The sequence below is a fragment of the Entelurus aequoreus genome, linkage group LG10, assembly GCF_033978785.1.
Source record: "Entelurus aequoreus isolate RoL-2023_Sb linkage group LG10, RoL_Eaeq_v1.1, whole genome shotgun sequence".
In the NCBI taxonomy this organism is placed as follows: Eukaryota; Metazoa; Chordata; class Actinopteri; order Syngnathiformes; family Syngnathidae; genus Entelurus; species Entelurus aequoreus.
In genome coordinates, this window is record NC_084740.1 from 1,743,619 (window position 1) to 1,808,261 (window position 64,643).

The 64,643-nt window shown below is 37.5% G+C and overlaps 1 long non-coding RNA gene across 1 annotated transcript; it reads right to left on the bottom strand.

Moving 5' to 3' along the window:
- Window positions 1-18,466: 18,466 nt before the first annotated feature.
- LOC133658150 (uncharacterized) lies at window positions 18,467-60,313 on the bottom strand. Its single transcript, XR_009827402.1, has 4 exons — window positions 60,086-60,313; window positions 23,853-23,968; window positions 18,740-18,867; window positions 18,467-18,620 (listed from the first exon to the last, which is right to left on the bottom strand). It is a non-coding gene; the product is annotated as an uncharacterized LOC133658150 (long non-coding RNA).
- Between the last annotated feature and the right edge of the window lie 4,330 nt (window positions 60,314-64,643).

Here is a 64,643-nt window from a genome sequence, read left to right on the forward strand (position 1 = left end):
GTATCTGTGTGTGGCATTGCATTAGTCTTTTACAAGCTTCTCATCTTATTCTACACAATAAGATGGACGGTGTCCAACTTTGAATAATAGAAAAATGGTAAAAATGTCTAAACTTCCCGAGCTTAACGGTAACATGGTAAATTTCCGGAAAGTTTCCGGAAATTTACCGGGAAACTTTCCACCCCTTTGCAACCCTAGTATGAACACATGCTTGCTAGTGACAGTCACCACGGTAGTACCAGGCTGGCCCTATAAGAGGCGCTCTCACCCGTCTTACACCCAAAAAGTGACGTTTTGAAAAATGTGTGTCGGGCAACCACTTACTGGAATGGAGTGGCTTTTAAGAGTAGACTGAGAGGAGAAGTGTTGCGGAAAGAGATTATTCAAGATCAGACCTGGGCAAATTAAGGCCCGGGGGCCACATGCGGCCCGTCGAGCTTTTCAATGTGGCCCGCCGGACATTCCCAAATATATTTTTTTAGATCTTTAAGATGGAAAGTGTAGCTGCCATTTTGATGTGAACTCATGTTTTCAAATTAGCGTAAGTCTTCAACTATACTAAGTCTTTCAATGCTTGGAATCTGCGCTTATGGATGATATACTAGTTACTATGGTCATATAATTAGTTACTATGGTCATCTAATTAGTTACTATGGTCATCTAATTAGTTACTATGGTCATCTAATGAGTTACTATGGTCATCTAATGAGTTACTATGGTAATGTACGTCACAGCAGCTCAGACGAGGCACCAAGCAGTGTGGGCGGGAAGCGTTTCCACAGACGCGGAAGGAGATTTTCACAACAAAGTTCTAAAGCTTAGTGATCTATCAGATGTATCAGATTTGGGTGGGTTTATTTTGCACCCTTCGCGTTCATATTTCACCGTTTGTTGCATTTTTGTTGTGTCTCACTTGATTGTAAAATATGTCGATGGAAAGGGGGTGTGACGTTCATATTTTTTCAATATTCAGTGTTTTATCGTTCATAGAAAAATGTAAAATTCCATGACGTTTCTTAAGGCGGTCGGTCATAACGTTTTTAGCATTCAATCAGACATTATTGTGAGGTTTTGTATTGGTGTCCCTAAAAATAGATATTCCGGCCCTCAGACACATTTTTTTCTCTAAATGTGGCCCCCCGAGTCAAAATAATTGCCCAGGCCTGTTCTAGATTGTACCTAATGTCATGACTGCTTTTATTGATTATTGATTATTATATTGATTACGGGACAAGCAGTAGAAAATGGATGGATGATACGTTTTCGTCACTTATTTTTAGGGATGTCCGATAATGGCTTTTTGCCGATATCCGATATTCCGATATTGTCCAACTCTTTAATTACCGATACCGATATCAACCGATACCGATATCAACCGATATATGCAGTCGTGGAATTAACACATTATTATGCCTAATTTGGACAACCAGGTATGGTGAAGATAAGGTACTTTTTAAAAAAATGAGTAAAATAAGATAAATAAAATAAAAACATTTTCTTGAATAAAAAGGAAAGTACAACAATATAAAAACAGTTACATAGAAACTAGTAATGAATGAAAATGAGTAAAATTAACTGTTAAAGGTTAGTACTATTAGTGGAGCAGCAGCACGCACAATCATGTGTGCTTACGGACTGTATCCCTTGCAGACTGTATTGATATATATTGATATATAATGTAGGAAGCAGAATATTGATAACAGAAAGAAACAACCCTTTTGTGTGAATGAGTGTGAATGGGGGAGGGAGGTTTTTTGGGTTGGTGCACTAATTGTAAGTGTATCTTGTGTTTTTTATGTTGATTTAATAAAAAAAAACAAAAAAAAAACGATACTGATAATAAAAAAAACGATACCAGTAATTTCCGATATTACATTTTAACGCATATATCGGCCGATAATATCGGCAGGCCGATATTATTGGACATCTCTACTTATTTTAAGTTTATTTGGTTGACTAATGTGTACATTGTAGGTTTTTTGTTTTATTTTTGCAAAAATATACCGTATTTCCTTGAATTGCCGCCGGGAATATAGTATTCGCCTGCCTACAATTACAGCCGGGTCAAACTCGTTTCGCAAAATAATTAGCGCATGCTTGGCACTTCCGCCGGGTCAAATATGAGTCATTAAATGACTCCCGCCTCCTGTTGGTAGAGGGCGCTAGTGATCCTTCTTGCGACTACCAGTACTGCAGAAGACCGGTGCTGCAGAAGAAGACAACAAGCAGCAAGCGTGAGCAGCGATCGTTTGCTTGTACTTATACCATGGAGAATTACATATCTGCCCTGCGATGAGGTGGCGACTTGTCCAGGGTGTACACCGCCTTCCGCCCGATTGTAGCTGAGATAGGCTCCAGCGCCCCCCGCGAACCCAAAAGGGACAAGCGGTAGAAAATGGATGGATGGATGGATTACATATCTAAAATAAAACAGTTTTCTAAACTGGACTTTCAATCGAAGCAGGAGGTAATAATTAAAGGAAAATCTCCAGGGACTTTTAAAACTGAAGAAAGATAAGGAAGACTGCCTTTGATCAGAAGCAGCTGCATATGGACATCATTTATAAGTAAAGGTAAGACCATAATAACGTTTTTTTTTATTAAATGTGCTTTTCATGATAAGGTAAGAGCCGTAGTGAGAAGAGGTTTTAAAATAATTAGCGCATGCTTGCCCATCCCGCATGCTTTTGGTAAGCGCAGGAGTGAGAAGAGGTTTTAAATTAATTAGCGCCCCGGCGGCTATTCAAGGAAATACGGTATTTGTATATTGCTCTTTTATCTTTGGTATGAACATTATTATGTAAACTCCAAATTATTGTGTTTTTGTTGTTGCTATTTTTGTATTACAACATTTGTATTATTGATCATAACGAGGTAGTTCGACTGGTAGAGTGGCCGTGCCAGCAACTCCTCCGCCCTCCTAGTCACTGCCGCTGTGTCCTTGGGCAAGACACTTTACCCACCTTCTCCCAGTGCCACCCACACTGGCTTTAAATGGAACTTACAGTAGATATTGGGTTTCACTATGTAAAGCGCTTTGAGTCACTAGAGAAAAGCGCTATATAAATATAATTCACTCCATCATGTTGTACTACATTGTAATCTTTTGTTTTGGTGATTGTGTGATGTTTTTTTTTTGCCTGGACCCCAGGAGGATTAGTCTCCACTGATGGGGATCCTGAATCAACTAAACTCAACTCAACTCAACATGAAATGGTGAAGTTGGAGGTAACGTGCTGCAAAGTAGACGGAGTCACACTGACATCTACTGGTGGACTGACCACACAGCATGCTGGCCAGGCCCACGCCAAATGATACACACACACACACACACACACACACACACACACACACACACACACACACACACACACACACACACACACACACACACACACACACACACACACACACACACACACACACACACACACTCACACACACACACACACTTCAATGCAGAGGAATCAACTGAGTGGACAAAAGTATTGGGACATGCTGATCATTCAAATATGGAGTTTAAGGGAGGTGTTGATCCTAGTTGATCACAAGGGTTGTCCTGATATCAATATTTCGGTACCGGTTTCGCAACATATTTTCTCAGAGGACAGATACTACAGGAAGTACATTTGGATGCCTCAATTTACAAGGTTCCGCGGTGGAACCCCCAAACAAAAAATTAAAATGACTTTAAAGGCCTACTGAAATGAATTTGTTTTATTTAAACGGGGATAGCAGATCCATTCTATGTGTCATACTTGATCATTTTGCGATATTTCCATATTTTTGCTGAAAGGATTTAGTAGAGAAGGTCGTCGATAAAGTTCGCAACTTTTGGTCTCTGATAAAAAAAAAAAACCTTTATAATTGTAATTATAATAATAATAATACCGGAAGTAGCGTGACGTTGTCAGTTGTTCACTCCCTCATATTTTCCTATTGTTTTCAACGCAGCTAGAGCGTTTCGGAGCGAGAAAGCGACGATTACCCCATTAATTTGAGCGAGGATGAAAGATTTGTGGATGAGGAACGTGAGAGTGAAGGACTAGAGTGCAGTGCAGGACGTATCTTTTTTCGCTCTGACCGTAATTTAGGTAGAAGCTGGCTCATTGGATTCCACACTTTCTCCTTTTTCTATTGTGGATCACGGATTTGTATTTTAAACCACCTGGGATACTATATCTTCTTTGGCTATTTTTAAGACCATTCTTAAAACCCATTTTTATTCACTGGCTTTTAACCCAGCATGAGACTTTAAACTGTTTTTAACTTTTAACTTTTTTAACTGCTTTTTATCTAACAAAATTGTTCTTAGGGTAATTTTGTATTTGCTTTTTTAATGTGTATTTTACTTCTGTTTTAAATTTTATTTTTTAGTCTGTCCTTTGCCTTTATTTCTTTGTTTTTCAACTGTGGTTGTTTTTAAAGGGCTTTATAAAAAAAGTTGGTATGGTATGGTATGGTATATCCTCTTGAAAATGAGAGTCGAGAAGGCGAAATGGACATTCACAGTGACTTTTATCTCCACGACAATACATCGACGAAGCTCTTTAGCATGAGCTAACGTGATAGCATCTGTCTCAAATGCAGATGGAAACAAAATAAATAAACCCATGACTGGAAGGATAGACAGAAGATCAACAATACTATTAAATCATGGACATGTAAATACACGGTTAATAGATCTCAGCCTGGCAAAGCTTAACAATGCTGTTGCTAACGACGCTAAGGCTAACTTAGCAACTTAGCAACCGGACCTCACAGAGCTATGATAAAAACATTAGCGCTCCACCTACGCCAGCCCTCATCTGCTCATCAACACCCGTGCTCACCTGCGTTCCAGCGATCGACGACGCGACGAAGGACTTCACCCGATCATCCGTGCGGTGGGCGGCTAGCGTCGGCTAGGCGTCTGCTATCCAAGTAAGTAGTCCTTGTTGTGTTGCTGCAGCCATCCGCTAATACACCGATCCCACCTACAGCTTTCTTCTTTGCAGTCTCCATTGTTCATTAAACAAATTGCAACAGATTCACCAACACAGATGTCCAGAATACTGTAGAATTATGAAATGAAAACAGAGCTTTTTTGTATTGTATTCAATGGGGAAGGCATACCTCTGTTCCCCGGGCTACGTCACGCGCATACATCATCCTCCGAAGGCTTTTTCAACCGGAAGTTTAGCGGGAAATTTAAAATTGCACTTTAGTAAACTAACCCGGCCGTATTGGCATGTGTTGCAATGTTAAGATTTCATCATTGATATATAAACTATCAGACTGCGTGGTCGCTAGTAGTGGCTTTCAGTAGGCCTTTAAATCAATTTAAATCAATTTAAATCGGTGCTTGGCCCCCAAAGCACAACAATTGTAACATTAAAATGCCTTTTAAGGAGAAAAACTAACTTTTAGATCAGACATATTGTATGCAAATCAATACAAGTATGTCATGTAATGATAATCTACAGTACGTATCTTGTTTCTCTGTCAAACACACCATCAGCAGCTGCTTCATATGTCCATATACATTTAGTTTAGTTTGAATATTATTTTGGCTTCCTCAGCTGTCATACTTCTACAGTATGGTGCAGACTAGGGTCGTCCCCATACCAATATTTTACCACAATGCATTTTGATACTTTTTTAAATAAAGGGAACCACAAAAAAAATTGCATTTTTGGCTTTATTTGAACAAAACATCTTAGTGTACATGAAACATATGTTTATTATTGTAATTTAGTCCTTAAATAAAATAGTCAACATACTAGACAACTTGTCTTTTAGTAGTAAGTAAACAAACAAAGACTCCTAATTAGTCTGCAGTAACATATTGTGTCATTTATACACCTATTATTTTGTACACATTATTAAGGACAAACTGTAAAAACTGATTTTTAATCTACTTGTTCATTTACTGTTAATATCTGTTGTAACATGTTCTATCTACACTTCTGTTCAAATGTAATAATCACTTATTCTTCTCTTCTTTGATACTTGACATTAGTTTTGGATGATACCGCACATTTAGGTATGGATCCGATACCAAGTAGTTACAGGATCATACATTGGTCATATTCAAAGTCCAGGGACGTATTTACCGACTTTATAAACATAATATACGTTTTTAAAAAAGGAAAAAAAGATTTTGTGATGCTAAAAAATATTTTTTTTAAAAATACGTTATTGTACTCGGTATCATTACAGTGGATGTCAGGTGTAGATCCACCCATGGCGTTTGTTTACATTGTGACGGCGGTGAGCTATTGTATCCTCCTACGGTGTGTAGTGAAGCATGTTTAGCTATTCCTCGTCCTCCAGTGATAATATTAATTGTAAGAAACTTACTTTATTTGTCGCCATGGAGGCGAAGATTAGTGATTTAGAAGTAGCTAAAACACTGTGGATGGACGTTAGCCGCTAGCTAGCTAGCCATGTGTTAAAGCAGCTCTTCCTGAGGGTGTTTCAGTGTTATAACTCCACCTTTATCTTTACTTTTTACACCAAAATGCGTCCATTCTCCCTTTTCTGTCTACACACTGTGTCTGCACGCTGTGTCTGCTTGTAAGTACTCTGTGTGTGTGCGCTGCCCGAACTTGCTCCTCTGCTCGTAACACCAGCAATGTCATGACATGCCATGACATAATAATAATAATAATAGATTTTATTTGTAAAAAGCACTTTACCAAACAACCTCAAAATTCCACACTGTAAAAAATAAATAAATAAATAAAATAAAATAAAATAAAATAAAATAAAATAAAATAAAATAAAATAAAAAATAGTAATAATAATAATAATAATAATAATAATAATAATAATAATAATAATAATAATAATAATAATAATAAAATAAAATAAAATAAAATAAAATAAAATACAATAAATAGTAATAATAATAATAATAATAAAAGATAATAAAAATAAATAAAATATAAAACTAGAAACAGCCCAATAGCTAGAACCAGCATGCATATCAATGGAAATGTATAAAAAGGCTTTTTTAAAAAGATGGGTTTTTAAGCCTTTTTTAAAAGCATGTCAATGTTAAAAAAGGAGGTTGGGGAGGGCGTTACCTTTTAGATTCGGTATAGTACCGAATATGATTCATTAGAATAGCTGTACTATACTAGTACCGCTATTCCGTACGACCCTAGTATATATAGATAGATATTTTTCAATCTGTGTTTGGAAAAATGCTGTGCGGCCCCAGTGGGGAGATCACGCTCTGCATCACAGCTACGTAAATATATTGACATTTCCTCAATGGACCGCAGTTTGCCTGTGCTGGCATCACTCGTGCAGCCCCAAACCATGGAGCAACACCACCATGCTTCTTTGTAGACTAAGATTATCTTGCTTCTCACGTGTGTTGACAGCTATTCAGGCAAGAAAAGCTGTGTGTTGACTCGTGTTCAATGGATAGGAAAAAAAATAGTGGTATTTCAAGTTAATTATGAATTTGAGTCACGCCTATCATTCACAATCCTCAGGTGTGATAATCACAAATACATATTGTGGAGGGAGATGTGGCCAGCGCTGCCTGCAGGAGCAAAGGTCTCCGCCTCTGTCCATGGTGCTGAGGACAGAGCACCATCAGACGGGGGCGTGGCAGCGCTGACGGCGAGACACAGCTGGCAGGTGATTCGATTTCACAGGTGGTACGTGTTAATCTAATCATCCGTTGGCTTTAACAGTAAGCGGCCGGGAGCAGGAGGGGAGAGAGGATACGGACATGACTGAAATGTCACGTTCTGCGGGAGAAAGATTTGGAGAAATCTATGCACATTAAAAACTTTGTTCAACTTTGCACGCCTGGCTCCTGTGAAGTGTCTGGCAGTGGGACCGCTAGGAAGCGACTTCCACACATATTTATTTTAAAATGCATTCTAACTCGTAAATAAACGTAAATTAAAGTCAGATAACAATGGTTGTATGAACATACTGTAAGTGTGCACATAGTGTAGTAACATTCATAATAACATGTAATGTTTACGCATTTTGATCATTTTAGGCATACAGCTGCACTATTATTTCGCAGACGTATCAAAACGTTCGTTAATTCCTTCAACGACAACTACTAACTACTAATCTTGACAATGATCATAAAGTAATCACTTATTGTACAATGTCTGCTCTCACTAGAAGGCTGTCTGATGGGGTGTTCATATTTAGACTTAGACTTCCTTTTTATTGTCATTCAACTGTGAACTTTACAGTACAGATAAGAACGACATTTCGTAGCATTAGCTGGTTGTAGTGCAGGATAAAAGAGCAATAAGGTGAAAATATAAATTAAAGCTGCAAGCACCGTTGGTCGGGCCCGCATATTTGGCAGGTGCTAGTTGCTGAAGGATGTCAATATATGAAATGTAGGTCTAAGTGAGACCTACATAGAGGTTTTTGTTTCATGTCTCTAAGACGTTTCTACCGGAAGTTACAAGCAGTTTTGTCTGTGTTTTCCTCTGAGGAGCAGTTTTGTCTCTGTTTTATTCAAAAATTGCGCTAGAGCGCAATTTTGAGTTTTGGGGTTCGGTTTTTTTATTAGATCGCAATTTCCACCAGTTCTGATGAGTGAGAAAAGTTTGGTGAGTTTTGAAGTATTTTAAGGGGGTCAAATTACAGCTCAAAGAGGCAAAAATTAGTGTTTTTAGTAAACTTTTGTCTTGAAGGGGAAATTGCCAACTTCCTGTTGGTTTTTGCCCGAGGATGTAAAAATATGAAATGTGAGACCTACATAGAGGTTTTTGTTTCATGTCTCTACGACCTTCCTAGTGGGAGTTACAGGCAGTTTGTTTTTGTTTTTTCCTAGGGGGCGCTAGAGCGCAATTTTGAGTTTTGGGGTTTGGTGTGTGTCAAATATGGTGAGTTTTGAAGCATGTTAAGTGGGTCAAATTGCAGCTCGAAGAGGCGGCCGGTATAATAATAATAATAATAATAATAATAATAATAATAATAATAAAACCTTACAATTTCAATAGAGTCCTGTGTCCCTGTATAAAGGACTCCCTGTGGGAGTCCTTTATACAGGGCCATGCGGGCCCTAATAAATAGATTACTGTACAGATAAATATATTGCACTTTTGCATATGCATCCACGTTTATGGATGTATGTTATATTGTCTTTATATTCCAGACACTTAATCCATTTTTGGGGGGAATTGAGGGGATAATTATATTTATTACCATTTAGATCATAGCTGGGCAAAATAGGGCCCGCGGGCCACATGCGGCCCCTTATGATTTTCAATAGACCTTTAATATTAAAACTGTAGCCGCTGTTTTTAAATGGCCGTAAGTTTTGAACTATACAAAGTATTTCAATTGGTGAAATCTGCACTATTGGGTGTTATAGGAGTTATTGCAGTAATCTAGGCCACAGCAGCTCAGACCAGGAACAAAGCGGAGTGGGCGTTTTTACAACACATTTCTGCATAAAAGTGACAATATATCATATTGTAGGTTTTTATTACCCTTTGCATTCATATTTTGCTGTTTGTTACATTTTTGGCGTATTTTGTTTGATTGTAAAAGATACACAACTATAAAGGGAGCTGGTCTGAGAAGTAAAAGATGATCATATCTTGTTAATATTCAGTGTTTTATTGTTCATAGTTAATATTGTAAATCCCCCGTAAAAGAGGAACAAAGTTCATATGTTGTTAATATTCAGTGTTTTATTGTTTGTAGTTAACATTTTTAATCACACTTTCTCTATTTTCATGTACATTTTAGGTGTCCCATTCAGTAAAAAAACTGTAAAATTCCATTCCTTTTTTTTTGAGGTGGTCTGGAGCCATCAGACATTGTGACTTTTGGTATTAAAAGGGAGCAAACACACATACTGTACAGCAGATTTTTACATGATAATATATCATATTGTAGGTGTTTATTACACTTGGCCTTCATATTTTGCTGTATTTTACATTTTAGTTGTGTTTTAATTGATTGTAAAAGATGTCTATGGAGGAGCTGGTCTGAGAAGTAAAATATGTTGTTAATATTTAGTGTTTTATTGTTCATAGTTAATATTGTAAATCCCACGTAAAAGAGGAGCAACATTCATATGTTGTTAATATTCAGTGTTTTATTGTTCATAGTTAATATTGTAAATCCCATGTAAAAGAGGAACAACGTTCATATGTTGTTAATATTCACTGATTTATTGTTCATAGTTAATATTGTAAATCCCACGTAAAAGAGGAGCAACATTCATATGTTGTTAATATTCAGTGTTTTATTGTTCATAGTTAATATTGTAAATCCCATGTAAAAGAGGAACAACATTCATATGTTGTTAATATTCACTGTTTTATTTTTCATAGTTAATATTGTAAATCCCACGTAAAAGAGGAACAACGTTCGTATGTTGTTAATATTCAGTGTTTTATTGTTCATAGTTAATATTGTAAATCCCACGTAAAAGAGGAGCAACGTTCATATGTTGTTAATATTCAGTGTTTTATTGTTCATAGTTAATATTGTAAATCCCACGTAAAAGAGGAGCAACGTTCATATGTTGTTAATATTCAGTGTTTTATTGTTCATAGTTAATATTGTAAATCCCACGTAAAAGAGGAGCAACGTTCATATGTTGTTAATATTCAGTGTTTTATTGTTCATAGTTAATATTGTAAATCCCACGTAAAAGAGGAGCAACGTTCATATGTTGTTAATATTCAGTGTTTTATTGTTCATAGTTAATATTGTAAATCCCACGTAAAAGAGGAGCAACGTTCATATGTTGTTAATATTCAGTGTTTTATTGTTTGTAGTTAACATTTTTAATCACACTTTCTTTATTTTCGTGTACATTTTAGGTTTCCCTTTCAGTAAAAAACTGTAAAATTCCATTCCTTTTTTTTTAGGTGGTCTGGAGCACTTTTTTTAATTGTATCAGACATTGTAACTTTTGGTATTAAAAGGGAGCAAACACACATACTGTACAGCAGATTTTTACATGATAATATATCATATTGTAGATGTTTATTACACTTGGCCTTCATATTTTGCTGTATTTTACATTTTAGTTGTGTTTTAATTGATTGTAAAAGATGTCTATGGGGGAGCTGGTCTGAGAAGTAAACTATGTTCATATGTTGTTAATATTCAGTGTTTTATTGTTCATAGTTAATATTGTAAATCCCACGTAAAAGAGGAGCAACGTTCATATGTTGTTAATATTCAGTGTTTTATTGTTCATAGTTAATATTGTAAATCCCAGGTAAAAGAGGAGTAACGTTCATATGTTGTTAATATTCAGTGTTTTATTGTTTGTAGTTAACATTTTTAATCACACTTTCTTTATTTTCATTTACATTTTAGGTGTCCCATTCAGTAAAAAACTGTAAAATTCCATTCCTTTTTTTTTGAGGTGGTCTGGAGTCATCAGACATTGTGACTATATATATGTATACACATATATATATATACACACATATATATATACATATATATATATACTTATATATATATATATATACATATATATACAAATATATATATATATATATATACATACATAAATACATTCATACATATATATATATATATATATATATATATATATATATATATATATATATATATATATATATATATATATATATATATATATATATATATATATATGTATATATATATATATATATATATATATATATATATATATATATATATATATATATATATATATATATACATATATATATATATATATATGTATGTGTATATATATATATATATATATATATATATATATATATATATATATATATATATATATATATATATATATATATATATATATATATATATATATATATATATACACATACATATATATACGTATATATATATATCCATCCATTTTCTACCGCTTATTCCCTTCGGGGTCGCGGGGGGCGCTGGAGCCTATCTCAGTTGCATCTGGGCGGAAGGTGGGGTACACCCTGGACAAGTCGCCACCTCATTGCAGGGCCAACACAGATAGACAGACAACATTCATACTCACATATATATATATATATATATATATATATATATATATATATATATATATATATATATATATATATATATATATATATATATATATATATATATATATATATATATATATATATATATATATATATATATATATATATATATATATATATATATATATATATATATATATATATATACATATATATATATATATATATATATATATATATATATATATATATATATATATATATATATATATATATATATATATATATATATATATATATATATATATATATATATATAAATGTGTGGTCCCTTTTATTTAGAAAAGTATCGAAATACATTGTGGTAAAATATTGGTATTGGGACAACCCTAATCTGCACCATACTGGACAAGAATGACAGCTAAAATAATATTCAAACATATATGAAAATATGAATAAGCTGCTGATGGTGTGTTTGACAGAGAAACAAGATACATACTGTAGATTATCATTACATGACATACTTGTATTGATCTGCACACAATATTTCTGATCTAAAAGTTTATTTTTCTTCTTAAAAGGCATTTTAATGTTACAATTGTTGCGTTTTGGGGGCCAAGCACCGATTACATTGATTTTAATTCATTTGAATGTTTTGTTTGGGGGTTCCACCGCGGAACCAATTAAATTGAGGTATCCGAATTGACTTCTTATAGTGTCTGTCCTCGGAGAAAATATGCTGCGATACAAATGGCTGCTGTATTATCGATAGATGCTTGCGGTTTACTTTTTCTCCAGCGAGCAGACGGAGGGAGCATAAAGCAACTACAGTATGTCTTGAAACACACACATACCTTCCTGCTGCATGCATCTGTCAAGGTTATCCAGGGGAGAGAACACAAAGATGTGTGAGGGTGTGGAGGGGGTGAGTCATCTGGATGAGTCATGTGCATGCTGTGTGGACAGCACAAGGAGGGATGGATGGATGGATGGATGGATGGATGGAGGGATGGAGGGATGGATGGATGGATGGAGGGATGGATGGATGGATGGATGGATGGATGGATGGATGGATGGATGGATGGATGGGTGGGTGAGGGCGTGTGTTTGTGAGTCGCAAGTGAATATGAGAACAGATGTGTTACATTGGTGCTACACCCAGATGCTACAGCAGATCTGGGCAAAATAGGGCCCGCGGGCCACATGCGGCACATTATGATTTTCAAACCGGCCCGCCGGACGTTCTGCATAATTTTTTTTTTAGACCTTTAACATCAAAATTGTCGCCGCCATTATCATTGGCGTTGTTAGGCATATTTTAGCCCCCCTAAAATGTTCTTAAGCCCCCCTAAATAATTTGGTGTTAAAAAAAAGTAATTAAAAATTTTTTTTTTTTTTACAAATACATGCTGACATATTCATTATAAAGTGGACCGAATATGAGTTTAAATAAATAATCATATAACCTGTCATTATTCACTCAGTTTCCCCTCACTTCATAGTGTAAGGTAGAGAGCCTCCAATCCATTCCACTTGTTCATATAGAAAATGCCCACATCACTCACAATCCAGTCCGCATTCTCTCTGCGACCTTGCTTGCGGTCCTGCAGGTGTACGAAGCACATTAGCACACAGCACTGCAGAACAAGAACCTTGTGTCTGCAATTGTAAATAATTTTGTTTTTATGGTTTGTGTTTCTTGTAGAATCTATATAAAGTAATATACATTAGCCTATTGTTAAAATAATGAAAAAAACATCATTAAATATATTTGTTTTATTGTATTGTTACATTAATAGCTGTTGTATTATTATAGGATGGCTTGTTAAACATTTCATAGGATTTTCAGAGGGTGGAAAAACCAAGACATTTAATATAAATATACATTTAATAAAAAATGGTTAAAAGCCATCGTCCCGGGAGCATTTCATTTCGTCCCGTGCATTTTTTTTACCGTCCCGGTAAAATCTCAAGCCCTGGAAGTTACATTTTATTGTTTGCATTATTTGTTTCAGCATTGCACTTTGAAGATTGTCCCTCAGCTCTTTGTTAGCTTTGGCTCTTTTTCAGATCAGCAGACGGACTCTAAGTCCTTCTTATTTACAGTATATATAAACCTTTCTCATTTCTATTCAGACTTCCATATATATTTAATTTCCTTAACGGCTTGCCATAATATATATACAGGTATATATATATATATATATATATATATATATATATATATATATATATATATATATATATATATATATATATATATATATATATATATATATATATATATATATATATATATACATATATATAAATATATATTTATATATATATATATATATATATATATATATATATATATATATATATATATATATATATATATATGTATATATATATATATATATATATATATATATATATATATATTTATATATATATATATATATATATATATATATATATATACTACCGTTCAAAAGTTTGGGGTCACCCAAACAATTTAGTGGAATAGCCTTAATTTCTAAGAACAAGAATAGACTGTCGAGTTTCGGATGAAAAGTTCTCTTTTTCTGGCCATTTTGAGTGTTTAATTGACCCCACAAGTGTGATGCTCCAGAAACTCAATCTGCTCAAAGGAAGGTCAGTTTTGTAGCTTCTGTAACGAGCTAAAGTGTTTTCAGATGTGTGAACATGATTGCACAAGGGTTTTCTAATCATCAATTAGCCTTCTGAGCCAATGAGCAAACACATTGTACCATTAGAACACTGGTGTGATAGTTGCTGGAAATGGGCCTCTATACACCTATGTAGATATTGCACCAAAAAGCAGACATTTGCAGCTAGAATAGTCATTTAGCACATTAGCAATGTATAGAGTGTATTTCTTTCAAGTTAAGACTAGTTTAAAGTTATCTTCATTGAAAAGTACAGTGCTTTTCCTTCAAAATAAGGACATTTCAGTGTGACCCCAAACTTTTGAACGGTAGTGTATATATATATATATATATATATATATATATATATACATATATATATATATATATATATATATATATATATATATATATATATATATGTATATATATATATATATATATATATATATATATATATATATATATATATATATATATATATATATATGTCTTAATTAGATTATCCAAAAAATAGTACTCGATACTGTGGTAGAGCGTAATATGTATGTGTGGGAAAAAATCACAAGACTATTTCATCTCTACAGGCCTGTTTCATGAGGGGTTTCCTCAATCATCAGGAGATTTTAACGGAAGCATTCACATACCATGGTACAGAGCGGGTGGGTACAGGCAGGCGTAGGGTCCCACCCACCCGCTCTGTGCCCTATATAAACCATGGTATGTGAATGCTTCCGTTAAAATCTCCTGATGATTGAGGAAACCCCTCATGAAACAGGCCTGTAGAGATGAAATAGTCTTGTGATTTTTTCCCACACATACATACATATATATATATATATATATATATATATATATATATATATAGTATATATATATATATATATAAATATATATATATATATATATATATATATATATATATATATATATATATATATATATATATATATATATATATATATATATACATACATATATATATATATATATATATATATATATATATATATATATATATATATATATATATATATATATATATATATATATATATATATATATATATATATATATATATATATAATATACAAGCCAAATTATCCCGATCCAGATATTACTTTAATTCACGTAATTAAGTAATATTTCCAGGGCTCGAATTTACAACCATTTTAGTCACATATGTGCCCAAAATGTAATCTGTGCAACTTCAAAATATTTGGAAACAAACAATTATTGTATTGTGAGCTAAAGTTGTGGCATTAGCCTCTATGTTGTGAATGAATAACATAGAGGCTAATGCCATGACTTTCATTGTGTTTCAGCGTATCTTGAAGGACCATGCAAGTCATTGTTTCTTGTTGATGCTGTAAACAAAATGTCACCATGTTTGTTGTTGTACTGAACACACATTGAAAATAAACCCACTGAAATAATAATAATAACAACGAATAACTTCTAAGTCTTTGTTAGCCGTTTGTGAAGTTTTGTGCTCGTGCGCTACTTCGCTCGCATCCTGTGCATCTCCTGGGGGCTTAGCCCCCCCTGTCCTTAAAAGCTAGTGACGCCCCTGACTGCCATATTTATTATTGAAGTCACAAAGTGCATCATTTTTTTTTAACATGCCTCAAAACAGCAGCTTGGAATTTGGGACATGCTCTCCCTGAGAAGAGCATGAGGAGGTTGAGGTGGGGTTGAGGTAGGGGGTAGCGGGGGGTGTATATTGTAGCGTCCCGGAAGAGTTAGTGCTGCAAGGGGTTCTGGGTATTTGTTGTGTTGTGTTTATGTTGTGTTACGGTGCGGATGTTCTCCCGAAATGTGTTTGTCATTCTTGTTTGGTGTGGGTTCACAGTGTGGTGCATATTTGTAACAGTGTTAAACTTGTTTATACGGCCACCCTCAGTGTGACCTGTATGGCTGTTGACCAAGTATGCGTTGCATTCACTTGTGTGTGTGAAAAGCCGTAGATATTATGTGACTGGGCCGGCAAGCAAAGGCAGTGCCTTCAAGGTTTATTGGCGCTCTGTACTTCTCCCTACGTCCGTGTACACAGCGGCCTTTTAAGAAGTCATACATTTTACTTTTTGAAACCGATACCGATAATTTCCGATATTACATTTTAAAGCATTTATCGGCCGATAATAGCGGCAGTCCGATATTATCGGACATCTCTAGTTATTACGGTAATCTACGTCACAGCGGCTCAGACCAGGAACAACGCAGAGTGGGCGGGGCTTGTTTCCAGAGCAGCCCGCCCCAACCGCGTGTGTCAGGAACATATGCAGAACAAACTTTTACAACACATTTCTGCATAAAAGTGATACTATATCATATTGTAGGTGTTTATTATTTATTATTTATCTCGGTTGCTTTGTTGGGTCTGCTCTTGTCTCTGACGTCTCTGCGCTGCTGACCCGTCTCCACTCAAGATGATCTCCTGCTGGCCCCACTATGGACTGGACTCTCACTATTATGTTGGATCCACTATGGACTGGACTCTCACACTATTATGTTAGATCCACTATGGACTGGACTCTCACTATTATGTTAGATCCACTATGGACTGGACTCTCACACTATTATGTTAGATCCACTATGGACTGGACTCTCACACTATTATGTTAGATCCACTATGGACTGGACTCTCACACTATTATGTTAGATCCACGATGGACTGGACTCTCACTATTATGTTAGATCCACTATGGACTGGACTCTCACACTATTATGTTAGATCCACTATGGACTGGACTCTCACTATTATGTTAGATCCACTATGGACTGGACTCTCACACTATTATGTTAGATCCACTATGGACTGGACTCTCACTATTATGTTAGATCCACTATGGACTGGACTCTCACACTATTATGTTAGATCCACTATGGACTGGACTCTCACTATTATGTTAGATCCACTATGGACTGGACTCTCACTATTATGTTACATCCACTATGGACTGGACTCTCACACTATTATGTTAGATCCACTATGGACTGGACTCTCACGCTATTATGTTAGATCCACTATGGACTGGACTCTCACTATTATGTTAGATCCACTATGGACTGGACTCTCACACTATTATGTTAGATCCACTATGGACTGGACTCTCACACTATTATGTTAGATCCACTATGGACTGGACTCTCACACTATTATGTTAGATCCACTATGGACTGGACTCTCACACTATTATGTTAGATCCACTATGGACTGGACTCTCACACTATTATGCTAGATCCACTATGGACTGGACTCTCACACTATTATGTTAGATCCACTATGGACTGGACTCTCACACTATTATGTTAGATCCACTATGGACTGGACCCTCACACTATTATGCTAGATCCACTATGGACTGGACTCACACTATTATGTTAGATCCACTATGGACTGGACCCTCACACTATTATGCTAGATCCACTATGGACTGGACTCACACTATTATGTTAGATCCACTATGGACTGGACCCTCACACTATTATGCTAGATCCACTATTGGACTGGACTCACACTATTATGTTAGATCCACTATGGACTGGACTCTCACACTATTATGCTAGATCCACTATGTACTGGACTCTCACACTATTATGTTAGATCCACTATGGACTGGACTCTCACACTATTATGTTAGATCCACTATGGACTGGACCCTCACACTATTATGTTAGATCCACTATGGACTGGACTCACACTATTATGTTAGATCCACTATGGACTGGACTCTCACACTATTATGTTAGATCCACTATGGACTGGACTCTCACACTATTATGTTAGATCCACTATGGACTGGACTATTTTTTTCCATTGAGCTCGGTGGCACATGAGCACGCCCCGAATTCTGCCTAGCAACAAGCTGTGAGACGTGACCCGAGGGGAAGCATGTAAGTGTAGCCAATGTTGGGTGAGGTGACACCTTGCTGACAAGCTCCAGGTGGAGGAACCCTGGTCAATGTTGCACTTTTTGAGCGTGCACCTCTGGAAGTGCAGGTAGAAGGTGGCAGAGCGGGGATGGAAGAGGAGAAAAGGAGACGTGATGAAGCAGAATACTGATTAGTGGAGGAATGTGTGTGAATGCTGACTCTCCCGGTCCTCACCGTGGCTCGGGAAAGAAACGAGGAAACGGAGAAAAGTGAGGAAGACCACGGTCACGACGTGAGAGTCTTTCCCCCGACGGCTGCATGCGTGACTGGAGCCAGGGCTGAGGGGGCTGGTGATGATCGCCCTCCACCATGTAAGTAAAGAGCAGCAGTTGTGAAATACAGCCTGGAGGTGAGCACAGGAGTGGGGGGGGGAGCGGTAGAACGTGGACGGGGTGCAGCGAGTTTCTTCTTTTACTCCCACTGACGTATCACGCTGTCATCATTTATTCATGGAAGCCCCGTGAGGAGAATGATGGTGGAATGGCGTGTGTGTGTGTGTTCTTGTATTCCTACCCTTCTTGAGACATCAAGAAGGAAAAGTACCTTCCATATGAGGAGGTGTGGACAAGTTAGGACCGAAATCATGGTCCCAATACGGAAAAACCATTGCATCTAATAGAGAGCCAAATACTAGAGCAGTGGTTCTTAACCTGGGTTCGATCACACCCTAGGGGTTCAGTGAGTCGGGCTCAGGGGTTCGGCGGAGGTCAAGACACACCCGACTCATCGTGTAAATATAAACTTCTCCCTTACGGACACGGCAACAGCTGACTGGTTTGCAGGTGTGTCATTTGTTGTGAGTGTTGGTTTTATTGTTTGAACAAGGTGATGTTCATGCACACTTCATTTTGTGCACCAGTAAAAAAACATGGTAACACTTTAGTATGGGGGACATATTCACCATTAATTAGTTGCTTATTAACATGTAAATTAGTAACATATTGGCTCCTAACTAGTCATTATTAAAGGCCTACTGAAATGATTTTTTTTTATTTAAACGGGAATAGCAGATCCATTCTATGTGTCATACTTGATCATTTCGCGATATTGCCATATTTTTGCTGAAAGGATTTAGTAGAGAAAATCGACGATAAAGTTCGCAACTTTTGCTCGCTGATAAAAAAAAAAGCCTTGCCTGTAGCGGAAGTAGCGTGACGTCACAGGAGCTAGTATTCCTCACAATTCCCCGTTGTTTACAATGGAGCGAGAGAGATTCGGACCGAGAAAGTGATGATTACCCCATTAATTTGAGCGAGGATGAAAGATTCGTGGATGAGGAACGTAAGAGTGAAGGATTAGAGTGTAGTGCAGGACGTATCTTTTTTCGCCCTGACCGTAACTTAGGTACAAGCTGGCTCATTGGATTCCACACTTTCTCCTTTTTTTATTGTGGATCACGGATTTGTATTCTAAACCACCTGGGATACTATATCCTCTTGAAAATGAGAGTCGAGAACGCGAAATGGACATTCAGTGCCTTTTATCTCCACGACAACACATCGGCGAAATGCTTTAGCTACGAGCTAACGTGATAGCATCGTGTTTTAACTGCATATAGAAACAAAAAAATAAACCCCTGACTGGAAAGATAGATAGAAAATTAGGGTGACTTTTGTCATCATTTTGCCAATTTAAATTCCGAATATTATTATAATATTGCCAAAATGTTAAGCTTTTCTTGTAAAATTGCGACTGTTATTGACTAAAATTCCAACTTTTATCATAATATTGCACAAATGTTCCGGGTTTTTTTTGCAAAATGTTGACTTGCGTTGAGTAAAATTACAACTTTTATTATAATACTGCCAAATTTCTGAGTTTTTCTTGTGCAATTGTGAAATTTTTCTTGTGGAATTCCAACTCATTTTTCACAACAAGCTTTTTTTATATGTGCATAGTATGTATATATTATTAATGTTGTAAATACAAATCTTTATATATCTAGAAAGGCTGGTCCTAGGCATTTTTCAGAGGACTCAAGAATGTAACAATACAAGAATGTGTGTGTGTATGTCTTCTTGTATTTCTACCTTTCTTGAGATATCAAGAAGGAAAAGTATCTTCCATATGAGGAGGTGTGAACAAGTGAGGACATAAATCATGGTCCCATGAATACGGAAAACCATTGCACCTAATAGAGAGCCAAATACTAGAGTCCGTGAACATTGCTCCAAAGTCAGGATTTTTGGTTGATTTAATGTGCATACAAAAGTAAACATTGACAAATACAAAGGCAGCAATATATGATAAAACAAGCTAAAGAAGGACTTCCCTATTCATCCCCGGAAAAAAACCAGCTGATTTTACGACTTCCGGTGCTGACGTAAGACAACCCATATGTGACCATAGGATGAACAAATACACTACGCTACTAAGACTTCTACAGCTGGGTTGCCCAAAGTGCGGCACAGGGGCCATCTGTGGTCCCTGACTCCTTTGTCATCGGCCTTAAGCACATTACAAAAAAACAAAAAATAGAGATCTCATTTGCACCCCTGGTGGTGAAATCTATCAGAATTAGGGTGGTCCCAAAAAGGAGAGATTTTTCAAATTGACTGTGTGTCGCTTTTAAAAGTGCTCCCCCTCTGGTCAACATATGAAATAACATGTGTGTGTAAGAAATTGAAATGCATCCCCTTTGGCCATAATTAATACAAAATAAATAAATAAATATGTATATAGAGACATACTGTAATACCTTGAAGTAAATAATGAAGATTAAAAAACAATGACCAAAAAAATTAATTAATTAACTAAAAACAGTCTTTTTCTCACGATGTGTTGACGTCTTTTTCTTATAAAATTGGCAAAAATTTCTCGTATTCTTTCTGTTTCTGTAATATTGCAATATTTTCTCGTAAAATTATTACTTTTTCTTGTAAAATGATTACGTTTTAATGCAAAACGGTGACATTTGTCATATGAAATTCCCATTTGTATCACAATATTGCCAATTTTTGTTGTTGTGCTTGTAAAATAGTGAATTATTTTTAAGTAAAATGATGACATTTGTCATCATCTTGCAAAGTAAAATTCCGATTATTATTATAACATGGCCGACATTTTACAGTTTTCTTGTAAAATGGCGACTGTTATTGAGTAAAATTCCAACTTTTATCATAATATTGACCAAATGTTCAGTTTTTCTCGTAACATTTTGTTGAGTAAAATGACGACTTTTATTATAATACTGACGAAATTTTAAGTATTTCTTGTGAAATTGTGACCTTTTTCGTGTGAAATTCCAACTCGTTTTTCACAACAAGCTTTTTTGTATTCACACAGTTACGTATATATATATATATATATATATATATATATATATATATATATATATATATATATATATATATATATATATATATGTATATATATATATATATATATATATATATATATATATATATATATATATATATATATATATATAAATAATGTTGTAAATACAAATCTTTATTTATCTAGAAAGGGTAGTCCTTAAGAGAGGAGGTCTCAAGAAGGTAACAAATACAAGTGTGTGTGTGTGTGTGTGTGTGTGTGTGTGTGTGTGTGTGTGTGTGTGTGTGTGTGTGTGTGCACTGACCAGCGCTACCTTTGATTCCAAATATGATTTATTCATTATCTTTAGTAACTTGGGGTGTGATGGGGGTTGAGGGGGGGAGACTCAGAGTTGAGTCGTGCCTCACGATATTTGGTGTTGGTGCAGTTTGTAGAAATAAGCGGGTCAGAAGATCATTAGAATATGGTTTAAATCAAAGCGATGTTGTTCAGGCGTACATGGTGATAGTAAAGCACATCATGTCACAAGTCCTTCATGCTAAAACTCAAGTTCAAAAGTAAAAACATCTGTTGAGGAGACGGAGGTAACAAAAATAAGCCCTCAAAAAGATGTTCTTTTATTAGCTTGTCCTTTTAGAATTAAACACGTCCTCCTAATTTATTTTTATACTAATAATATCTACAATGATAGCAAGACAAGACTGTGCCCCTAAAAAAGCTTCCTTTTTTTGCGCACCACGACTCAGTCTTGATGATAAATATCGTTTAACAAACGTGAATAGACCACACACATCTGCAAGGTTTTTTTAAAATTATAATATATCTTATTATTGTATCGTCCAAATGACTAACATTTCACTAACAAGATCTCTTTATGTTCATTTGTGCTCCTGAAAATGGATCTGATGGTTATTTCCCACACTATCAATTCATTTTTGAGTACATCAGAATCAGAAATACTTTAATAATCCCCGAGGGGAAATTTACATTTTCAGCACATTAAAAAAAATTTAAATTTTAAAAAATTACTATATTTTTTGGTAAAATTATTACTTTTTAATGCAAAATGGTGACATTTTTCATAGGAAATTCCGACTTTTATCACAATATTGCCTTTTTTTTTTGTGCTTGTAAAATAATGACATTATTTTTTTTTATAAAAATGTTTTAATAATAATAAAATAAAATAAAAATGTTGGGTTAAAAAAATAACCTAATTTTAACCCAAATGCTGGTTCAGAGAAGGACAACCCCCTTATTTGAGTTATTTTAACTCAACATTATGGGTTATTTTTTCAGCCCAACTTTTGCGTTGAATTATTTACCACCACGAGGTGTGAATGAATGATGGGTTCTCACTTCTCTGTGAAGCGCTTTGAGTGTCTAGAAAAGCGCTATATAAATCTAATCCATTGTTATTATTATTATTATCTCTACTCCTACCTTTGGGGGCTCCTACCAGATGTCGCTAATGTGTTTATAATCACTCCTAAAATCCAAACCCGCATTCCTTTAGGATTCCAATCGTCCTGGGGGCGAGGGCAACCACTCTCTGGACGAGCCGTGATGGACTACACCCAAAGCTATCTAAGGGCATATTTCCTTCATAGAATAAACGACTCTGTGACCAAATACAAACACATATAAGAAAAATGTACATGTCACACTTTACCTCATTTGTAATTTTATAGAGAATTACTTGGTGTTGCTTTAGCCATATTGTAACAATTTCAATTCCTGGTCTATGGCCACCATCGTGTTTCCTCTTTGTCGTCACTGGTTTTCTTTTAGGTACAGTAGGATAACACCACAGAAAATGGGTTTTGGAGGTATTGCTTTACTGATCACTGAACCAGTGTTTAAGCTTCTTTAAATGACGGTTAATGCACAGCTCTCTACTTTACCGCGACATCTGTCCTCCAGGCTCTATGCCCACCCTTGGATGGACTAAGATGCGGTGTCAATGATGGTCGATGTTTGCCTGCCTCTCTCGCACATGAATATTTACCTTGCCGCTTGCTCGCGCTACAGGTGAATCATCACTGACGCTCTCTCCTTTTTTTCTCTCCATTGTCCCACTTGTACCTTCACCAACGCAGGTGGCCATCAAAAGCAACAGCACTCCTGAGAAGAAGCATGACAACGGGCAACAAGTCACGATTCAGCATCTGCAATTGCTGTTTACCCGGTAAACAGAAATGTGTTAAATTGCTGTTGCGATCGATGAGAGAAAACAATGACGGTAAACTTTACCGTCATTGTTTTCTCTCATTGATCGCAACAGCAATTTAACACATACTTGCTATATACAAGGAATATACACACATTTACAGTAGGCTAGTATATTTGACATACTGTACATCGATATATATTTATATTTAATGATATATTGTATATATAACTATGGATTATACAATATACTCTGTACATACAGTATACATTCACAATGACATCCGGTAGAACTGTATCAAGAATGTTGATAACATCACAACAGAGGCGCGTTTCTAATATTGTGTTGAGCTGAGTTACCGAAAAAAGAAGGTCGAAACCACAACAGTTGCCCTACTACACACCCGGGCAAATGAAGGCCACATGCGGCCCTTTAAGCTTTTCAATCTGGCCCGCCGGACATTCCCAAATAATATTTTTACATCTTTAAAGGCCTACTGAAAGCCACTACTAGCGACCACGCAGTCTGATAGTTTATATATCAATGATGAAATCTTAACATTGCAACACATGCCAATACGGCCGGGTTAACTTATAAAGTGACATTTTAAATTTCCCGGCAAACTTCCGGCTGAAAACATTTCGATATGATGACGTTTGCGCGTGACATCAACAGTGGAAGCGGAAGTATTCGGAGCCTATGGAATCCAATACAAAAAGCTCTGTTTTCATTTCAAAATTCCACAGTATTCTGGACATCTGTGTTGGTGAATCTTTTGCAATTTGTTTAATGAACAATGGAGACTGCAAAGAAGAAAGCTGCAGGTGGGATCGGTGTATTAGCGGCGGACTACAGCAACACAACCAGGAGCACTTTGAGGATAGCAGCCGAACGACCTCACCTTGACTTCCTCCGTCTCCGGGCCGCCAACCGCATCGGTGATCGGGTGAAGTCCTTCGTCGTACCGTCGATCGCTGGAACGCAGGTGAGCACGGGTGTTGATGAGCAGATGAGAGCTGGCGTAGGTGCAGAGCTAATGTTTTTAGCATAGCTCTGTCGAGGTTCCGTAGCTAAGTTAGCTTCAATGGCGTCGTTAGCAACAGCATTATTAAGCTTCGCCAAGCTGGAAAGCATTAACCGTTTATTTACATGTCCAGAGTTTGGTAGTATTGTTAATCTTCTGTCTATCCTTCCAGTCAGGGACTTATTTGTTTTGTTTCTATATGCAGGAAAGCCCGATGCTATCACGTTAGCTCAGTAGCTAAAGAGCTTCATCGATGTATTGTCGTGGAGATAAAAGTCACTGTGAATGAGCCTAGTCTATAAAATCCGCTACACCTCCCTGATACCGAAGTACATGTCAAACTACTTCCTTAACGTAAATGACCGCCATAACCACAACACCAGGGGGAGCTCCACTAACCACGTTAAACCCAGATTCCGAACTAACAAAGGTCTTAACTCATTCTCTTTCTATGCCACATCAATGTGGAATGCGCTCCCAACAGGTATAAAAGGAAGGGCATCTCTATCCTTCTTCAAAACCGCAATAAAAGTTCACCTCCAGGCAACTACAACCCTAAACTAACACCCTCCCCGGATTGCTAATAATCAATTGCTGATAATCAAATATAAACAAACAAATGCAGATACTTCTTCTTATGCCTTCTGATCTCTCTCTCTCTCTCTCTCTCTCTCTCTCTCTCTCTCTCTCTCTCTCTCTCTCTCTCTCTCTCTCTCTCTCTCTCTCTCTCTCTCTCTCTCTCTCTCTCTCTCTCTCTCTCTGTCCACTACTTGCTGTCCATATCCTACCCCCCCCCTCCACACCCCTGATTGTAAATAATGTAAATAATTCAATGTGATTATCTTGTGTGATGACTGTATTATGATGATAGTATATATGATAGTATATATCTGTATCATGAATCAATTTAAGTGGACCCCGACTTAAACAAGTTGAAAAACTTATTGGGGTGTTACCATTTAGTGGTCAATTGTACGGAATATGTACTTCACTGTGCAACCTACTAATAAAAGTCTCAATCAATCAAAAACAATGTCCATTTCACGTTCTCGACCCTCATTTTCAAGAGGATATAGTATCCCAGGTGGTTTAAAATACAAATCCGTGATCCACAATAGAAAAAGGAGAGAGTGTGGAATCCAATGAGCCAGCTTGTACCTAAGTTATGTTTAGAACGAAAAAAGATACGTTCTGCACTGCACGCTAGTCCTTCACTTTCACGTTCCTCATCCACAAATCTTTCATCCTCGCTCAAATTAATGGGGTAATCGTCGCTTTCTCGGTCCGAATCGCCCTCGCTGCTGGTGTAAACAATAGGAAAATACGAGCAGTCCTTCCCCCGGTGTCGTCACGCTACTTCCGGTAGGGGCAAGGCTTTTTTTTTATCAGAGACCAAAAGTTGCGAACTTTATCGTCGTTGTTCTGTACTAAATCCGGTGGGAGGGGCCTATCCCCAGGTGCATGTCTTTGGAGGTGGGAGGGGCCTATCCCCAGGTGCATTTCTTTGGAGGTGGGAGGGGCCTATCCCCAGGTGCATGTCTTTGGAGGTGGGAGGGGACTATCCCCCGGTGCATGTCTTTGGAGGTGGGAGGGGCCTATCCCTAGGTGCATGTCTTTGGAGGTGGGAGGTGTCTATCCCCAGGTGCATGTCTTTGGAGGTGGGAGGGGCCTATCCCCAGGTACATGTCTTTGGAGGTGGGAGGGGCCTATCCCCAGGTGCATGTCTTTGGAGGTGGGAGGGGCCTATCCCCAGGTGCATGTCTTAGGAGGTGGGAGGGGCCTGTCCCCAGGTGCATGTCTTTGGAGGTGGGAGGGGCCATCCCCAGGTGCATGTCTTAGGAGGTGGGAGGGGCCTATCCCCAGGTACATGTCTTTGGAGGTGGGAGGGGCCTATCCCCAGGTGCATGTCTTTGGAGGTGGGAGGGGCCTATCCCCAGGTACATGTCTTTGGAGGTGGGAGGGGCCTATCCCCAGGTACATGTCTTTGGAGGTGGGAGGGGCCTATCCCCAGGTACATGTCTTTGGAGGTGGGAGGGGCCTATCCCCAGGTGCATGTCTTTGGAGGTGGGAGGGGCCTATCCCCAGGTACATGTCTTTGGAGGTGGGAGGGGCCTATCCCCAGGTGCATGTCTTTGGAGGTGGGAGGAACATGCAAACTCCACACAGAAAGAGCCCGAGGCCGGGATTGAACTCACGACTACTCAGGACCTTTGTATTGTGAGGCAGACGCACTAACCCCTCTTCCACCGTGCTGCCTCCATAATATAATAATAAAATAGATAACAGCTCTATCACAACAATCCATCCATCCATCCATTTTCTACCGCTAGTCGCCACCCTTTGTTAAATATATTTAAATATATTATTTAAAAAAACATACATACATACAATACATCCATCTATCCATGTTCTACCGCTTGTCCCTTTTGGGGCAGGCCAAAAGTTTGGACACACCTTCTCCTCATTCAATGTTTTCTTTATTTCCATGACTATTTACATTGTAGATTGTCACATCAAACTATGAATGAACACATGTGGAGTTATGTACTTAACAAAAAAAAAAAAGGTGAAATAACTGAAAACATGTTTTATATTCTAGTTTCTTCAAAATAGCCACCCTTTGCTCTTATTACTGCTTTGCACACTCTTGGCATTCTCTCCATGAGCTTCAAGAGGTAGTCTACCTGACATTTTCATAGTCCTGAAAATAAAGAAAACACATTGAAATGAGAAGGTGTGTCCAAACTTTTGGCCTGTACTGTATATATATATATATATATATATATATATATATATATATATATATATATATTATATTTTATAATACTAAAATAGTGGAGAAATAAACAAGATGTTTGAGCATGAGTGGCATGTGTCCTGATTCCCCAAAAAGGCAGCCAGGCTACTCGGTGAATCCAGAGGTGTTCGGAGGATGAGAGGTGCTACCAGAAAAGGGCTCGGGGTGAGAGGTGGGAACTTGGGGCAACATTGCAATGAGAGGGAAAAAGAAGGAGAGGTTGGGTGAGTGTGAACTTAAATAAAAAAACCCCACCAAGGGTCTCCATGGAGGTAGCCTACATAGCTGGCAGACAGGGTGGTGGGAGGGGAAAGGATGTTGGGTGGGTTCTTGAGGAGGCCACAGATAGAAAGATGGAGGCGAGGCAGAAGAGTCTGGAGGAGAAGAGTGTTTATACTTCAACATGCATGAGGGCCACACTGCAAAAAGTGAAATCTCAGTAAGATGAAATATGTCAAATAAGGGTAATATTTGCTTATTTTCTGTCTGATAAGATAATTCTTCTCACTAAGCAGATTTTATGTTAGAGTGTTTTACTTGTTTTAAGTGTTTTGTTCCTAAATGATGTCAGTAAGATATTACAGCTTGTTGCTGAGATGTGATGACCTATATTGAGTCAAACATGCTTGAAACTATTTTTGTCCAAATGTCCAAAACACCCAGCAATGGTGCACAGGAAGGCGGGGAAGAAGAGGGGAAAAGGCGGCCAAAATGGTCAAAAGTCCCAATTTTGTCCAAAATACCTCCCCGGGTTCCAGTCCCACGAGTCCCGCCGCCGGCCGCACAAGTCCCGGGGTGGTGAAAAATGTCCAAAACACACCCAGCAAAGTCCCACGGGAAGTGGGGGAGAAAGGTGAGAAAAGTGGGCAAAAGGCCCCAAAAATGTTCAAAATACCTACCCAGGTTCGAGTCCCACAAGACCCGCCGCCGGCCGCGCAAGTCCCGGGATGCCCAAATTGTCCATAACACACCCGGCCTAGTCCGACGGGGAGGGGGGATAAAAGTTGGAAAAGTTGGAAAAGTCTGCAAAAATGTTCAAAATACCTACCCAGGTTCGAGTCCCACAAGACCCGCCGCCGGCCGCGCAAGTCCCGGGATGCCCAAAATGTCCATAACACACCCGGCCTAGTCCGACGGGGAGGGGGGATAAAAGTTGGAAAAGTTGGAAAAGTCTGCAAAAATGTTCAAAATACCTACCCAGGTTGGAGTCCCACATGGAGTGCCACAAGTCTTAAGACTTGTGGCACTCGAACCCGGGTAGGATTTTTAAACATTTTACCGATTTTTCTCATTTTTCTCCCAGCATTCCCGTAGGACTTTGCTGGGTGCGTTTTGGACATTTTGGGCATCCCGGGACTTGCGCGGCCATACATAAGATTTTATGTGAGAGTGTTTTACTTGTTTTAAGTGTTTTGGTCCTAAATGATCTCAGTAAGATATTACAGCTTGTTGCTGGGATGTTATGACCTATATTGAGTAAAACATGCTTGAAACTATTTTTGTCCAAATGTCCAAAACACACCCAGCAATGGTGCACAGGAAGGTGGGGAAGAAGAGGGGAAAAGGCGGCCAAAATGGTCAAAAGTCCCAATTTTGTCCAAAATACCTCCCCGGGTTCCAGTCCCACGAGTCCCGCCGCCGGCCGCACAAGTCCCGGGGTGGCAAAACATGTCCAAAACACACCCAGCAAAGTCCCACGGGAAGTGGGGGAGAAAGGTGAGAAAAGTGGGCAAAAGTCCCCAAAAATGTTCAAAATACCTACCCAGGTTCGAGTCCCACAAGACCCGCCGCCGGCCGCGCAAGTCCCGGGATGCCCAAAATGTCCATAACACACCCGGGCCTAGTCCGACGGGGAGGGGGGATAAAAGTTGGAAAAGTTGGAAAAGTCTGCAAAAATGTTCAAAATACCTACCCAGGTTGGAGTCCCACATGGAGTGCCACAAGTCTTAAGACTTGTGGCACTCGAACCCGGGTAGGATTTTTGAACATTTTACCGATTTTTCTCACTTTTCTCCCCGCATCCCCGTGGGACTTTGCTGGGTGCGTTTTGGACATTTTGGGCATCCCGGGACTTGCACGGCCATACATAAGATTTTATGTGAGAGTGTTTTACTTGTTTTAAGTGTTTTGTTCCTAAATGATGTCAGTAAGATATTACAGCTTGTTGCTGAGATGTTATGACCTATATTGAGTAAAACATGCTTGAAACTAGAATATCAACTGTTGTGTCATCAACACTCACAAGTATAAAACTACTTTTTTAAAGTCATCATTTCTTATTTCAAGCATGAAATAAAAAATCATGACTTTGACACAATTGTGTCTCATAATTAAAACAGATGACAGCCAAATGGACTTTGCTGTTTTATTGTCAATGAAACAATAGAAAATAGGTACTCATATAGTAGTACAGTTGGCACAGTACAGTAAACTGACAGTTCATATTTAAACATTTAACATTTCTAATAGAGATGTCCGATAATATCGGCCTGCCGATATTATCGGCCGATATATGCGTTAAAATGTAATATCGGAAATTATCGGTATCGGTTTTTTTATTATCGGTATCGTTTTTTTATTTTTATTTTTTTATTAAATCAACATAAAAAAAACACAAGATACACTTACTATTAGTGCACCGACCCCAAAATCCTCCCTCCCCCATTTACACTCATTCACACAAAAGGGTTGTTTCTTTCTGTTATTAATATTCTGCTTCCTACATGATATATCAATATATATCAATACAGTCTGCAAGGGATACAGTCCGTAAGCACACATGATTGTGCGTGCTGCTGCTCCACTAATAGTACTAACCTTTAACAGTTACTTTGACTCATTTTCATTCATTACTAGTTTCTATGTAACTGTTTTTATATTGTTTTACTTTCTTTTTTATTCAAGAAAATGTTTTTAATTTATGTATCTTATTTTACAATTTTTTTTAAAAAGTACCTTATCTTCACCATACCTGGTTGTCCAAATTAGGCATAATAATGTGTTAATTCCACGACTGCATATATCGGTTGATATCGGTATCGGTTGGTATCATTAATTAAGGAGTTGGACAATATCGGAATATCGGATATCAGCAAAAAGCCATTATCGGACATCCCTAATTTCTAACAATTTTGAACAGAAATAGTTCATGCACATTCAGGTAAATTATTCCAAATTACAATTAAAAAAAATGTTGTCCGGGGTCCAGGCTGTATATGCGCACTAATTGACTGAAAGAGCACGCACTTGGCGTGATGATGTCATGTTGTCCATGGAAAAATGCATTTTTAGACAATATGATTTGCCTGAGCGGCTAGGAGACCCCGAGAGTAACAAGCGCTTGCCTTGTTGCCTTTCCATTAAGAACAATAAACTAGTTTTTAGTATAAGTTTGCTGGTGTCAAGAAATGTAATGCCGAGCGCATATCATTATGTCAAGATAATGGCACTAGCATTTACTTCATTTAAGAATATTTTTCAACATATTGAGCAAAAACGTCTCTTTTTTTTTTCTACCAAGAAAAGTGCACTTGTTATTAGTGAGAATGTACTAATATTAAAGGCCTACTGAAAGCCACTACTAGCGACCACGCAGTCTGATAGTTTATATATCAATGATGAAATCTTAACATTGCAACACATGCCAATACGGCCGGGTTAACTTATAAAGTGACATTTTACATTTCCCGGGAAACTTCCGGTTAAAAACGTCTATGTATGATGACGTATGCGCGTGACGTCATGGAGAGAACGGAAGTATTCGGACCCCATTGGATCCAATACAAAAAGAGCTCTGTTTTCATCCCAAAATCCACAGTATTCTGGACATCTGTGTTGGTGAATCTTTTGCAATTTGTTTAATGAACAATGAAGACTGCAAAGAAGAAAGTTGTAGGTGAGATCGGTGTATTAGCGGCGGGCTGCAGCAACACAACCATGAGGACTTTGAGATGGATAGCAGACGCGCTAGCCGCCAACCTCACCTTGACTTTCTCCATCTCCGGGCCGCCGACCGCATCGGTGATCAGGTGAAGTCCTTTGTCGCTATGTTGATCGCTGGAACGCAGGTGAGCACGGGTGTTGATGAGCAGATGAGGGCTGGCTGGCGTAGGTGCAGAGCTAATGTTTTTAGCATAGCTCTGTGAGGTCCCGTAGCTAAGTTAGCTTCAATGGCGTCGTTAGCAACAGCATTGTTAAGCTTCGCCAGGCTGGAAAGCATTAACCGTGTAGTTACATGTCCATGGTTTAATAGTATTGTTGATCTTCTGTCTATCCTTCCAGTCAGGGGTTTATTTCTTTTGTTTCTATCTGCATTTTAGCCCGATGCTATCTCGTTAGCTCCGTAGCTAAAGTGCTTCGCCGATGTATTGTCGTGGGGATAAAAGTCACTGTGAATGTCCATTTCGCGTTCTCGACTCTCATTTTCAAGAGGATATAGTATCCCAGGTGGTTTAAAATACAAATCCGTGATCCACAATAGAAAAAGGAGAAAGTGTGGAATCCAATGAGCCAGCTTGTACCTAACTTACGGTCAGAGCGAAAAAAGATACGTCCTGCACTGCACTCGAGTCCTTCACTCTAACGTTCCTCATCCACGAATCATTCATTCTCGCTCAAATTAATGGGGTAATCGTCGCTTTCTCAGTCCGAATCTCTCTCGCTGCTGGTGTAAACAATGGGGAAATGTGAGGAGCCTTTCAACCTGTGACGTCACGCTACTTCCGGTACAGGCAAGGCTTTTATTTATCAGAGACCAAAAGTTGCGAACTTTATCGTCAATGTTCTCTACTAAATCCTTTCAGCAAAAATATGGCAATATCGCGAAATGATCAAGTATGACACATAGAATGGATCTGCTATCCCCGTTCAAATTTTAAAAAATCATTTCAGTAGGCCTTTAAGATGTAAAGTGTAGCTGCCATTATGATGTGCACTCATGTTTTATAATGACCGGAAGTCTTCGACTATACTAAGTCTTTACATGCTTGGAATCTGCATGATATACTAGTTACTATGCTCATCTAATTAGTTACTATGCTCATTTAATTAGTTACTATGCTCATCTAATTAGTTACTATGCTCATCTAATTAGTCACTATGGTCATATAATTAGTTACTATGGTCATCTAATTAGTCACTATGGTCATATAATTAGTTACTATGGTAATCTAAGTAGTTACTATGGTAATCTAATTAGTCACTATGGTCATCTAATTAGTTACTATGGTAATGCAGGTCAGCTCAGACGAGGTACCAAGCAGTGTGGGTGGGGAGCGTTTCCACCGTCTCTCAGGGACAGACGTGGAAGGAGATTTTTACAACAAAGTTGTAAAGCTTAGTGATACATCACATATATCAGATTGTAAGTGGGTATATTTTTACCCTTCACGTTCATATTTCACTGTGTTTGTTGCACTTTTGTTGTGTTTTGCTTGATTGTAAAATATGTGGATGGAGAAGGGGGTGTGACGTTCATATGTTGTCAATATTCAGTGTTTTATCCTTCATAGATGATATCGTAAATCCCACATTCTTTATTTTCATGTACATTCTGGGTGTGTCATTCAGTAAAAAAAAAAAAATTCCATTCCATTTTTTTTAAGGGGGTCTGTCATAACGTTTTTAGCTTTCAATCAGACATTATTGTGAGGTTTTGTATTAGTGTTCATAAAAATAGGACCCAAGCACACATACTGTACATAAGATTGTCACAGCTCATGTATAAATATATATATGTATGCATGCATGCATACATATATACATATATATATATGCATACATATATACATATATATATATATATATATATATATATATATATATATATATATATATATATATATATATATATATATATATATATATATATATATATATATATATATATATATATATATATATATATATATATATACTGTACATATGTATGTATATACTGTACATATGTATGTATGTATGTATATACTGTATATATATATATATATATATATATATATATATATATATATATATATATATATATATATATATATATATATATATATATATATATATATATATATATTTATATATATGTGTGTATATATGTATGTATGGATGTGTGTATGTATATATATATATATATATGTATATGAGATAGATATACCGGCCCCCAGACACGTTTCTTTTCTCTAAATTTGGCCCCCCGAGTCAAAATAATTGCCCAGGCCTGCCCTACGGTAATATTGCAGATGCAACTTGAGCATTACTAACTTTGTAAGGGCAAAATGTTTCATGAAGTATTATCATTGGATGCCATTCAATTCTGGAGGAGCACCAAATTAAGTGCCGGATGCTTTCGTCATCTCCGAAAGGGGGAAGATGGTGAGTGTGTGTGTGTGTGTGTGTGTGTGTGTGTGTGTGTGTGTGTGTGTGTGTGTGTGTGTGTGTGTGTGTGTGTGTGTGTGTGTGTGTGTGTGTGTGTGTGTGTGTGTGTGTGTGTGTGTGTGTGTGTGTGTGTGTGTGTGTGTGTGTGTGTGTGTGTGGTGATGACGGAGACTGAGTGGGTCGTAGAGACAAAGAGAGAAGGTGAAGTGGAAATAAAAGAAAAGAGGGGAAGCAGCATAGAGAACTGAACCATCTCTTTTGGGATTGAGGTTCTATTAGTCCTTTTTTTTCCAAAACGACCCTGGAAAAAAACAAAAAACAAACTTATAGTCATAAGAATAGATGGAAGGACTCGTGCACATAATCACGTTTCATCAAACTTATATTAACGTTGTTGCCCTAGGGTAAACTGGGTAACACACGGCACACTGACAAAGCTTAAGTTGTTGTTACTATAACAATCTACAAGGTTAATATAGGTTGCTTCTCTTTCTTCCCCTCCATTTTTCTGCATTCTTTTGTATCTCTAGTTATCATTACGTATATGTATTGTTGCATTTGAACAACTGTATTGTTGATAATAGAGGTTGTAAATGATTGGTATTATTCATTATCAATAGTGATATTTCTATTGGTATTTGTATTGATCCATTTGTAGTGTAATAATGCTCATTGTCATTTCTGTGTTATTTATTTCGCTAACTGCTTATTTGCTATCACTTTTACCATCATATTTGTACTTATCCTATTTGATGATGTTGCTCTATTGTTGTTGTTGTTGTTGTTGTTGTTTTTGTCTCTCTGTCTAATCCCCCTCTTGTCCCCACAATTTCCCCCTCTGTCTTCCTTTTTTTTCATCTTTCTGTCCCCTCCTGCTCCGGCCCGGCTGCACCAAATGATAATATAAATACATTTAAAGGCCTACTGAAATGATTTTTTTTAATTTAAACGGGGATAGCAGATCCATTCTATGTGTCATACTTGATCATTTTGCGATATTGCCATATTTTTGCTGAAAGGATTTAGTAGAGAACATCGACGATAAAGTTTGCAACTTTTGGTCGCTGATAAAAAAAAAAGCCTTGCCTGTACCGGAAGTAGCGTGACGTCACCGGTTGTGGAGCTCCTCACATTTCCCCATTGTTTACACCAGCAGCGAGAGCGATTCCGACCGAGAAAGCGACGATTACTCCATTAATTTGAGCCAGGATGAAAGATTTGTGGATGAGGAACGTGAGAATGAAGGACTAGAGTGCAGTGCAGGATGTATCTTTTTTCGCTCTGACCGTAAGTTAGGTACAAGCTGGCTCATTGGATTCCACACTTTCTCCTTTTTCTATTGTGGATCACGGATTTGTATTTTAAACCACCCCGGATACTATATCCTCTTGAAAATGAGAGTCGAGAACGCGAAATGGACATTCACAGTGACTTTTATCCCCACGACAATACATCGGCGAAGCAGTATAGCTACGGAGCTAACGTGATAGCATCGGGCTTAACTGCATATAGAAACAAAAGAAATAAGCCCCTGACTGGAAGGATAGACAGAAGATCAACAATACTATTAAACCATGGACATGTAAATACACGGTTAATGCTTTCCAGCGTGGCGAAGCTTAACAATGCTGTTGCTAACGACGCCATTGAAGCTAACTTAGCTACGGGACCTCACAGAGCTATGCTAAAAACATTAGCTATCCACCTACGCCAGCCAGCCCTCATCTGCTCATCAACACCCGTGCTCACCTACGTTCCAGCGATCGACGGAGCGACGAAGGACTTCACCCGATCATCGATGCGGTCGGCAGCTAGCGTCGGATAGCGCGCCTGCTATCCAAGTCAAAGTCCTCCTGGTTGTGTTGCTGCAGCCAGCCGCTAATACACCGATCCCCCCTACAGCTTTCTTCTTTGCAGTCTCCATTGTTCATTAAACAAATTGCAAAAGATTCACCAACACAGATGTCCAGAATACTGTGGAATTTTGCGATGAAAACAGAGCTTTTTGTATTGGATAGAATGTGTCCGCATACTTCTGTTTCAACCATTGACGTCACGCGCATACGTCATCATACAAAGACGTTTTCAACCGGAAGTTTAGCGGAAAATTTAAAATGTCACTTTATAAGTTAACCCGGCCGTATTGGCATGTGTTGCAATGTTAAGATTTCATCATTGATATATAAACTATCAGACTGCATGGTCGCTAGTAGTGGCTTTCAGTAGGCCTTTAAGAAAGTCAAATACAAATAAGGCAACAAGAGAAGTATCCCACACTTCTCTTTTGCAAAGTAAATTTGTACATCTACAAACGTACATCAACTATATGATTTGCCTGAGAAGCTGGACAGGACAAAAAAAAAAAAAGAATAGATGGATGGTCTTATTACGTATCAACTGCTGAGTTCTAGAATCTAGAATTGTAGCTTCCAACTTTACATTTGACATGACTTGGCTGCATGAAAGTCAGCCGAGTGAACTTCCACACCTCCACTGGTTTGGGTGTGGGACCCACCAACGCCACGGTGACCCAAACTGTTCATCACTAACACACAGAGGTAAATATTTCAGTAATATTTGTCTTAATAGTTTTGATAAATATAGTTTACAGCTAAAAACAAAAAACAAATTCAGTATCTCATGAAATGTAAAAAAACAAAAATGTAAAAAAGGCAATAGTTAACTACTGGTTCATGTTTTTTTCGGGGTTTTTTTTCATCCTGTCCAGCCAATCAGGCAAATCATATTGATGATGTAGATGATCTATATCTGCTGTACACATTTACTTCTACAACCGTACCCAGCACACCAGCGACCGGGCCCCCACGAGACCACCCTACGGCCTCCCAGGAGAGCACAGCGGGGCCCACCCATCCAAGCCGAGCACGGGACCACGAGAACCACCCACCCCACCTGCAGGGACCCCAGCAGCTCCTTAGCAATGACATCCTCCCCCTCTTTAATTATGTCAATTAAAATATGATCTGGTCTTGGTGCTTTCCCTCGTTTCATGTTTTTCACTGCATGCTGCACCTCCCAATATGTGATGTCTGGAATTTCCTCTGAGTCTATGGATAATTGAAGGTCCACCGACTGACTGCTTTGATAGAGTTCTTCATAAAATTCTTCAATCCTCATCAAAATCATGTCTTGATCTATGATTTCTGTCCCCTTTTTATCAAGTAATGATGTTATTTTCTGCTTTCCACTTGCAAGTTTCTGCCTTGTTTTCTTCAAACTTCTATTGTTTTCTATTGTCTCTTGAATTTTAAGGGTGTTGTATTTTCTTATGTCTTGTCGGAGTTTCTTTGGTATTGTCCTGCATGTTTCCGTATATTCAACATTCTGGAATCTCTTGCTTTTTCTTTTCTTTCCCTGCTGTTTTTATAGAGTTCTCATGTACTATGTCAGGGGTGCTCACACTTTTTCTGCAGGCGAGCTTCTTTTCAATGGATCAAGTCGTGGGGATCTACCTCATTCATATATATAATTTATATTTACTTATTTATGAAACATGTTTTGTTAACAAGTTAAAGGTGTTTAATGATAATGCAAGCATGTTTAACACATATACTTAATATTGTTAACAAGTTAAAGGTGTTTAATGATAATGCAAGCATGTTTAACACATATACTTAATATTGTTAACAAGTTAAAGGTGTTTAATGATAATACAAGCATGTTTAACACATATAGTTAATATTATTAACAAGTTAAAGGTGTTTAAAGATAATACAAGAATGTTTAACACATATAGTTAATATTGTTAACAAGTTAAAGGTGTTTAATGATAATGCAAGCATGTTTAACACATATACTTAATATTGTTAACAAGTTAAAGGTGTTTAATGATAATACAAGCATGTCTAACACATATAGTTAATATTATTAACAAGTTAAAGGTGTTTAAAGATAATGCAAGCATGTTTAACACATATAGTTAATATTGTTAACAAGTTAAATGTGTTTAAAGATAATACAAGCATGTTTAACACATGTAGTTAATATTGTTAACAAGTTAAAGGTGTTTAATGATAATGCAAGCATGTTTAACACATATAATTAATATTGTTAACAAGTTAAAGGTGTTTAATGATAATACAAGCATGTTTAACACATATAGTTAATATTATTAACAAGTTAAAGGTGTTTAAAGGTAATACAAGAATGTTTAACACATATAGTTAATATTGTTAACAAGTTAAAGGTGTTTAATGATAATGCAAGCATGTTTAACACATATACTTAATATTGTTAACAAGTTAAAGGTGTTTAATGACAATACAAGCATGTTTAACACATATAGTTAATATTATTAACAAGTTAAAGGTGTTTAAAGATAATACAAGCATGTTTAACACATATAGTTAATATTGTTAACAAGTTAAAGGTGTTTAAAGATAATACAAGAATGTTTAACACATATAGTTAATATTGTTAACAAGTTAAAGGTGTTTAATGATAATACAAGCATGTTTAACACATATAGTTAATATTATTAACAAGTTAAAGGTGTTTAAAGATAATGCAAGCATGTTTAACACATATAGTTAATATTGTTAACAAGTTAAATGTTTTTAAAGATAATACAAGCATGTTTAACACATGTAGTTAATATTGTTAACAAGATAAAGGTGTTTAATGATAATGCAAGCATGTTTAACACATATAATTAATATTGTTAACAAGTTAAAGGTGTTTAATGATAATACAAGCATGTTTAACACATATAGTTAATATTATTAACAAGTTAAAGGTGTTTAAAGATAATACAAGAATGTTTAACACATATAGTTAATATTGTTAACAAGTTAAAGGTGTTTAATGATAATGCAAGCATGTTTAACACATATACTTAATATTGTTAACAAGTTAAAGGTGTTTAATGACAATACAAGCATGTTTAACACATATAGTTAATATTGTTAACAAGTTAAAGGTGTTTAAAGATAATGCAAGCATGTTTAACACATATAGTTAATATTGTTAACAAGTTAAAGGTGTTTAAAGATAATACAAGCATGTTTAACACATATAGTTAATATTGTTAACAAGTTAAAGGTGTTTAATGATAATACAAGGATATTTAACACATATAGTTAATATTGTTAACAAGTTAAAGGTGTTTAAAGATAATGCAAGCATGTTTAACACATATACTTAATATTGTTAACAAGTTAAAGGTGTTTAAAGATAATGCAAGCATGTTTAACACATGTAGTTAATATTATTAACAAGTTAAAGGTGTTTAAAGATAATACAAGATAGACAGAAGATCAACAATACTACTATCAGGAGACACCGAACCAAACACTGGACATGTAAATACACGGTTAATGTGTAGTCGACGCCTGTCGAAGCCTAGCAATGCTGTTGTTAACGACGCTAACTTAACAACGGGACCTCGTCAGAGCTATGATAAAAACATTAGCGCTCCACCTACGCCAGCCAGCCCTCCTCCGCTCATCAACACCCGTGCTCACCTGCGTTCCAGCGATCGACGATGCGGTCGGCGGCCCGGAGACGTAGGAAGTCAAGGTGAGTTCGCCGCTAGCGCGTCTGCTATCCAACAAAGTCCTCCTTGTTGTGTTGCTACACCCAGCCGCTAATACACCGATCCCACCTACAACGTTCTTCTTTGCAGCCTCCATTGTTCATCAAACAAATTGCAAAAGATTCACCAACACAGATGTCCAGAATACTGTGGAATTTTGTCGAAGAAAACAGAGCTCTGTGTATTGTGTCCAAAAGGGTCCAAACACTTCCGTGGACCTCGCGACGCCACGCGCATACGTCATCCTCCAAAGGCGTTTTGAACCGGAAGTTCCCCGGGAAATGTAAAATGTCCCTTTATAAGTTAACCCGGCCGTATTGGCATGTGTTGCAATGTTAAGATTTCATCATTGATATATAAACTATCAGACTGCGTGGTCGCTAGTCGTGGCTTTCAGTAGGCCTTTAATGCTGTATTTACTGTTTAGTTTTATGGTTATTCGGGCCATTCTTTCATGTATTCCTTTAAATGATGTTATATACTTTGTCCATTTCTTATTAATGATGAAACCAACACCTGCTAGGCTTCTGTTTCCCATTCCTATGTGATAGAATTGATGCCCGCTGCTTAGTTCAATTAATTGTTCTCCTTGTCGCTTCACTTCACTGAGACCTATGATATCCCATTCTATACCATCTAATTCTTCTTCAAGTTCCGTTAATCTGTCGTCTCCAATTAGGGATCTCACATTATACTTTGCCACTCGCAGATCCCAATGATGGCCTGTATGAACCCAGGGATTCTTAGCGCCCCCTGTTCCTTGCCTTAACGAACCGCCATCTTGGTCTGGAGCTCTGGAACTGCTGGGGACTGGGGGCCGTCTTCTTGGCGTACTCTTCATGCTGGTTATTAGCCTACACCTTCCACGCTGGCTTGGTGCGGGTTGGAAGGGGTATTTTATATCCTTCTCCTAGACTAATTGCCTTACTGGGCTGTTGAACTTAGTCTGTCCTGTTGGTTGTCCGCACCCCAATTACCCAGAGACCCGCTCAGCTTTATGGCGCTGACCGCCCGCCAGTCACAAGAGAAGGTGCAAACGGTTCTTTGTGCGCATTTTATAGATGTTAGTTGGGACTCACTAACCCCACACACAACCTCCCATCTCATGCCTGGATGTAGTTTAACGTCATACCCAGGACTATTCATTACTAGGATGCATTGGTACCGCGATACTATACTAGTAGCGGTATACCGTACAACCCTACTGTGAATACCTTGATGGTATAAACGTGAATGAACGTGGTTACAGGTTCTCTGAAATGTAACAGAGCGGGTGAGTGACCCACTTGTTGAAAACCCCAGTTAGGAGTGCACCACTTTGGATTGGAACATCCTTAAACATAGTCCGACTTTGGTGACCTTTAAACTACAAATGAAAAATATTGATGTTTTTTTTTTACATTGATGTTGTGTCAAGCAGACATTTCGGTTTGCTGAAGTCTGTACTGCAAAAAGTGGGAGTTATCCCAGCTTATTATTAGGTTCCAATATGTCCTGTCATGACACACCAAATCATCCAACGGTGCCCAATTACATAACATAAAAAAAAAGATGCTCATATTTTTAGCAGCTTTATTTATGAGAAATCGCATCTTCTGTATGACGGCCACACAGAGCCTCCAAAAAGACATTTTCTGCAGCGTATTTTATGACGTTTTCGTAGCTTAAGTTAGCTTTGATTAAAAGTTTTTCCTTTTTTTCCTCAAGCTGCTGTGCCTCCTCTTTTGAAAAGCCTTATCCACAGCTGCTGAGTGGATCAATATGTTTACAAAACATCGCACGTCCAGAAAACGAGCCTCTCTTACTGTATTTAATAGAATAGAATAGAATGGACTTTATTGTCATTATATTTGCATATAACGAGATTAAGGACTCTAACTTAAGGTGGGGTAGTGGAAACAAATATGGGTTAAAAATAAATGACACAAGAAGTAATAAAGATAAAAAATAAGAATTGAAATAAACAGACTACTATCCAATAAAAAATAATAAGCAATCCTGTACAATATACAAAATACTGTACAATATACAGAACAAGACAAGAGTACCAGAGTAATAACAATCCGTGTCGGATGTATTGCACTCGTAATGTACACACGTATAAAGAAAATAAAAAATAACAAATAAAAAAGTGAGACGTTAACAGAATAAGATGCAAAACTTGTTTAAAGAAGTAAAAGTTCCACTCAGCCTTTTGAAATAATCATGCCATGAATCATATCAAACCAAAACGGTCTCATTAGTTAAAAATATATATATATATCTTAGTCGTATGCACGATACTCAGGGCCGGCCCGTGGCATAGGCCGTATAGGCAAATGCTTAGGGCGCCGTCCATCAGGGGGCGCCACGCTAGTGCCACAAATGTTGTAGAAAAAAAAAAAAAAAAAGTTGGTACTATTATTTCTAAATACAAAAAATAATCCCACGTTAATTAAAATGCAAAGTAAAGTCTATTTAATAGAAATATTATTTGTTACAACATTACGCCCCCTCCCCACCCCCCGCACGGTGCGCCCCCTCCCTTCCCGTATCATGACTCTTACCACATCAAAACATCAACACAAGATGTCAAAACGGCCAAAACTCTTTTCCCTGAAAGCTGCACTTAAGAGTTAGTTATCAAGCGTCTTACTCACACTTTCAGCGAAGTGTAGGACTGAATCTTAAGTGTCACACTCAGAGCTGAATTACGACATTACTATGTGCCGTAAACGCAATTTTAGGTGACGTCATTTCTGTGTCCATAGAAATGACCAATCACGGAAGGGAATCCGTTGTCTAAGAATAAAGAAATATCTTGGAAATATTGAAGTGGACAATGGGAGTGTATATTTTGACAATAAACTACAAAATAATACAAAACAAACTAGTCCCCGCCGGCACTCACGCTACCGCTCCCTCTCTTCTCTCGCCCACACACTCACTGACGTCACTCACCTCACGGCCACACACATACGCTACTGTCATAACATTTTCTTTCCAGTTCATTAATTAGGCAACTAATTTGAAACTGGTGTGGGTGGCTCTATATATACTAGCCCACTGCAGACACATGCAGAAATCAACAAGGAATCGAAAAGTATTAAATCTGTGACAAAAATAATATTCGCTCTGTCTAAACGATACCGTTTGATCAGCTGCTCGTCATCAAAAAAAAAAAAACATTGTTCCGTTCCCTGAACGTTCGCGCAAATCTCTCTCACCTCAGTGCCATCCCCTGCTGGCAACTCCTAACCACTTAAGACACCTCTGAAGGTCTCTTAAATATCGTGGAGAGTAGGAGTGATTCTTAGACTTAAGAACGTTGATAAAAAGCTTTTATTCTTAAGTTTGAGAGTAGGACTAAATTTAGCAAATTCTCAGGACTTAAGTGTAAAATGGCACTCTAAGAAGCTTGATAAGTACGGCCCCAGGGGACTACCTCTTGAAGCTCATGGAGAGAATGCCAAGAGTGTGCAAAGCAGTAATAGCAGTAGTTAAGTACACAACTCCACATGTGTTCATTCATAGTGTTGATGTGACAATCTACAATGGAAATAGTCATGAAAATAAAGAACACTCATTGAATGAGGAGGTGTGTCCAAACTTTTGGACTGTACTGTATGTATATATATATATATATATATATATATATATATATATATATATATATATATATATATATATATATATATATATATATATATATATATATATATATATATATATATATATATATATATATATATATATATATATATATATATATATATATATATATATATATACATATATAAACATACAAACACCGTTTCCATATGAGTTGGGAAATTGTGTTAGATGTAAATATAAACGGAATACAATGATGTGCAAATCCTTTTCAAGCCATATTCAGTTGAATATGCTACAAAGACAACATATTTGATGTTCAAACTCATAAACATTTTTTTTTTTTGCAAATAATCATTAACTTTAGAATTTGATGGCAGCAACACGTGACAAAGAAGTTGTGAAAGGTGGCAATAAATACTGATAAAGTTGAGGAATGCTCATCAAACACTTATTTGGAACATCCCACAGGTGTGCAGGCAAATTGGGAACAGGTGGGTGCCATGATTGGGTATAAAAGTAGATTCCATGAAATGCTCAGTCATTCACAAACAAGGATGGGGCGAGGGTCACCACTTTGTCAACAAATGCCTGAGCAAATTGTTGAACAGTTTAAGAAAAACCTTTCTCAAGCAGCTATTGCAAGGAATTTAGGGATTTCACCATCTACGCTCCGTAATATCATCGAAGGGTTGAGAGAATGTGGAGAAATCACTGCACGTAAGCAGCTAAGCCCGTGACCTTCCATCCCTCAGGCTGTACTGCATCAACAAGCCACATCAGTGTGTAAAGGATATCACCACATGGGCTCAGGAACACTTCAGAAACCCACTGTCAGTAACTACAGTTGGTCGCTACATCTGTAAGTGCAAGTTAAAACTCTCCTATGCAAGGCGAAAACCGTTTATCAACAACACCCAGAAACGCAGTCGGCTTCGCTGGGCCTGAGCTCTTCTAAGATGGACTGATACAAAGTAGAAAAGTGTTCTGTGGTCTGACGAGTCCACATTTCAAATGTTTTTTGGAAACTGTGGACGTCGTGTCCTCCGGACCAAAGAGGAAAAGAACCATCCGGATTGTTGTAGGCGCAAAGTGTAAAAGGCAGCATGTGTGATGGTATGGGGGTGTATTAGTGGCCAAGACATGGGTAACTTACACATCTGTGAAGGCACCATTAATGATGAAAGGTACATACAGCTTTTGGAGCAACATATGTTGCCATCCAAGCAACGTTACCATGGACGCCCCTGCTTATTTCAGCAAGACAATGCCAAGCCACGTGTTACATCAACGTGGCTTCATAGTAAAAGAGTGCGGGTACTAGACTGGCCTGTCTGTAGTCCAGACCTGTCTCCCATTGAAAATGTGTGGCACCTAAAATAGCAGAAGGGAGACCCCCGGACTGTTGAACAACTTAAGCTGTACATCAAGCAAGAATGGGAAAGAATTCCACTTCAAAAATGTGTCTCCTCACTTTCCAAACCTTTACTGAGTGTTGTTAAAAGGAAAGGCCATGTAACACAGTGGTGAACATGCCCTTTCCCAACTACTTTGTCATGTGTTGCAGCCATGAAATTCTAAGTTATTATTATTTGCAAAAAATTAATAAAGTTTATGAGTTTGAACATCAAATATGTTGTCTTTGTAGCATATTCAACTGAATATGGCTTGAAAAGGATTTGCAAATCATTGTATTCCGTTTATATTTACACCTAACACAATTTCCCAACTCATATGGAAACGGGGTTTGTATATATATATATATATATATATATATATATATATATATATATATATATATATATATATATATATATATATACATACACACACACATACATATAATGTATGTATATATATATATATATATATATATATATATATATATATACATACATTATATGTATATATATATATATACATACATTATATGTATGTGTGTGTGTATGTATATATATATATATATATATATATATATATATATATATATATATATATATATATATATATATATATATATATATATATATATATATATATATATATATATATATATATATATATATATATACATATATATATAGCGTCCTCTGCGCACAGCAAATATATGCCGCGCACCAAAATCAAATCCCGTCTGAATTCTAAACAAAATAAACAAATGTATTCTATGTAATTTTGCAATGCAACTTTGAGTGACAGTGACAACAAGCGGCCCTAACGATGTTCGTCAACACCGTTCAATTATTCTAACGTCTATCGAGATGCTTCGAGGACAGGAATTATATCGATCACTTTATTGAGCAAAACACTTTATATTCGGCCATAACCACACCAAAAACATGAGTAAAACACTTCTATCTCGAAAAACTAGTCATTTTCTGCCGTACAAACCAGGCCAAAACCAACTTGTCATCTGTCACCAACACGCATACCGCTAAAGCACTGGTGCGTTTATGGTTACACAAAAAGTCGGACAACTCAAACACCACACAAAGTTACACTATGACTCCTCAGTCATACGTGTGCTTATTCTACTGTCATTTATTATTAATGTTAATTTATTGATATTAATCATGGAATGCTGTTACTAGAGAAAGTTACAGGAATGCACACTTCATCCTATGCTTACATTTCATTGTGCAACATGAGGATGTTTAAGGGGAACTAAATGTGATCTCTGAAAGGGGTACAAATGATTTCCAAAGCAGGACCCCCACGCAGACATATTGTACAATACTAATTCATAGCTTATGAAAAACAAGATTTCTTTTATTTTCATTACAAGTGGGCCAAATCACTATAATATTACTAAATCATCTCATGAAAATGACTCCTCTCATTTGAGTGTTATTATAAAAGATTGGTTTGAGACAGGTGTGCTGCTGGTATTGCCACGTGTGATGTTGCCCCCCCCCCTGCTACCCCAAGAGGGGCAAGCGGTAGAAAATGGATGGATGGATATATGTTTTGTTAAAGGCCTACTGAAACCCACTACTACCGACCACGCAGTCTGATAGTTTATATATCAATGATGAAATCTTAACATTATAACACATGCCAATACGGCCGGGTTAACTTATAAAGTGACATTTTAAATTTGCCGCTAAACTTCCGGTTCGAAACGCCTCTGCGGATGACGTATGCGCGTGACGTAGCCCGGCGAACACGGGTATGCCTTCCACATTGAAGCCGATACGAAAAAGCTCTGTTTTCATTTCATAATTCCACAGTATTCTGGACATCTGTGTTCGTGAATCTGTTTCAATCATGTTCATTGCATTATGGAGAAGGAAGCCGAGCAAGCAAAGAAGAAAGTTGTCGGTGCGAAATGGACGTATTTTTCGAACGTAGTCAGCCACAACAGTACACAGCCGGCGCTTCTTTGTTTACATTCCCGAAAGATGCAGTCAAGATGGAAGAACTCGGATAACAGAGACTCTAACCAGGAGGACTTTTGATTTGGATACACAGACGCCTGTAGAGAACTGGGACAACACAGACTCTTACCAGGATTACTTTGATTTGGATGACAAAGACGCGGACGTGCTACTGTGAGTATGCAGCTTTGGCTTTTTTTTGCGTATGTACGTAACTTTTTTAAAATATATAAGCTTTATGAACCTTGGGTTAGGTGAACGGTCTTTTGGGCTGAGTGATTGTGTGTGTTGATCATGTGTTTGAATTGTATTGGCGTGTTCTATGGAGCTAGGAGCTAGCAGAGGAGCTAGGAGCTAGCATAACACGTACCGTACCGTACGTGCGCGTCACGTACGTAACTTTTTAAAAATATATAAGCTTTATGAACCTTGGGTTAGGTGAACGGTCTTTTGGGCTGAGTGATTGTGTGTGTTGATCGGGTGTTTGAATTGTATTGGCGTGTTCTATGGAGCTAGGAGCTAGCAGAGGAGCTAGGAGCTAGCATAACAAACACGCAGGTGTTTTTATGCAGGATTAATTTGTGGCATATTAAATATAAGCCTGGTTGTGTTGTGGCTAATAGAGTATATATATGTCTTGTGTTTATTTACTGTTGTAGTCATTCCCAGCTGAATATCAGGTCACCCCCGGCTCTCACAGCATCTTCCCTATCTGAATAGCTTCAACTCCCCACTAGTCCTTCACTTGCACTTTACTCATCCACAAATCTTTCATCCTTGCTCAAATTAATGGGGAAATTGTCGCTTTCTCGGTCCGAATCTCTCTCACTTCATGCGGCCATCATTGTAAACAATAGGGAACTTTGCGTATATGTTCAACTGACTACGTCATGCTACTTCCGGTAGGTGCAAGCCTTTTTTTTGTCAGATACCAAAGTTGCAATCTTTATCGTCGTTGTTCTATACTAAATCCTTTCAGCAAAAATATGGCAATATCGCGAAATGATCAAGTATGACACATAGAATAGATCTGCTATCCCCGTTTAAATAAAAAAATTTCATTTCAGTAGGCCTTTAAACCACTAATGGTAACATAAACTAGACAATGGTGTCCCTTTTTATATGTTATTGCAACTGAGCAAGTTGTAAACAGCTTCTTTAAGGCAGGGGTGTCCAAACTTTTTCCACTGAGGGCCGCACACGGAAAAATTAAAGCATGTGGGGGCCATTTTGATATTTTTCATTTTTAAACCATAACAAAATATATGCATTTTTTATTCATTTTGCCTTTAGGGTCCCGGGGACAATAAAGGGTCTCAGTCATTAAAATGTTAAAAATAAGTCAAATTATTATTATTTTTGTTATTATTTAACGCTTACAGTAAATCTATATATCAACTTCAAGTTGATATAAAGGAATAAAAAATAAAAAACAAAAAGGTTTTATTGCTTTTTTGTCAAAAAAACTTTTTTTTTTATTTTTTTATAGTAAAACTGAAATATGCAGTATTTAGTAATTAGAGCCCTAAAAGATCAATAATGCAGGACACCATTGATTTTAATTATTTCATATTTTTGAGTAATCACAGTGAAAAGATAAATAAAATACCACTAAATATATTTGGGATCCAAAAGGTGCCCCACTCATAAAGTGATACATTTTTATTAGGTTTTTCTTTTACTTTCAACACTTAAGTTACGAGATCAACTTCAGATATATCTGTCCATTTTACGTTTGAACTATTATGCGCTTTTGTCAAAGAAAACGTTGATGTTTTTATATGGCTACTACACAATATATGCAATATTTACCACGTAAAACATTTTAAAGTAAACAAATATAAAATGTCATCCTTTCCAAATATAACGGTTAATAAGGAAATAATACAAAATGTTAGTGAATATCGTTACCTGGGTGTCATTTTAGAGCCAACACTTGGCTTTAAAAAACATATCAAACAGATGTGCCAGAGTCTTAAATACAACATAAAAACGGTCAAATGTATCAGGAATTCATTAACACTGGAGGCAGCTCAAACTTATTTTAATGCCATGATTATGTCTCCTTTTTATTATTGTATAACATGTTGGTCGCAGGCAAGCAAAATGACACGGAGGCCATTGGAAACTTTGCACAAACAATCCCTCAAAATCCTTGACCGAAAACCACAACACCACCGTCACTGTTTAGTTGTCCAAAAATATAGATTGTTCAATTTAGCTAACATTCAAAGATTAGCATCAATACGAATGGCCCATCGAATCTTAAATAACACTGCACCAGCGCCACTCAAGCACTTTGTCCAGTTTACATCTGCTGTGACAATTAGAAACACACGAGCCTCCACCAGGGGGCAGTGAAGCATACCCAGATGTAAAACCTCTTTTGCACAATCAGCCTTGTCATATAAAGCCATAAAGGAATGGAACCACCTCACAACAAACTTGAAAAGTCTAACAGATGACTCTTCATTCACAATTGAAGTTAAAAAGTGGCTTTGGAGCAATCAAAGATGCTCACACGGCCAATAAGGTGGACACTATGATTGACACATCAACCTAATGTGTATTATATTTATCCATGAGAGCATTTTTATTGTAAATTGTGAGGTGTGTGTGTTAAAATCATGCTTGTTTTTACAAATGATGCCAGATGTGAACAAAAGCATGTATTGTCTTTGTGTGATGATGTAAATGAGGTGTGCTTGTATTGTATATTAAGTATGTGTCCATAAAAGGGCATTTTATGACTTTTTTATTAATACTTGTGTATGATTTTATTGTCATAATTCTATTGCATGATTTTTGTATCCCTTTAATTTAGGTAGCCAGGCACTGCAGATAGAAATGAGCTATTTAGCTATAATCTGGTACAGAACATATCTGTCTTTGAGCTTAATGTCTCTGTAGCCCCCCCCCCCCTCCCACCCCTTTGCTTTAGTTGTATTTTTCAATTTGTCGCACTTTTATTATTATTATTTTTTTATTCTGCAAATGTTTTAAACTTTTTATTCGACCCCTTTTACCGTATTGCATTTGCACTATCTTGTTTAGCACACTCATTGTTTATGTTCTTTGTTTGTTTTTTTTGTTTTGCTTAGTTTTTTTTTTGTTTTTTTTTGTTTTTTGTTTGCTCCATGCTTTTTTTTAACCTGTAAAGCACTTTGGTTCAATCTAAAAAGTTGTTGAAAATGTGCTATATAAATAAAGTTGACTTGACTTGACTTGACTACATTGTCCCTTCAAATAAAGACTAAACTAAAAAAAAAAAAAAGTGAAATATTTGAAGTAATTGGAGCGTTGAAAATATTTTTTTGAGCAATGGCAAAAAAAAATGAAATAAAGAAAGACAAAAGAAAAAAAAAACAGCCTGCATGGCAGCTTTTGTGTCAACATTGCAACTTTTTCTCGTTAGATTTCACCTCATTCCACTTTTTTTAATGTTCTTTGTTATTTTTGCCATAGCATTTCCAGAATGTGCGGTAAACAATTAGCCGCGGGCCGCACTTTGGACACCCTTGCTTTAAAGGCCTACTGAAAGCCACTACTAGCGACCACGCAGTCTTATAGTTTATATATCAATGATGAAATCTTAACATTGCAACACATGCCAATACGGCCGGGTTAACTTATAAAGTGACATTTTAAAATTCCCGCCACACTTCCGGTTGAAAAACTCCTTTGGATATGATTTATGCGCGTGACGTCACAAAAGCAACGGAAGTGGTTGGACCCCATCGAACCCGATAGAAAAGCCTCTTGTTTTCTTCGACAAAATTCCACATTATTCTGGACATCTGTGTTGGTGAATCTTTTGAGACTGCAAAGAAGAACGTTGTAGGTGGGATGGATCGGTGTCTTAGCGGCTAAGTACAATACTGTAATATCTGTGATATTTGCATTAGTGTACTGTGTCTTTAAGGGTTTGGGGAATGCGCATGCGCGAGTGAGTTGGCGGAGAACTTGTGTGTGTGAGCGTGACTTTTGGCTAACAGCAGCTCGTGTATGTGTGTGCGTTACTTTTTGAACTACAACCAGTTACCGCTTTTTAATAAAGCGATTGAGCAGCGCTTCCTCGTCTGTGTGACTCCTTCTCCACTGCGGGGCATTACAATACTTACAGCAACACAACAAGGACTACTTACTACGCCTAGCCGATGCTTGCCGCCAAACCCACGGATGAAGTCCTTCGTCGTGCCATTGATCGCTGGAATGCAGGTGAGCACAGCTGTTGATGGGTTTCTATCTTCATTTGAGAACGATGCTACACGCTAGCTCAGTAGCTAAGTGTGTCGCCGATGTATTGTCTTGGAGATAAGTCACTTTAAATGTCCATTTCGCGTGCTCGACTCTCATTTTAAAGAGGATATAGTATCCCAGGTGGTTTAAAATACAAATCCGTGATCCACAATAGAAAAAGGAGAGTGTGGAATCCAATGAGCCAGCTTGTACCTAAGTTACGGTCAGAGCGAAAAAAGATACGTCCATCACTGCCTCTCAAGTCGTTCACTCTAACGTTCCTCATCTACGAATCTTTCATCCTCACTCAAATTAATGTGGTAATCATCACTTTCTCGGTCCGAATCTCTCTCGCTCCATTGTAAACAACGGGGAATTGTGAGGAATACTAGCTCCTGTGACGTCACGCTACTTCCGGTACAGGCAAGGCTTTTTTTTTTATCAGCGAGCAAAAGTTGCGAACTTTATCGTCGATGTTCTCTACTAAATCCTTTCAGCAAAAATATGGCAATATCGCGAAATGATCAAGTATGACACATAGAATGGATCTGCTATTCCCGTTTAAATAAAAAAAAAAATCCTTTCAGTAGGCCTTTAAGGTAACCATAATTGGATATGTTATGATTAAATAGCTGCAGATTTGATACAGCAGGATGCTACACCAGCAGGTGCACTTGATGAAACACTTTTAAGTTGCAGTGCAACAACGACGTGCACGCTGGCCTCATGAGCCTAAATAAAAAAAAACCTCTTGTCTGATTTATCTGTGTGCACCCCCCATGCCTCCCCCTCCTCCCCCCCTCGGTTCCTCGATGACGTAGGAGTCCACGTAGGTCGTCCACGGAGGTGATGCTTCTGAATGAATGAACGTCCCCTCCCCTCCCCTCCCCTCCCCTCCCCTCTCCATCACTAGTACTACAGCACGTCTATAAGAGCACAGCCGCCGCTCGCCGTCCGACACACACCCAGCCGGGCTCTCCTTTCCAACACGTCACGCCTCTTTCATCTTTTCCCGGGGACCCCACTTCCATCGAGGAGTCACACGTGGACATTAAAAAAGGTACGTTTTTTTTTTTTTTTTTTTTTAATATTTCCCCTCGAAACATACTAGAATTAAAACAATGTCAGGGAGTGAGTGCCTGCAGCAGGACGGCAAAATGAATGTTTTTTTTTTTTTTTTTTTATGTTTTGCGTGCGCAATGTGTGGAGGACTTACGGTAGTGGAGTGACGCGAGAAGTTACTGCAGTGTGAGTCACTTTGGCGCGCATGCGCCGTCACAGTGCGTGAGAGATGACGATGAAGGGTAATTATTATTATCATAATATTATAATATATTTATTATAATAGGAAGGTCATAAATGTGAGAAATGTTCAAGCATCTTTATGACCTTCGTCATTTACGCACTAGAGTCTCCCCTCTTTTCACCCCCCCTAACATTGCGTGCGTGTGCGCATGCGTGGCGGGGGGACGATTGGGGGGAGGGGGGGGGGTGACATCGTGACGCGCTGGAGATGAAGTCAAGCTTGCGTCATTCCTGCGCACACGCACACGCCCGCCAATGAGGCGGCACAGTGCGCGCCGCTGACGTGCGCACGACACGCAGCGCCAAATGCGGGGAGGAGGAGGAGGAGGAGGAGGGGATGAAAAACTCCCCAAGGTAACTCCTGGAGAGTTGCTGAGCAGAATGTCAATGAGCATGGCGGGTAGACCCTCACCCTCATCCTCACCCTCCAAAACCTCACCAATGTGAGTGAGAGGATGAGACAAGGTAGTCATGCACAGAGAAATGGGCCAAATGGTGATTCAGGACCATGGACAGTCGTCCATGGTCCTGAATCACCATTTGGCCCATTTCTCTCCCTCCCTATATCCACCCATCGTCTTTTCAAAACTGTATCATCCTTCTTGACTGCACTTAAATGTACAATATATTTATATATTATATATATTATATTATTTATCATTATTCTTGTCTATTGTGAGCGAACTGTGGTGCTGAATTTCCCCCAGGGATCAATAAAGTACTTTCTATTCTATCTATTTTATTCTATCATCTGTCTTTTTTTTGCTCATCCAACCACCTTTCGAACGCCACATCCTCCAAACCAACCAAAATCACCTCCCTGCTGTCGCCATCAATCCAGCATCCGTCCACAAATCCGTTGACCGAGCAGCAATATTCCCAATCTATGATCTTGAAATCATCATAATCCACGTTATTACCTTAGCGCTTCTCCAACTGTGTTCACCACAATGACCGACGTTAAAACACGGCAGCATAGCAAGCCCAAGTAGTCATTAAAAACACGAGTACCGTATTTTTCGAAGTATAAGTCGCACCTGCTGAAAATGCATAATAAAGAAGGAAAAAAAAACATATATAAGTCGCATTTTTTGGGGGGGAAATGTATTTGATAAAAGCCAACACCAAGAATAGACATTTGAAAGGCAATTTAAAATAAATAAAGGCTGAATAAGTGTACGTTATATGAGGCATAAATAAGCAACTGGTATGTTAACGTAACATATTATGGTAAGAGTCATTCAAATAACTATAACATATAGAACATGCTATACGTTTACCAAACAATCTGTCACTCCTAATCGCTAAATCCCATGAAATCTTATACGTCTAGTCTCTTACGTGAATGATTATTTGATATTTTACGCTAATTTGTTGATCATTTCACACATAAGTCGCTCCGGAGTATAAGTCGGCCAAACTATGAATAAAACTGCAACTTATAGTCCGAAAAAATACGGTACATCTAATATTCCTATATATGGTCTTGAAGTCATAATATACGTTATTTTCGCAGTGCTTTTCCAAATGTTTTCACCACAATGACCGACATTAAAAAAAACAGCAGCATAGTAAGCCCAAGTATTCATTAAAAACACGACTAGTACATCTAATATTCCTATCTATGATCTTGAAATCATTATAATATTTGTTATTACCGCAGTGCTTCTCCAACTGTTTTCACCATAATGACCAACGTTAAAATACGGTAGCATAGTAAGCCCAAGTATTCATTAAAAATAACAGCATAGTAAGCCCAAGTATTCATTAAAAACACGACTAGTACATCTAATATTCCTATCTATGGTCTTGAAATCAGTATAATATTTGTTATTACCGCAGTGCTTTTCCAACTGTTTTCACCACAATGACCGACGTTAAAAAAACGGCAGCATAGTAAGCCCAAGTATTCATTAAAAACAGCAGCACAGTAAGCCCAAGTATTCATTAAAAACACAACGAGTGCATCTAATATTCCCATCTATGGTCTTGAAATCATTATAATATACGTTATTTTCGCAGTGCTTTTCCAACTGTTTTCACCACAATGACCGACATTAAAAAAACAGCAGCATAGTAAGCCCAAGTATTCATTAAAAACAGCAGCATAGTAAGCCCAAGTATTCATTAAAAACAGCAGCATAGTAAGCCCAAGTATTCATTAAAAACAGCAGCATAGTAAGCCCAAGTATTCATTAAAAACAGCAGCATAGTAAGCCCAAGTATTCATTAAAAACACGAGTACATCTAATATTCCTATCTATGATCTTGAAATCATTATAATATTTGTTATTACCGCAGTGCTTTTCCAACTGTTTTCACCACAATGACCGACATTAAAACAACAGCAGCATAGTAAACCCAAGTATTCATTAAAAACTGCAGCACAGTAAACCCAAGTATTCGTTAAAAACACGACGAGTACATCTATATTTCCTATCTATGATCTTGAAGTCATTATAATATTTGTTATTACCGCAGTGCTTCTCCAACTGTTTTCACCACAATGACCAACGTTAAGATACGGCAGCATAGTAAACCCAAGTATTCATTAAAAACAGCAGCACAGTAAGCCCAAGTATTCATTAAAAACAGCAGCATAGTAAGCCCAAGTATTCATTAAAAACACGACGAGTACATCTAATATTCCTATCTATGGTCTTGAAGTCATAATATACGTTATTTTCGCAGTGCTTTTCCAACTGTTTTCACCACAATGACAGACATTAAAAAAACAGCAGCATAGTAAGCCCAAGTATTCATTAAAAACAGCAGCATAGTAAGCCCAAGTATTCGTTAAAAACCAGACGAGTACATCTAATATTCCTATCTATGATCTTGAAATCATTATAATATTTGTTATTACCGCAGTGCTTCTCCAACTGTTTTCACCACAATGACCAACGTTAAAATATGGTAGCATAGTAAGCCCAAGTATTCATTAAAAACAGCAGCACAGTAAGCCCAAGTATTCATTAAAAACACGACGAGTACATCTAATATTCCTATCTATGATCTTGAAGTCATAATATATGTTATTTTCGCAGTGCTTCTCCAACTGTTTTCACCACAATGACCAACATTAAAAAAACAGCAGCATAGTAAGCCCAAGTATTCATTAAAAACAGCAGCATAGTAAGCCCAAGTATTCGTTAAAAACATGACGAGTGCATCTATATTTCCTATCTATGATCTTGAAATCATTATAATATTTGTTATTACCGCAGTGCTTCTCCAACTGTTTTCACCACAATGACCAACGTTAAAATACGGCAGCACAGTAAGCCCAAGTATTCATTAAAAACACGACGAGTACATCTAATATTCCTATCTATGGTCTTGAAGTCATAATATACGTTATTTTCGCAGTGCTTTTCCAACTGTTTTCACCACAATGACCGACGTTAAAAAAACAACAGCATAGTAAGCCCAAGTATTCGTTAAAAACAACAGCATAGTAAGCCCAAGTATTCGTTAAAAACAACAGCATAGTAAGCCCAAGTATTCATTAAAAACACGACGAGTACATCTAATATTGTCGGCCACTGTAACATTGCACGCAGTTACATTTGAATGTCGCAGAATAAAAAACTGTGCTTAAAACGATGAATCAAACAAAGTGAATCGCACATTAATTAAGTGATTCTTTAGCGTACCACTAGATGGAGCCGGCGTACCGCATTACAGTACATCACGTGTTACCATTGCAATGCAAATAATACAGTGTGACAAAAAAATAAAACTAAAAAACTTTTTAGAGTGGACTTCAAGTAAAGAGAAACATTTTTTAAATGTATTTAACGGCAAATCAGGAGACTTGGAATTGTAAATAGAGATCAAAACAACATTGAAAGTTGAGAAAGTTTTTTGGAGGGCAATTAGGAGAGTCGAGGATTAGGTATGAATCCCAAATACTGAGAGGTGTGATCGGTGGCCCATACCAGTGGTTCTCAACCTTTTTTCAGTGATGTACCCCCTGTGAAAACTTTTTTAATTCAAGTACCCCCTAAACAGAGCAATGCATTTTTGGTTAAAAAAAAAAGAGATAAATAAGTAAAATACAGCACTATGTCATCAGTTTCTGATTTATTAAATTGCATAACAGTGCAAAATATTGCTCATTTGTTGTGGTCTTTCTTGAACTATTTGGAAAAAAAAGATATAAAAATAACTAAAAACTTGTTGAAAAATACACAAGTGATTCAATTATAAATATAGATTTCTACACATACAAGTAATCATCAACTTAAAGTGCGAGAGATCCATCTGGATTCATGAACTTAATTCTAAACATTTCTTCACAAATAAAGAAATCTTTAACATCAATATTTATGGAACATGGCCACAAAAAATCAAGTTGTGTACACGGAATATTGCATTGTTGCATTTCTTTTCACAGTTCTTTTTGACAGACATTTTAAAAAAAATCTCACGTACCCCTTGGCATATCTTCAAGTACCCCTAGGGGTACGCATACCCCCATTTGAGAACCACTGGCCCACACCATCGACGCTTCAATCTGAATGGAAACAGTATGTATATATGTATATGTATATATATATATATATATATATATATATATATATATATATATATATATATATATATATATATATATATATATATATATATATATATATATATATATATATATATATATATATATATATATATATATATATATATATATATATGTATATATGTATATATGTATATGTATATATATATATATATATATATGTATATATGTATATATGTATATTTATATATATATATGTATATATGTATATATATATGTATATATATATATATATATATATATGTATATATATATATACATATATATATACATATATACATATATATATATATGTATATATATATATACATATATATATACATATATACATATATATATATACATATACATATATACATATACATATACACATACACATATACACACACATATATATATATACTGTATATATGTATACATATATATATATATATATATATATATATATATATATATATATATATATATATATATATACATATACATATACATATACATACATATATATATATATATATATATATATATATATATATATATATATATATATATATACATATATATATATATATATACATATATATATATATATATATATATATATATATATATATATATATATATATATATATATATATATATATATATATATATATATATATATATATATATATATATATATAATACATTAACAATATAATTTTTTACATAAGCTGAAAAAAAAATATTTGAATGTTACTTTAAAAACTGGCAGCTCAGTCACCAGAATTGTAAAATAAAAGCAGCGTTTTTTTTTTTTACAGCATATAAAAACGTTTTATAAATGGAATGGAGAAACAATACCACTGTTTTAGGGGTAAAATTCAAGCAACAAAGCTGCCAAATAAAAATGTTTTTAACCGTAAAATTGTTACGTGCGGGTGGTCACAGCTTGCTGCGAGGTTCGTTCCCCCGGCATGCAAACGGACCACTCCGGACAGGACTTGCAGGTAGGAACATGGTTTATTCTTCCAAACTCAAGGAAGTACCAAAACCGAAAACAAGCCGAAGCAACAACGTGCCGATCGCACTGGGAAGCTAAGGCTACCACTTAGCATAGGCTAGAAGACAAGGAATACTCACGTAGCATGTTGCGTGGAGAAAACAAAAGAAGCCAGGTTGACTGACCGGCAAAGGCAGGCTTAAATAATGCCTCAGATTAGTGCTCGGGGAACAGGTGAGCGTCCTGAACACCAATCAGAGGCAGGTGAAAATAGTAAGCAACCATGGTAACTAAAACAAACTCAAGGGTGCACACAACAGGAACTGAGCGAGTCCAAAACTAACGGAAAATACCAAAACATGATCCGGGCCACGGATCATGACAAAAATCTTGTTTTATTGTATTAGTGTCTTACTGTATATGGAAAAAAAAACAGCACTAAAGTTGATTTTATGGTAAAAAAACTAAATAATTTTACACTCAATTTGTTTTGAAATCGTAAGTCAAGCAGATATTTAAGTGCAGTATTTTAACAAAAAATATTTTTGTAATACATGATAATATTTTGATAATATTGAATTTTAAAAGATGTGCAATTGCATGCAGTACATGATTTTTCATGTCAAAAAGGGAAAGAACAAATATATTTAGTGAGAAAAGATTAAGCATATTATTTTCCAGGCTTTTGCGGGCCACATAAAATAATGTGGCGGGCCAGATTTGGGCCCCGGGGCCTTAACTTTGACACCTGTGGTCTAGAGCAGTGGTCCCCAACCTTTTTGTAACTGCGGACCGGTCAACGCTTGAAAATTTGTCCCACGGACCGGGGGGGGGGGGGGGGGGGTATTTTTTTACTTTTTTTTTTTGTCATAAAAAAATACAATCGTGTGCTTACGGACTGTATTCCTTGCAGACTGTATTGATATATATTGATATATAATGTAGGAAGCAGAATATTAATAACAGAAAGAAACAACAATTTTGTGTGAATGACTGTAAATGGGGGAGGGAGGTTTTTTGGGTTGGTGCACTAATTGTAAGTGTATCTTGTGCTTTTTATGTTGATTTAATTAAAAAAAAATTTAAAAATTTAAAAAATTTAAAATAAAAATAAATAATTATTTCGCGGCCCGGGTACCAATCGATCCACGGACCGGTAGCGGGCCGCGGCCCGGTGGTTGGGGACCATTGGTCTAGACCAGGGGTGTCCAAACTTTTTCCACTGAGGGCCGCACACGGAAAAATTAAAGCATGTGGGGGCCATTTTGATATTTTTCATTTTCAAACAATAACAAAATATATGGAATTTTTTATTTATTTTACCTTTAGGGGTCCCGGGGACCATAAAGGGTCTCAGTCATTAAAATGTTAAAAATAAGTCAGATTATTATTATTTTTTTAAATTATTTAACGCTTACAGTAAATCTCTATATCAACTTCAAGTTGATATAAAGTAATACAAATTAAAAAAAATGTTTTATGGCTTTTCTGTCAAAAACAACGTAGTTTTTTTATAGTAAAACTGAAATATGCAGTATTTAGTCATTAGAGCCCTAAAAGATCAATAATGCAGGACACCATTGATTTTAATTATTTCATATTTTTGAGTAATCACAGTGAAAAGATATATAAAAAAAATTAATATATTTGGGATCCAAAAGGTGCCCCACTCATAAAGTGATACATTTTTATTAGGTTTTTCTTTTACTTTCAACACTTAAGTTACGAGATCATCTGTTGATTTTGTGCTGGAACTATTATTTTGTTCGTTTTATGCGCTTTTGTCAAAGAAAATGTTGATGTTTTTTTTCTGGCTACTACACAATATATGCAATATTTACCACCTAAAACATTTTAAAGTGAAATATTTGAAGTCATTGGAGCCCTGAAAATAATTCATTATAACATGGATTTTTTTGTCATTATTATTATTTTTTGAGCAATGGCAAAAAATGAAGAAAGACAAAAGAAACAAAAACCAGCCTCGCATGGCAGCTTTTGTGTCAACATTGCAACTTTTTCTCGTTAGATTTCACCTCATTCCACTTTTTTTAATGTTCTTTTTTATTTTTACAATACTATTTCCAGAATGTGCGGTAAACAATTAGCTGCGGGCCGTACTTTGGACACCCCTGGTCTAGACAAAAGAATAAACAGACGGTGGATGAAGAGTTGGACGGTTGTGCAAGTTCTTTCAGCACCTCGGACAGCGACGTCCACAAACACACACACACACACTTCTCTCCTATTGGCTCACCAGTGAGGTTTAAAGTGTATCTGGCACCTCCTGAGTGTACACGTCATGAAGACGACCACACCGCCGTGCTCGCGATGGCGGTCCACGTCAAACATCGACCCACAGATGAGCTTGCGTAAGCCGCCAGGGCCGGGAAGTCCATATCCTGTGTGTGACTCATGCAGTATTGGCGTGGACGTCAATAGGGAAAAACAACAACAACAACAACAACAAGTGTTGTGCTGTGCCATGTTCCTAATGTTGTGCGTTTGTGTTTAACTCCCTGCAGTGCACCGGGTGTCCTCCCTTGTGGTCAGCGCATCAACACCTTGGCTCTAGACTGCTTACTGCTACCAGCTGCACCACCACAGTAACAGTCTACAGTCATGGCTACTGATGCCTGGCGAGAGCTCAGCGGGACCACTCCTGTCAACTTTGACACACACACACACACACACACACACACACACACACACACACACACACACACACACACACACACACACACACACACCGACGCGTCAGTCCTGAGAGCGACCAATCACGCGCTGACTCCCTTTTCTTCTGTCTCCATGGTGACCGTGGCATTAGATTGTTACTGTAGCAACAGCACCAGTGGTAACAGTCTACAGCCATGGTCGCTAGGGGGGCAACACACACACACACACACACACACACACACACACACACACACACACACACACACACACACACACACACACACACACACACACACACGCACACACGCACACACACACGGTGCTGCAAGACATAAAGATATGTTTTTTTATTTTTTTATGCTGCAAGACAAATTGATGAATAAATAATACAAATGTACAATATTATGAAATATACTCTTTTTGCATATACAGTGATGTATATTTCTGTTTTCACGCTCTACTACAGTATATGTTGTATTACTGGCAATAAATACTACATTATGTTGTATTCCTTGCAATAAATACTACATTATGTTGTATTCCTTGCAATAAATACTACATTATATGTTGTATTCCTTGCAATAAATACTACATTATGTTGTATTCCTTGCAATAAATACTACATTATGTTGTATTCCTTGCAATAAATACTACATTATATGTTGTATTCCTTGCAATAAATACTACATTATATGTTGTATTCCTGGCAATAAATACTACATTATGTTGTATTCCTTGCAATAAATACTACATTATATGTTGTATTCCTTGCAATAAATACTACAGTATATGTTGTATTCCTTGCAATAAATACTACATTATGTTGTATTCCTTGCAATAAATACTACATTATATGTTGTATTCCTGGCAATAAATACTACATTATATGTTGTATTCCTTGCAATAAATACTACATTATGTTGTATTCTTTGCAATAAATACTACATTATATGTTGTATTCCTTGCAATAAATACTACATTGTGTTGTATTCCTTGCAATAAATACTACATTATATGTTGTATTCCTTGCAATAAATACTACATTATATGTTGTATTCCTTGCAATAAATACTACATTGTGTTGTATTCCTTGCAATAAATACTACAGTATATATTGTATTCCTTGCAATACATACTACAGTATATGTTGTATTCCTTGCAATAAATACTACATTATGTTGTATTCCTTGCAATAAATACTACATTATATGTTGTATTCCTTGCAATAAATTCTACATTGTGTTGTATTCCTTGCAATAAATACTACATTATATGTTGTATTCATTGCAATAAATACTACATTGTGTTGTATTCCTTGCAATAAATACTACATTATATGTTGTATTCCTTACAATAAATACTACATTATATGTTGTATTCCTTGCATTAAATACTACATTATATGTTGTATACCTTGCAATAAATACTACAGTGTATGTTGTATTCCTTGCAATAAATACTACATTGTATGTTGTATTCCTTGCAATAAATACTACAGTATATGTTGTATTCCTTGCAATAAATACTACATTATATGTTGTATTCCTTGCAATAAATACTACATTACCGGGGCGGCATGGCGTAGTGGGTAGAGCGCCCGTGTCAGAAACCTGAGGGTTGCAGGTTCGCTCCCCGCCTCTTACCATGCCGTTGTGTCCATGGGCAGGACACTTCACCCTTGCCCCCGGTGCCGCTCACACCGGTGGATGGATGATGAATGATTGATAGGTGGTGGTCGGAGGGGCCGTAGGCGCAAATTGGCAGCCACGCTTCTGTCAGTCTACCCCAGGGCAGCTGTGGCTACGAAAGTAGCTTACCACCACCAGGTGTGAATGAATGATGGGTTTTTAACATGTAAAGCGACTTTGGGTACTTAGAAAAGCGCTATATAAATCCCAGGTATTATTATTATTACATTATATGTTGTATTCCTTGCAATAAATACTACATTATATGTTGTATTCCTTGCAATAAATAAATAAATAAAGAAATAAATAACGACTCATGGACGGACGTGTCTTGTCTCATTAAATATGTGGCAAAGACGTGGATGGCCAGCCAGCGGACGATGGTGGTGGGTGTGTCAGTGGATGGTGGAGGCTGTCAGTGGATGGTGGAGGCTGTCAGTGGATGGTGGAGGCTGTCAGTGGATGGTGTGTCAGTGGATGGTGGAGAGTGTGTCAGTGGATGGTGGAGGGTGTGTCAGTGGATGGTGGAGGCTGTCAGTGGATGGTGGAGGCTGTCAGTGGATGGTGGAGGCTGTCAGTGGATGGTGTGTCAGTGGATGGTGGAGAGTGTGTCAGTGGATGGTGGAGGGTGTGTCAGTGGATGGTGGAGGGTGTGTCAGTGGATGGTGGAGGGTGTGTCAGTGGATGGTGGAGGGTGTGTCAGTGGATGGTGGAGGGTGTGTCAGTGGATGGTGGAGGGTGTGTCAGTGGATGGTGGAGGGTGTGTCAGTGGATGGTGGAGGGTGTGTCAGTGGATGGTGGAGGGTGTGTCAGTGGATGGTGGAGGGTGTGTCAGTCCATGGTGGAGAGTGTGTCAGTGGATGGTTGAGGGTGTGTCAGTGGATGGTGGAGGGTGTGTCAGTGGATGGTGGAGGGTGTGTCAGTGGATGGTGGAGGGTGTGTCAGTCCATGGTGGAGAGTGTGTCAGTGGATGGTTGAGGGTGTGTCAGTGGATGGTGGAGGGTGTGTCAGTGGATGGTGGAGGGTGTGTCAGTGGATGGTGGAGGGTGTGTCAGTGGATGGTGGAGGGTGTGTCAGTGGATGGTGGAGGGTGTGTCAGTCCATGGTGGAGAGTGTGTCAGTGGATGGTTGAGGGTGTGTCAGTGGATGGTGGAGGGTGTGTCAGTGGATGGTGGAGGGTGTGTCAGTGGATGGTGGAGGGTGTGTCAGTCCATGGTGGAGGGTGTGTCAGTCCATGGTGGAGGGTGTGTCAGTCCATGGTGGAGGGTGTGTCAGTGGATGGTGGAGGGTGTGTCAGTGGATGGTGGAGGGTGTGTCAGTCCATGGTGGAGGGTGTGTCAGTCCATGGTGGAGAGTGTGTCAGTGGATGGTTGAGGGTGTGTCAGTGGATGGTGGAGGGTGTGTCAGTGGATGGTGGAGGGTTTGTCAGTCCATGGTGGAGGGTGTGTCAGTCCATGGTGGAGGGTGTGTCAGTGGATGGTGGAGGGTGTGTCAGTCCATGGTGGAGGGTGTGTCAGTCCATGATGGAGAGTGTGTCAGTCCATGGTGGAGGGTGTGTCAGTGGATGGTGGAGGATGTGTCAGTCCATGGTGGAGGGTGTGTCAGTCCATGGTGGAGAGTGTGTCAGTCCATGGTGGAGGGTGTGTCAGTCCATGGTGGAGGGTGTGTCAGTCCATGGTGGAGGGTCTGTCAGTGGATGGTGGAGGGTGTGTCAATCCATGGTGGAGGGTGTGTCAGTGGATGGTGGAGGGTGTGTCAGTCCATGGTGGAGGGTGTGTCAGTGGATGGTGGAGGGTGTGTCAGTCCATGGTGGAGGGTGTGTCAGTGGATGGTGGAGGGTGTGTCAGTCCATGGTGGAGGGTGTGTCAGTGGATGGTGGAGGGTGTGTCAGTCCATGGTAGAGGGTGTGTCAGTGGATGGTGGAGGGTGTGTCAGTCCATGGTGGAGGGTGTGTCAGTGGATGGTGGAGGGTGTGTCAGTCCATGGTGGAGGGTGTGTCAGTCCATGGTGGAGGGTGTGTCAGTGGATGGTGGAGGGTGTGTCAGTGGATGGTGGAGGGTGTGTCAGTCCATGGTGGAGGGTGTGTCAGTGGATGGTGGAGGTTATCATCACTACTGTCTGATTCAATCAAGCAAGTCATCACAATCCCACCAATTTATATTCTTGTCTTCATGACAGAAACATGCTTGTATTATCATTAAACACATTTAACTTGTTCACCTCTCTTTCATCAATAAATCAATATAAATGATATATATACTGTATATCAACTTGGTCAGTTGAAAAGTAGCTGGCCTGCAGAAGAAGTGTACAGTAAGTACAGTAAGTACAGTATGTCATGATATTTGTCAGGTATTTTAAACATGCACACAATATTAGTTAATCAACTTAGTTCCAGTAACATGAAGCACATAAATCTGCATAGGAGTATGTCACAAATTGATATTGTAT